This window comes from Helianthus annuus, chromosome 14 (genome assembly GCF_002127325.2).
Source record: "Helianthus annuus cultivar XRQ/B chromosome 14, HanXRQr2.0-SUNRISE, whole genome shotgun sequence".
NCBI classification, from domain to species: Eukaryota; Viridiplantae; Streptophyta; class Magnoliopsida; order Asterales; family Asteraceae; genus Helianthus; species Helianthus annuus.
The window spans coordinates 26,747,737-26,819,825 of record NC_035446.2 but is presented as its reverse complement, the minus strand read 5'-3'; the positions used below and the strand labels follow the sequence as shown (position 1 = coordinate 26,819,825).

The following is a 72,089-nucleotide window of genomic DNA, read 5'->3' as shown; positions in this document are numbered from 1 at the left end:
GATTGGTTAGTCATTTGCTTGTTAGCTTGTATGCCCATAGGAAATGACCAAAATGCCCTTTTGAAGCTAAAATCCGTATTTTGCCTATGTGAACATATTTTTGACAAGTAATCTGATTTAGTAACATGTTTAGGGATAATTGGGCATGTAAGACTTGGCATAGCACATAGTTAACCATCCGAACATAGTTTTACGCTAACGACGCCTTATAGTAGCTTATGTTACCATAATGTGTCGAAACGGGTCAAGAGCACTTAGGTAGGCCTTTCAATCAGAATGTAGGGTCTATTAAATCATACCATATGAGTTCAATTACTCATTTGATTTATAGAACCTCATTCTATCCTATCTCCCGATTTAGGTCCGGTTATTTACATAGTTACCTATATAGGGTGCCGTTTGATTCCCTAATCACTCTAGCTTTGCTTGGTTGTTGTTCAAGACTTCTAAGCACCCTCAGGTGAGTACATAGTCCCCTCTTTTACTGTTTTCAAACTGTTTTGGGGTGGAACACATGTGCCTACTTGATACTTTCATGTTTCCCATGTTTTTATATCATATACTTACTATGTTCAATAGTACATTATTCGTACACGATTTCATTATGTTTTGCTATGTATGTTCACTTAACATGCTAGCACATTGATTTCCATATACTTCATTTTGTCGCATATGCTCATCCAGCATATGGACACATTGTTTTACATTTTGAACCGTTGTAACCATATGATCATTTGAACCGTTGTAACCATTTGATCATATGAACCGTTGGTAACCATTTGACTATGTGAACCGTTAGTGACTATTTGACTATGTGAACCGTTTGTAACCGTTGATTGACACGAACTGTTTGAATCTGTTTGAACCGTTGGGTTAGGGAAGTGATTAGGTAACGGGGCGGGTATAATGTGTTAAAAGCATGGTGGATACGCCGCTGGTACTTCCTATATATAAGTGCTTTTAATACATTATATATCGTTGCGTTATCTAGATCACTTGGGCAATGGTAAACAAAACAAAGTTGTAATACAAGGTTTTCCAACAATATATTATACTATTCGAGTTTTATTCCATAAACGATTTACAGATCTGGATTTAATTAAACAAATGTTTTGGGGTTAAGAATCATGGCTACGAGATTTTTTTTTATGAAATATAACCAATTTGATTTGAGTTGGTTATTTGTGTCGCAATACTATACTTTTCAAAACAAGGTTTTTAAATAAGTATTGCAATATGTAAAACGAGCCATGAATCTGAAACTCATACAAAACCTATGTACTCGCCGGCATTTTTATGCTGACGTACCTATTTTCACATGTGTTTCAGGTACATTAGTTGATGGCATTTGATGATGATATTGGTGTATTCTCACATAGGAATGGACAAGGCCTTAGCGACTTTAAAACTTGGAGGATAATAGTTGTATTTATCTAATTTGTATCAAAACATTTAGTTCAATAATTCAATAAAACGAAACTATTTATTCCATGGTTGTGAAACAATGATTCTGTTACAACACTCCCCGACGTTTCCGCCACGTTTTGTTGTTTTACGTGGTCGGGGTGTGACAGAAAAGTTGGTATCAGAGCCAATGGTTATAGGGAGTTAGGTTATTAGTAATGCTTTGACCTAGACTATAACCTTCCTAGGACCCTAACGCGAGTTTACTTGCGTTTAGTCGTAAAACAATACCGTCACCTATCCTTAGGTGATAACCACAACAAGAACATAATAACGAATCCGCTTCGAAAATTAATCATCTGTTCTTGGATGATTGATTACTAGGTTTTGAACCTTCTGTTATAAGGTTTTGAACCCTCTGTTATATGGTTTTGAACCCTTCCGGTTTGATTCATCCTTGGCTTTGTGCCTTTTGAGTTATCAAAATCTCGTCAAAGTTTGGGTCTAAATAATGTGAACACGTGCAAACTGGAAGAGTGAATGCCTGTACCCTGAGTTTTCTGTCTAAGGCTAGAGTGTTCGTACAAATCCGCAGTATCGGACCAGTCACTCTTACCTGGGAACTCTTGGGGTGAGTGTTCACTTATAGGCGAGCATGTCTTCAGCAATACATTATGTTGACCCATTTACTTTGATTTGTCACAGTGTCGTTTGTTTGTTTTAAGTAACGAACAAATGGTCACGATCATTATGCCTTGTCGATATTCTCAACATCCAGTTTTGAATATCCAATGACATCTCACTCGTTTTTCCCTCATGTTTCTTTGACCTTTTAGAATATGCCTCCTCGACGTGATCAAGCTCAGGATGCCGCCTTGGCAGCCTTAATCGCTCAGCAATTCGCTGCTGTACTCCCGAACCTTATCACCCAGATAAATCAAGCAAACAATAACAATGTTCAGTGTACCTTTAAGACATTCAACTCAGCTAAGCCATCAAAGTTTTCGGGGACTCAAGGAGCGACTGCACTTTTGCAATGGTTTGAGAGTTTAGAAAGCACCTTCAGACATGTTCAATGTCCAAACGAGCGAAAGGTAGATTTCGCATCTAGTGTCTTTGAGAAACGAGCTTTGACGTGGTGGAACGGTGTGGTGAGAGATAGGGGTGCCGATGTGGCACTGGCTCAAACGTGGGGAGAGCTTCGAGCTCTGATGATGAAGGAATTCTGTCCTCGTCATGAGATCAGGGTCTTGGAAAGGGAATTTGACGATCTTAAGCAAGAGAGCGGTGAGCATCGAGCCTACACGGACCGTTATGAGGAATTAAGTCTGTTATGCCCAAACATGGTCACGCCTTTGGATAAGGCAATCGAAAAGTACATTGATGGTCTCCCTGACTCAGTACAGGACATTGTGACTGGTAGTAATCCCACTACAGTTAGACAGGCCATTGAGCTATCCGCTACCTTGACTGAATCTCAGATCAGGAAAGGTAAACTTTTCCGAAAAAGTGACAAGAAACCGGTTGAGGAACCGAAACCAAGGGATGAACAGACTGAATCCTCCAAGAAGTCAAAGAAGCGAAAGGCTTCTCAGAACTTCGCCGTGGTTGCTCACAATGATCAAGCCATTCCCAACCAACCAGCTCAACCCCCTGCTAGGAAGCCCTACAACGGAACTGCACCTTTGTGCAACCAATGTAGCCTACATCATCATGCTGGTGTGAAGTGCCGCACATGCCAAGTTTGTGGACTCATAGGCCATACAGCAAGAGTTTGCCCAGCTGCAGCTGCACCAAATCAAGCTGGCAACAATCCTGCTCAGGGTCGTTTTCCACCAGGTTCTTGCTTCAACTGTGGCGAGATGGGCCATTTCCGAAGAAATTGCCCAAGACTTACTAATGCAAATCCAGTGCAGGGATGAGCATCTGACCGACGGAAAGACAACACTGTTTGGAAATAATCAAGCTTTTTGTATTATTTTCTTTTGTTGTCAAGGTCTAAGAAACAGTTGTTGTTGTTTATAAATAAAGCTTTTTATTTTACATCGCAATATATTGTAATGATTGCATGTATAAACAACATATCCCCTACAACACCGATAATCAAGGAGTCGCATTCCTTGAAGAACAGACCTACCCCCAAATTTTTCCAAATTTCATGATCTCTTGCGTCTTCCACGAAAATCCTAAGTACCCGTTTCCTCCTAGGAAACGAAGTACAAGACACAAGTTACAACTCTGGACGAATACCCAATCCTTGATAGGATACCTAAGGGTATTTCCGTAAGTCCTCAATTGTTGTATACATTAATTCGAATGTAGTGATCCCTAGTAATCAAAAGTCGATTTTTGGAGGATCATTCTATCTTTTCAGATAAGATGCTTCAGGACGTTGAGGTCCATCGATTGGGTTCCTGGTATGCCTTGAATGCCCATGTTCAAATCGACGTCAAGTTTATAGCAATCAATAACAAGATAATAACAATCCAAGAGAAACATTTACGTACCTATGTGTTTATATGTTAACCCAATCAATGATGTCTCAAGATTGTTCAATTCAATCCCTTTCACATCACAAAACAAACTGTGCGGACTGTGCAAGGAATTACGTAATTATGGAGGCCTACATAATTATGGAATTTAGTGCACGGAAACCACATCGAGTTTTGTCATGTGCCTTGAGTAAACCCTGTTCATTTCCAATTCTGAAGAAGCAACCGTTGAGAAAAATGAACTAGCTATTCATTTTTCACTTCTGAAAGAATATCCGTTGATGGAAATGAATATCCGTTTGTTTAATCCTTCATTTCCGTTCTGATGAAGAATCCGTTGAAGAAAATGGATCAACCATTCATTTTCGCTTCTGAAGAATATCCGTTGATGGAAATGAATATCCGTTTGTTTAATCCTTCATTTCCGTTCTGATGAAGAATCCGTTGAGGAAAATGGATCATCCATTCATTTTCGCTTCTGAAGAATATCCGTTGAAGGAAATGAATATCCGTTTGAATATCCTTTTCATTTCTGTTCTGATGAAGAATCCGTTGAGGAAAATGGATCATCCATTCATTTTCGCTTCTGAAGAATATCCGTTGAAGGAAATGAATATCCGTTTGAATATCCTTTTCATTTCCGTTCTGATGAAGAATCCGTCGAGGAAAATGGATCATCCATTCATTTTCGCTTCTGAAGAATATCCGTTGAAGGAAATGAATATCCGTTTGATTATCCTTTTCATTTCTGAATCTGAGGAAGCATCTGTTGAAAATGGATCATCCATTCATTTTCGCTTCTGAAGAATATCCGTTGAAGGAAATGAATATCCGTTTGAATGTCCTTTTCATTTCTGAATCTGAGGAAGCATCTGTTGAAAATGGATCATCCATTCATTTTCGCTTCTGAAGAATATCCGTTGAAGGAAATGAATATCCGTCTGATTATCCTTTTCATTTCCGTTTCTGAGGAAACATCTGTTGAAAATGACTCCGTCTGTTCATTTTCGTTTCTGAAGAATGTCCGTTAAGGAAATGATAGGATTATGCTTTGCATATCTCTAGTGGTTATTTGACACAAAGTCACAGACAGACTCCTACGAATAAATTTCGGGACGAAATTTCCTAAAGTAGGGGAGACTGTGACACCTGTGTCACTGTGACCGTCAAACAAATGCCAAACCAATGAAATTTTGTATTTCATACTTGGGAATTGTGAAAATATGTGTATCATTTGCACATATCAATTCTTGTTCGATTTCGGGCTTTAAGTCGCTTTCTGGAAGGTTATACACAATCTGATGCGTAAATATAACCAGTTTAATGCAACAAACACTCCGGAATAGTGACATAGGCTTAACATACCTTAAATAACCTTTACATAACTTAGAAATAAGTTTTGGATGGTTTGGTATGCCGAAATCAAGTTTATTCGCTTACAGGGACTATTTGCGTCAACTTGCAAAAGTCTGCCGTTTCGTAAGGCAACGTATAGTCCGGAACTTGATCATAAGTTAAACATACCATATATAACCTAAACATGGCTTAGAAATAAGCTTTGATAGGTTCGGTGTGTGAAAACATGCTTATATGATCTTACAGGGACTAAAAGTGTCAAAAACGGCGTAAGTTTGCATTTTCGCGCATATCTTACGTTCTGGACACATCTGGACATCCAAAATTTTTGTACACACTAAAATATTTTTGTTTTAGTGATCGCCATGCAAAAATTCCATTCGTCGCTTAATTTGGATCGTTTTCACGTCCGTTCGAGTTTCGTCGTAAATAACCGAACAACGTGACTGTACGACCAAACGAACCGACATCCGAGATATTTTTGAGCATGTTTTGAGTCCCCTATGCTTTAACTTCATTTTAGAGCCTTGAAATGAGGTTAACGGGGTTTAAACGCATCGAAAAAGGCTTTAAACACGTGCAGGGACCATTTCTGTCAATTTTGAAACTTTGCTGAACCTGATACATGCTAGCGTAGCGCGAGCCCTAAGGCCTATGCCCTAGCGCTACGCGAGCGCCTCATCTGGGCAGAAAGTGTGTTTTCAGCATCTGTTTGCAAATTCAGGGGCTGTTTTGGTAAATTCTTGGTGTGTTGAGCAAGTTTAAGTGTTCTCCAAGGCTTTGCACCTGCTCCTAACACTTGTGTGGATGAGATTTATTCCTTAATGGCTAAACAAAACACTTGTTGTGATCCTATGAACTTCCCTCAAGTATAAATAGCCAACACTTTCATTGTTTCATTTGCTCATTCCTCATTTCCTCTCTTCACATCTGCTTTGGAGCTCTCTCTCAAGCATTTGGGACTTGTCTTCTTTGTAGAAAAGATAGCAAGGACTATTGTGAGCCTTCTTTCATTCTTTTTCTTGCTTTTTCCTTATATAGTGCAGAAAGTCAAACAGTTTGGCCAACAGTTTGACTTTCGGTTTTGACCATCAATTGGTCAAGTCAAAGTTCAATTGAACTTTGACACGTGATTGTAATCACGATAGTTATAATCCTTCGCGATTATAACCGCTGATTACCACGTTATCTAGTTGTAGTGTCGAGTCAAAGTTTCGGTCAAAATGCGTTTTAGCACGCATTTTGCCTCGGAACTACTTTAGGGTATCAAAACACTTTGTTTTGATACCAAATCAGTAGGTTAGACATGTTTTGACATGTCTAACACGACACTATTAGTTTGTGCTTGTTTAGGGTCGTGAGGTAAGCGGTCTAAACCACCGCTTAGCCTTTCGAACCCGACCCGTTTGGTCGATCTTTAGGATCCGACCAAGCTTAGTTAGTGATCATAGTTGCATAGGGAATAACCACTGAGGTTATACCTTATGATCACATAGGATTGGTTAGTCATTTGCTTGTTAGCTTGTATGCCCATAGGAAATGACCAAAATGCCCTTTTGAAGCTAAAATCCGTATTTTGCCTATGTGAACATATTTTTGACAAGTAATCTGATTTAGTAACATGTTTAGGGATAATTGGGCATGTAAGACTTGGCATAGCACATAGTTAACCATCCGAACATAGTTTTACGCTAACGACGCCTTATAGTAGCTTATGTTACCATAATGTGTCGAAACGGGTCAAGAGCACTTAGGTAGGCCTTTCAATCAGAAGGTAGGGTCTATTAAATCATACCATATGAGTTCAATTACTCATTTGATTTATAGAACCTCATTCTATCCTATCTCCCGATTTAGGTCCGGTTATTTACATAGTTACCTATATAGGGTGCCGTTTGATTCCCTAATCACTCTAGCTTTGCTTGGTTGTTGTTCAAGACTTCTAAGCACCCTCAGGTGAGTACATAGTCCCCTCTTTTACTGTTTTCAAACTGTTTTGGGGTGGAACACATGTGCCTACTTGATACTTTCATGTTTCCCATGTTTTTATATCATATACTTACTATGTTCAATAGTACATTATTAGTACACGATTTCATTATGTTTTGCTATGTATGTTCACTTAACATGCTAGCACATTGATTTCCATATACTTCATTTTGTCGCATATGCTCATCCAGCATATGGACACATTGTTTTACATTTTGAACCGTTGTAACCATATGATCATTTGAACCGTTGTAACCATTTGATCATATGAACCGTTGGTAACCATTTGACTATGTGAACCGTTAGTGACTATTTGACTATGTGAACCGTTTGTAACCGTTGATTGACACGAACTGTTTGAATCTGTTTGAACCGTTGGGTTAGGGAAGTGATTAGGTAACGGGGCGGGTATAATGTGTTAAAAGCATGGTGGATACGCCGCTGGTACTTCCTATATATAAGTGCTTTTAATACATTATATATCGTTGCGTTATCTAGATCACTTGGGCAATGGTAAACAAAACAAAGTTGTAATACAAGGTTTTCCAACAATATATTATACTATTCGAGTTTTATTCCATAAACGATTTACAAATCTGGATTTAATTAAACAAATGTTTTGGGGTTAAGAATCATGGCTACGAGATTTTTTTTTATGAAATATAACCAATTTGATTTGAGTTGGTTATTTGTGTCGCAATACTATACTTTTCAAAACAAGGTTTTTAAATAAGTATTGCAATATGTAAAACGAGCCATGAATCTGAAACTCATACAAAACCTATGTACTCGCCGGCATTTTTATGCTGACGTACCTATTTTCACATGTGTTTCAGGTACATTAGTTGATGGCATTTGATGATGATATTGGTGTATTCTCACATAGGAATGGACAAGGCCTTAGCGACTTTAAAACTTGGAGGATAATAGTTGTATTTATCTAATTTGTATCAAAACATTTAGTTCAATAATTCAATAAAACGAAACTATTTATTCCATGGTTGTGAAACAATGATTCTGTTACAACACTCCCCGACGTTTCCGCCACGTTTTGTTGTTTTACGTGGTCGGGGTGTGACAACAATTGACGCTCCTGATGAGCTCAAACCCTCCCAACCGTCTAAGAAAAACCAAGGCAAGAAGCGGAAGGCTTCGAGCCAAAATTGTGCGGTCGTCACTCCGCCAAACCCACAACCTTTACAAACCGTACCAGCCGCTAATCCCACAACCTTTGGACCACAAGGAAACTACGTTGGGTCGTGGCCCAAATGCAACCAATGCTTTTACCATCATCCTACTGGCACCCCCTGTCGCAAATGCTTCACCTGTAACAGACTAGGGCATTTTGCCAACAGTTGTCGCAACAACCTGAAGCCCGATCAAAACCAGGCTATGGTAGCTCAACACCCTGCTCCCAATCAACCTCAGAACCAAACCGTTCGTGTGCGAGCATGTTATAAGTGTGGTGATGTCAACCACATGGCAGATGTCTGTCCTCAACGAAAACAACCACAACAACCACAGCAACCACAGCAACAACAGCAGCAGCAGCAACAACAGGCTCAACAACCCGCTCGAGGCCGAGCCTTTCTTCTCACTACCGCTCAAGCTCAAAACGCGAATGATGTCATTACTGGTACGTTCCTTGTGAACCATATTTATGCTTCTTGTCTATTTGATACTGGCGCCGATAAAAGTTTTATGTCGTTAGAATTCGAGTCCTTGCTCAAGTGTAAACGCTCTAAGTTGCCAAAATCTTTCGCTGTCGAGGTCGCTAATGGTAAAACCGTCACTGTCGATTCCGTTCTCTCCAATTGTTCCTTGATTCTCAACGATCATACGTTTTCGATCAACCTTATACCTATGCAAATGGGTAGCTTTGACATCATAGTAGGCATGGACTGGCTTAGGCGAGTTCGTGCTGAAGTTGTTTGTTCTGAAAAGTTTATCCGCCTTCCTCTTCCAAACGGTGATTCTCTACACGTCTATGGTGAGAAACCTTCTCAAGGTCTCAAGCTTATGTCGTGTATCCAAGCGAACAAATGCTTACGCAAGGGTACCTTCGCTTTTCTTGCCCACATTATGGAAAAGAAGGACAAAGGCCCAAGTATAAGCGATGTCCCTGTCGTACGTGATTTTCCTGATGTGTTTCCCGACGATCTTCCTGGTCCGCCTCCTGCTCGTTCGATCGACTTTCGAATCGATTTAGTACCTGGTGCTACGCCCGTCGCTAAATCCCCCTATCATCTAGCACCCTCTGAGATGCAAGAGCTCTCGAGTCAACTTCAAGAGCTTCTTGACAAAGGCTTTATACGCCCTAGTACTTCTCCTTGGGGCGCTCCCGTTTTGTTTGTCAAAAAGAAAGATGGGTCATTTCGTATGTGTATTGACTATCGTGAGCTCAACAAGCTTACTATCAAAAACCGATACCCTCTTCCTCGCATTGATGACCTCTTCGATCAATTGCAAGGCGCGACCTGCTTTTCAAAGATCGATCTTCGTTCTAGGTATCATCAACTTCGAGTACTCGAAGAAGATGTACCTAAAACCGCTTTCTGTACACGTTATGGTCATTACGAGTTCGTGGTCATGCCCTTTGGTTTGACCAACGCACCTGCTGTTTTCATGGATTTAATGAACCGCGTGTGCAAAGCATACTTGGACCGTTTTGTGATCGTCTTCATCGACGATATTCTCATCTATTCCAAGACGCAAGGAGAGCATAAGCGACACTTGCACCTTATCCTTGAACTCCTTCGTGCTGAACGTCTATACGCAAAATTCTCCAAGTGTGAATTTTGGCTAAAAGAGGTTCAATTCCTTGGTCATACTGTCAACGAACTTGGAATTCACGTTGACCCCGCAAAAATCAAAGCTGTGAAAAATTGGATCGCACCTAAATCTCCGTCTGAAGTTCGCTCGTTTCTTGGTCTTGCTGGTTACTATCGTCGTTTCATCTCCAACTTTTCAAAAATCGCTGTTCCTTTGACCTCCTTGACTCAAAAAGAGAGACCTTTTGTTTGGGGTCCCGAACAAGAGGAATCTTTTCAAACGCTCAAGGACATGCTTTGCAATGCTCCTATCCTAACGCTTCCTGATGGTAACGATGATTTTATCGTGTATTGCGACGCTTCAAACCTTGGCCTTGGTTGCGTCCTTATGCAACGTGACAAGGTTATCGCTTACGCATCGAGACAACTCAAAATTCATGAGAAAAACTATACTACCCACGACCTTGAACTTGGTGCAGTCGTTTTTGCATTGAAGATTTGGCGACACTACCTCTATGGTACTAAATGTGTGGTCTTCACCGACCATAATAGCCTTCAACATATCTTCAACCAAAAGGAACTAAATATGCGTCAACGTCGTTGGGTGGAATTGTTAAACGACTACGATTGCGAAATCAAATACCACCCAGGTAAAGCGAATGTAGTAGCCGACGCTCTTAGTCGTAAAACTCACGTTAAGAGTATCCGTTGTTCCCAACTCGTCCACGATCTTCAAAATCGCATACGTAACGCTCAGTACACATCCGTTAATGAGGGTAACCTCTACAACGAGATGCAATGTGGTGCTGAAAATAGTCTCGTGTCCAAATCTGATGGCATTTTATACTATCTCAATCGCATCTGGATTCCCAACCGTGATGATCTTCGCAAATTCCTGATGAAGGAGGCCCATAACACGAAGTATTCTATTCACCCTGGTGCCGACAAGATGTACCATGATATGCGTACATCCTATTGGTGGCCTGGAATGAAGAAGGGTATAGCCACCTTCGTCTCAAAATGTCTCACATGTTCCAAAGTGAAAGCTGAACATCAACGTCCCTCTGGCTTACTCAAACAACCAAGAATTCCTATCTGGAAATGGGAGAGCATTGCCATGGATTTTATCACTAAGCTTCCTCGCACTACTGCTGGTCATGACAGCATTTGGGTAATCGTTGATCGATTGACCAAGTCAGCTCACTTCCTCCCTATTCGTGAAGATTTCAAAGTCGAGAAATTGGCTAAGGTCTACATGAAGGAGATAATCTGTCGTCATGTTATTCCCATCGACATCATTTCTGATCGTGATGCTCGTTTTACGTCTCGTCTCTGGCAAACTTTTCAATCTGCTATGGGTACTAAACTCAACCTTAGCACTGCCTTCCATCCTCAGACTGACGGTCAAACCGAGCGTACTATCCAAACCTTAGAGGATATGCTTCGTTCATGCGTAATAGATTTTGGTGGCAACTGGGATTCACACTTGCCCTTGGTCGAATTCTCGTACAATAACAGTTATCACGCGAGTATTCAAATGGCACCTTTCGAAGCATTGTATGGTCGCAAGTGTCGTTCGCCTATTTGTTGGCACGAGATTGGTCAAGCCCAAATCACCGGTCCCGAGCTTATACAAGAGACGACGGACAAGATTTTACAGGTTCGAGACAACTTATTGAAAGCCAGGAGCCGACAAAAGAGTTACGCTGACAAAGGACGCAAACCTATGGAATTCGAGACAGGTGACTTCGTGCTTCTCAAGGTATCCCCTTGGAAGGGCGTGGTTCGATTTGGCAAGAAAGGGAAACTCGCACCTCGCTACGTTGGTCCTTTCAAAATTCTCGAGAGGATTGGTGAGGTTGCGTATAGACTAGACCTGCCCGAAGAACTCAGCAACGTACACCCCGTCTTCCACGTGTCCAACTTAAAGAAATGTCTAGCTGACGAAGGACTCCACGTTCCTTTCGAAGACTTGCAAGTCAACGAAATGCTTCACTTCGTGGAAAAACCGGTCAAAATCATGGACCAAGGAACCAAGCAACTGAGGCGCAGTCGAATTCCTATTGTTAAAGTTCGATGGGAAGGAAAACGTGGCGCTGAATTTACTTGGGAGCTCGAAAGTGAAATGAAGTCGAAATATCCTCATCTCTTCCCTACGTCTTCCTAAATATCGGGACGAAATTTCCTAAAGGAGGGGAGACTGTAACGCCCGGCTATTTTCGTACTTTCCATTTATAGCAAGTCTTGTTCGCATTTCTATTTTTGGAAGCTTGTTCCTTTTGTATTTCGTATTTCGTTTCAAACCAATGTAAATCCGAGACTTGAATCATAATGAAATTTGTATTTTTCTTACATTCATGTTATACACGCTTTATACATACTCGTACCCTTGTAAACATTTGCGTAACTTAAAATCAATACGTGATTCTAAATATCCTATACGTGTAAACACCTGATTATACGATCACAATACATAACCTATACTTTATTTTATACAAACTTACTTAACATTAATATATATATTAACTACATATACATGTTTAATAACTTAGTTAGTTACATATTAATATTATAAAATATCTCTTCCACTATGTCAAACTTTAATATTTAAATTATAATATAACTCACGTGAATTTGTAATAACATTTCATAAAGTATGTACTACTTTATGCCTTAACCAATCACAAAAATCCTTTTTGCCAAAATCAAATAATTGTCGCCAAGATAGACAGGCTGTGCGCGGCCACACCTTGGTCCGCAGCCCATCTTTCACAGCCACATATTAGTTAAATTTTTGGCTCTATTTTTTTGTTGTTCAACCCCCACCCACTTTATTTAATACCCTCTTAACATTAACCCTAATCATCCCCTATAAATACACACCTTCTCCAAGCCCTTAGACACTTTCACAACTCTCTAATCTCTACAAAATCACTCTCAAAGTTCTTGCAAATCAGAAATTCGGACAGATTCATACCTCCTTACAAAAGTGAGCATAACTTGCTCAAAACTCAACCAAATCACTTGATTCTTCTTTCTAAATGCTTGGATAATCTTTGGGCTTGATTCCTTGATCTCTCCTTGGAGAAATCAGACCTGGAAATACCCTAAAAGTGTCCATAAACTTTCTGTTGTGTTTTTAAAAACTTTCTAAACTCTTGTTTACTTCAAACAAACTTGTGTTCTTATGCTTCTAGTCTCTTGTATGATTAGTAAAGCCAAACCAAGGTTGTTTTACACTTAATAGGAGTGTCTAAACACTCTAAACTTTCTGTTTTAATCGAGTTCTTAGCTCACAAGTGGTGTCAAGTCTTGAACTTGAAGATGGTGTGACTACTTGGCTAGCCTAGGCTAACCTACATACATGTCCACACACCACTTGATGTTTTGCTTAGTTAGTTGTATTATTTCTTGTACATATCTATGAGGTTCCTAAAGAGAAGATTCGTCTTCCTACCTCCTACATGACCACATGTTAATAAATCATTCGAGGTACCAAAGTGGAAGGTTTCACCTCCCACCTCCTACTTGACTTATATGACACCAAGAGGTACCAAAGTGGAAGGTCCAACCTCCCGCCTCCTACATGACTAAGTATATTATTATGTATATTATAACTATGATAAACCTTAAAACCGAACCCTTGGTAGTGATTATATAAATCCCCTATCAAGCTAATAAGTTTATCACTATGTGTGTAGTTCCTTGTCACGATTCTAATAGGTCTTGAACCTATGAAATCACATACAAATCCTTAGGGATTACTATAGTGTCAAGACAAGTGCTAATACCATAGTGAATATTTTCATAATATTTACTTTTTCATTCTTTGAATCTTAAGTCCGAATATCTCATCTTTCTTCCAAATTACTCAAACACCTTGACTTTCCTCTTGTAGGATAACTTGGTGTTCCCTCCATCAAATCAACTCTTCACGGATTCAAGTGGGAAAGCTTGCAAAACCGTGACTACACTCGACCCATTTACATTTTAAACCACTTTTGGGTTGTAACATGTTACCATACAAAATTACACTTACACACACATAAACATGCTTTATGAACTCAATCCGTTATACATGCTACTTGTTATGCTAGATAATACATGCTTTATGCCATTACTATGTTATACCCTCGCTTAACAATTATAGCGCTATAGGAGTAGCACACCACCCGACGGGGGATTGTTAGGTCATTATACAATACGGTCTCGTCACTTTTGTGGCGAGGGATGCTAAATACTAGTGGACACTTTGGGTTTAAACGTAATGATATGCATGCTAATTACCTTGCTTACAAATTGCCATGTGGATTCGAGTAAAATGCTTTATACTTATGCTATACTATTTAAACCTTGTGTACTCGCCTTTGCTTTTGCATTGAATTTTATTTTAACATGTTACAGGTTGATGATGATGATGCTATGAAATGAAGTAGTAATGATGCCTAGATACACATATAGACGTTTAGGTTTAAATGTTGTATCAATTTTGATTATGTTGTTATGTATTTCTTTTGAACTTGTTATTTGAATTTCCTTGTATTGTTGACAATTTAATTATGAAATGAAATCGGTTTATTAAATATTGACACAAATAGTGTTATGAAGTCTCTAGCAATCTTCACACTTCGTCTCATCCCGATGTTTCCGCCATTGGTTGGGGTGTGACATGGGGAGTGCTCCTTGTTACCACTCTCCGGCGTGAGAATCAGTAGTCTGCTTGGGAAGCAAAGTATGATAGTAGTAGTAGTGAGAGAGTTGTGAAGAGATACCTCAAACCTGGTTTGGGGTTGGTATTTATAGCCGAGGAGTGAAGGAGGAGGTGGATGGATAGACTGACGACATGCTGCACCTTTGCAGGTGTGTCAGGCCTGTCGGTTATGGAGGTGAAGCCACATCAGCCTGTCGCTTACGTAGACCTGACAGGCGGCTGCCATTGGTAGAAGTGTTCACTGGATACGGTGCTATGCCGCATCGCTGTGAGTACTTCCGTTTTCATACACCAGATGCGGTGCCATGCCGCATTACTATACCGTTCTCATATTCCAGGTAAGTCCTCCTCCATCATTGGGCAGATTGGATTCAACCACTGTGTTCGCGCATTCCCGCACGGACACAGGTAAGTTATTAGCTAGTGGGGGTTTTGATAAGGGTAATGGTCACTCGCGGTCGTGCTGACGCGAGATCTGGGACCATACCCCTTCAAGTCCCCCCAGTCTAGTGTTGCTACCATATGCAAGTTGCATGTGGGAGGAGTACTGGACTATGTTGTCTAGAAGGTAGTTTGGAGTCTGGAGAAGATTCTAGGCCATGTATATGGTCTTTGCTCTTCGTAAATCAAGCTGGAGATCCGGAAGAGTCATCTGACGCCTCTTCCGTACCGGTGAGAAAGTTTCGTCTGATGCGAAATTCTCAGCCTCGGGTTTGGATATGGTAGCATGGGCTACGTGCGTCTGACCTCATCAGGGTTGGGTGCCACCTGTTGGTGTGTCGAACCATCCTTTTGAGATCTTGCTGGAGGTGTCCACAAACTTCGAACCAACCTCTGAGATGGTGGTTGAAGATGTGCACAAACTTCGAACCAACCTTTGAGGTGGTGAATTAAGAAGAGAGTGGTCTTCAGCAGTAATTGGACATGTAATCATGATCCCTTTTGTGGGGTGTTCATGTTCTTCTAATTAGCTCTCAAGTAACCGCATGTCCTTTGCGGTTACCTCGTTGCTTGGCATTGTTGGCCACGTTTGGCTGAACAATGTTGGATACTTGCGTCATTGTTGGCCGTGTTTGGTCGAACAATTTGAATATGGATAATGGTCAAATAAACATGGACATAGGCATGGTCATGCCCACCATTGTTTATTCTATCCGTCTTACAAGTAGGTCAGCAAAGTCATAAGCAGACTTGTTACCGCTGTTCGGCCGCTTGTTGTTCGACGAGACCTCTTTAGGTGAGTGGGAATCTCGTTTGCATCTGTTCTTTAGCCACTTACCTTCACGCTCCAATGCCGAGGAGCTTTCCTTGAAGTAGTTTCGTTCATCTGTGTGATGACCTAGCTGTGGCTCTTCCGTAGCAACCATTTGCGGAGCTATGGGTGTGTCCGCAGCGACTCATGAGTGTCTGCGGTTTTGTAACCCCATACTCGCTTGGTACGAGTGTGTTGCTCGGATGTGGCTCTTGAAGGATCAGGAGTCAGGGTTGCTGATGTGCGTTCGCGTACATTCCCCTCCTTCTTTTCGTTGAAGAAGCCGTTTACGCACCCTCTGTGGTTGTGAACCGGACAGGAGGGATTTGAAGCTTGAAGAGAATGAAGGCAATGCGGTTTACCTGTTCCTGAGATGCGGTTCAGTCCAAAGAACAACGCTGGTTCTGAGCATCTGACACACCTGTACGGGCTCGTGTGTGTCATCTCCGCATATTCCACGTGTGCTCGTGGGTATGTGCGGATATGTTTATACCCCCTTAACCATGGAAGGATATAATTTTTAGCTATTTTGAGGGGTATGTAAAAAAACGACATGTGGTATGGGTTATGGTGCGGTATACTAGAGAAACCGCATGCCGCTTGTGTTTGGATAACGTTGTCGCTTTTTGTTGCATACGTGGCTGAGCGCACGTGTGAGTTGGTGGGATTTCCTGGCATGTGCTGAAATGAAAGGACATTTGCATTGCCCGAGGTCATAAATGCACTATAGCAGGAGTGTAAACGTCTCCTATGTCAGGCGCGTGTGCGGCCACGCGCGCGTGGTAACCTTCAGCGGAACCGTCGCTGAACACGTTGCACCGCATAATTCGTTCTTTTTGGACGTGATGATTCGGTTTCCATATCGCATTTATTGCGATGAGTATATAAGGGGAAACCGTTCGTGGTTTCCCCTCACTTTGTTCAAAATTTCAAAATTTCCGGTGAGAGAAAAAAGATTCCTCCGTCTTCTCTGATAAGGTTTTCTGAAATTCCGGTGAGATTGTGTTGAGTTTTAGTACTCAGTTTCTTTTATTTTACATCTCTTATGGCTGAACCATCAAATCCACACAATGTGGAGGGTGAAAACCCTGTACAGCAGCCGCTGGCGAGGGCTGATGAAGATGAAGATGATGATGGTGGTGCAACCGGTGGTGGTCTACCAGTGAAGTGGTCAAAGGGTCAGTTTAATACCCTGATGACCAGCATACAAATGGCGGATGAGTGGGCTGCCACCTACCCACAAGAGGGTGACACCGGTGCCGATGCTCCGGCAGGATATATCACTCTGTGGGCTGAGGTTTTTAACTATGGCAACCTCCGATTGCCGGTGACGGTGTTTGTTACCGAGGTGTTAGAGCACTATGATCTTCATATTTCCCAACTGAGTCCATTTGGGATGTTCCGAATCAGGAACTTCGAGTACACTTTCCGTGCACTTGGATTGGATGTTACCGTTGAGAATTTCCGGCGGTTCTACCAGTTGACGGTAAACACCGGCTTTTTCTCTTTCAACCAGAGGTATGGGAGCCCCAAGCTGATGACCCCTCCGAAGGGTCTTACCAAGTGGAAAAAGATATTTTTTTACGTTAAAGCCTGTGCGGTGTATGCCAACATTACCTTTAGGAACGTGAATGTGGGCGTTACCGCGGAAGATATTGCTTTCCCCACCGCGAAGACTGTAGATTGGTTCTCTAGGCTGCGGCCTATTGAACTTAAGAAATTGGACAACAATCAGTTGTGGGTGTTGCGAATGATGCTTACCAGGCCGGATAGGAAAGCAAGGCCCGTTTTGCGGGAAAAGAGTGGTGGTAAGCCTGTTATTCTTGTGTGTTTTCCTTGCTTCTTTATGCTTTTATTAATCTGCATGTGTTTTTTCAGAGAATGCGGTCGGCCTGTGGAGGATGTTTGAGTCAGATTTCAAGGGCAAGGTTGAGTTGGTTCCGTGTGGGGAACGGGAAGGTTTTAATTTGGAGATTGTTGGCAATTTCCACGTTCCCCCACGTAATGTGTTGAACGCCCCGATGCCAGAAGGCCAAGGTATCTTCTAAGATTTTCCTTCTTTCTTAAAGTTCACCCCTTGATTTGCTTGTTTGATTTTGTCGAACGTAGGTAATCTTGGGGACTTAGGGAAGTTTGAAGTGAAAACTGGCCCTAAGAAACATGTGGAGAGGAAGCAAGCCAAGAAACCCGCGCAGGGTCACGGCAAGGGAAAACCTGAGGGTTCTGTTGCCCCTCCTTTGGTGCCACAAGCCGCAGTTATCTCTCGTTCTTGTTACTGCAGATATACCGATTACGTGGTAGTATCTGACACCCTTGAGGGTTTGGGTGTTCCAGGTGGTGGTGCGGCTGCAGGTGGGACTGCTGCGGGTTCCACACTTGCTGGTGAGAAGAGGAAACCCGAGCCGAAAGTTGCTGGTGCTGGTGAGGTGAAACGTCGGAGGCTACAGGCCAAAAGGTCCACTGGTCCGACGCAAAAGAAGCCTGCGGTCACTGCTGGTAAGTGTATAACTTTTGCAAGTGTTTTGTATGCACAACTTGTTTTCTGATAGTTATTGCTTTCTTTGTTTTGCAGAACCGCAAGATAAAGATTTTTCTATCTTTAACGCTCCTTCGTCTCCCCTGCGTACCACGGCTGCGGATGCGGGGTTTACGAAGGAATCTGCGGCACCTTTTGTCAAGGTGGTGTCTGATCCGACCGTGCAGGCGGAGAAGACTGTGGAGAATGTTGCGGCCCAGATTTTTTATACCGTTGATTTCTCTAACAACCTGATCTCTCCAAATGATGCTGATGATTTGGATTTGAGGTTTTCTGATGCTGGGAAACAAAAATCTAGAGCTGAGCCGCAGAATTCTCCTGCTGCTGAGAAGGTTTCATGTTTTGCTTCTGGTGGTGCGGGTTATGATGGGCCTCCGATTCAGCCTGGGGAGTCTGAACTGGAGTATTATTACCGCACCTATACACAGGATCGGAGTACGAGCTATCACCGACCCCCCTAGACTGTTATGCAGGGGGATGATATTTCGAATGATCCTTCTGCTTGTAAGGAGATTCTGGGTGGCCTGGGCACCCCATTTGAAGCTGATCATGCCCGTTCCACACCCCGTGAACTGCGCATCAACCAACTTTCCACCATGCCTGTGGGAAGTTCCATAGTGGCGAATGCCATTCTGGAAGACTACAAGGTGTTGGGCCGTAGGGAGGAGGAAGCTGCGTGCTTGAGGGCCGAGGCGGATGAGTTGGTGAAGGCTGCTCGTGCGGGTGCAGAGCAGCTTGAAAAGGATAGGGCTGCGACTGCTGAGCTTAAACAGGTTCGTACTCTTGCTAAGTTACTTTCTGATGAACGCAAGAGTTGGAACGAAAAACTTTCTGATGAGCGCAAGAGCTGGAAAGTATCTTGGGCCAAACAGAATGAAACATTATTTCGTGTTCGTCAGCAGTTGACGAATGCCAAGGCAGCGAATGCTGCTTTGGGCAAGGAGAAGGCTGCGGCCGAAGTGATTGCTGTAAAGGCCGTGGAGGCAGAGGCCCGGTTAGCAAGGGCGCTTGAAGAGGCCAAAGAGGCGGGGGCCCGTGCTGCAAAGGCTCTTGAAGAGGCTAAGGAGAGGGAGAGCTGCGCTTCTAAGGCTCTTGAAGAAGCGAATGCTGATCGCGGCCACTTGAATCAGATTGTTGGGAGCCTTCAGGTATGAGTTACCTTTTCAGTTGAACTTTCCTTTTACTTTCTGAGTATGTTTAGTGATTTTGTACATACTGTGTTTCTTGCTTTCGAAAGGCTGAGGTGCAGACTCGCGAGGCCCAGCTTGCGGAGATTACTGCCCGCGTGACTGTAGCTGAAAAGCGGGCTAACGAGGCTGTCGAGGCTAGAGATGGGCTTACCTCTTCGTTTAACCAGCTTGAGGCCGACCGTGAGTGGATGCGGTGTCACGGTATTGCACATGTAAGTATCTGGTGCCTTTGTATTTATTTGGGTTAGCACGTGATAATCTTATTGCTTTTTTGTTGCAGATTGTTAAAGTTATCCTGGATGCGCCTGAGACTGCAACTGGTATAGACTTGATTAAGCAGCGTGCCCGGGATGCTGGTTTTAAAGCTGGTTATAACCGCTGCATCGGCCATATAAACATCTTGTCTAAAGGCGGCTACACTAATGAACGGTCCGGGTTTCGTGATGTGGACACCGAAGCGCTTCTCGAGGCGGCTTGTGCATCGTTTTATGACATGTCTATCTCTGCTGTTGAGAAGCTTGATGAATGCTTAGAGGCGGTAGACTATGTAGACCGCTTGCAGATGTTATATGCTGATGCGAAAGAGTTGGAAGAGGAAAATACTGCTGGTGACGGCCAAGATGGCGTGGGTACCAGTGGTACAAAATAGGACTAGGTTGGCCTGCGTGCCCCTTTTTGTTTTCCTCTTTGTACATGTTAGAACTTCATGTAAATCCGTTGTGCACCACTTGGGTTCATGAGTTTTTTGAATATAAAGTTTAACTGTTCTTGCTCAATCTATACAAGTGTTTTTACTTCTTGCATGTTTGAACGTGTGTATGCAGAACTCTACCCGTTGTAAACGGGGTTGAGTATACTCTATACCTTTGTCGTATGAGTATTAGTCAATTCCGTTGTTTGCCCTGTTAGGGTTTAGGAATTGTGTAAGTTTTGTAAAAACCCGTATGTGTATCCGGCCGGATACACTTAATGTTTTGCCTTTGCTGGCCTATTACAATATTTGTGTGTGGTTAGCACTTTGTGTGGGTAACGCGAATGAAGATTTTGCCAATCTGTTTTTGCGGATACCGCAAAGTGGAAACACGCATTTGTAATAGTAGTAACAAACAATATTGAATTAAATCGTTCGTTTATTTATTTGCAAATGGCCTGCGGCCCGATAGGTTACATGGAAATGTAAAGAACATGGCTTACATGTAGTAGCGTCTAAGCTGTTGTGCATTCCATGTGCGTGCGATAGTTTCGCCTTCTAACGTTTGTAGTTTATGCGCCTTTGCCCAATACCTCTTTGATGAGGTAGGGTCCTTCCCACTTGGGGGCAAGTTTTCCTGGGCGTTCAGCGTTAGATGCTTCATTATCGCGAAGGACGTAGTCTCCCGGGTTAAATGTACAAACCCGCACGCGTGAATTGTAGTATTTTTCAAGCTTGGTTTTGTACTTGGCCTCGTTGATGGCAGCGTTTTCGCGCCTTTCTTCTAGGAGGTCCAATTCAAGTCTGCGTGCTTCATTGTTGGCTATTTTGTTGATAGCCAACATTCGAGGTGAAGGAAGACCTACTTCCGCGGGGATTACCGCTTCTGAGCCATAGACCAGGCTAAAGGGTGTCTCCCCGTTGCTTGTTTTTGGGCTTGTTTGGTGAGCCCATAAGATGCTTGGGAGTTCATCGAGCCAGCCACACTTGGCTGTTCCCAACCTTGCTTTGATGCCTTCGACTAAACTTTTATTGATACTCTCAACTTGGCCATTCCATTGCGGGTGTGCCACGGAGGAGAATATGTGTTCAATATGTAGTTCTTCTAGCCATTTTTGAAATTCATCAGCAGCAAAGTTGGTGCCATTATCGGTAACGATGCACATTGGTAGACCGAAACGGCAGATGATGTGTTCCCAAATGAATTTCCTCGTTATCATAGCAGTGGTTGAGGCAAGTGGTTTTGCCTCTACCCATTTTGTGAAATAATCGACAACTACTATGATAAATTTGACCGCACCTGGTGCGTCTGGGAATGGTCCGACCACGTCAATTGCCCATTTTTGAAAGGGCCATGCGGTGGTGAGCGGGATCAAGTTGTTCTTGGGGCGTAAGGTCTTGGGGGCATGACGCTGACAATTAACATACTTGCACAATTCTTTGACGGCATCCAGGTGCATGCCAGGCCAGTAATACCCAGCATTCATGATTTTAGCCACTACCATGCGTGGCCCTGCTTGTATGCCACACATTCCCTCGTGTATCTCTCTGATGAGGTATGTGGCATCTTGGGGGGTCGACGCAGCATAGGAGTGGGCCCAGGTATGATTTACGGTATAGGATACCGTCTCCCATTTGATAATGGCACGCTTTGTATTGCAACTTACGTGCCTCTGACTTGCTTTCGGGAGTCACACCTGATTGCAAGTATGCAATGATTGGTGTCATCCAGGATGTTGTGCCGTACTGGATGACATTGACTTGGCGCAGGGGTACCGATGGATTCTGCAGAATTTCAATGCGTATCTCCTTTGCCAAGTGCTGCAAGCTGGTGGACGCGAGTTTTGACAGTGCATCCGCGAATTTGTTTTCACTTCTGTTGATATGACGGATATTGAAGGAAGTGAATTTTGATTTTAGTTGCAAGGCTTGCTCGAGGTAGAGGATCATGATACCCCTTTTGCGGTATAGTCACCGCTCACCTGCCCTGCAACTAACAAGGAGTCGACATGTGCTTCCAGATGTTGTACATCGAGCTTGACTGCTAGACGTAGCCCTGCCAATAGAGCCTCATATTCTGCCTCGTTATTTGTGCTTTTGAAATCAAGGCGGATTGCATAGGTAAGCTCTTGGTCGTCGGGGCTGACGAGTCGCAGACCTACGCCCGCACCTTCTTCGTTGGACGCACCATCGGTAAAAAGTACCCATATTTCTGAAGAAGGTGGTGGTGGTGCGGGGTTTTGTTCTTCCTCGCATTCTTGGATGCGATTTGCCGGTACCTCGGCAACGAAATCTGCCAGGACCTGGCCCTTGATTGCGGGGCGCGGCTTGTAGTTTAGCGTGAGTGCGCCCAGCTCGATTGCCCATTTTGCGAACCTCCCAGAGATGTCAGGTTTGGATAGGATCGGGCCGATCCTGTAGTTGGTTAAAACCGTGATGACGTGATTTGCGAAGTAGCGTCGCAACCGTCTTGATGCGTGTACTAGTGCTAGTACCAACTTTTCTATTATTGAATATCTTGTTTCTGGGTCGTTGAGCATCTTGCTGATGGAGTAGATTGGTGTTTGAACTCCCTCCCGCTCCACTATTAGTACCGCACCCATCGCATTGTCTGCGGCGGATAGGTATAATATAAGTGGTTCACCTTTGCGTGGTGCGGTTAGAGTTGGGAGTTGTATCAAACACTCTTTCATTTCCCGGAAAGCATTTTCATCCTCTGCGGTCCATTGGAATTGTTCTTTCTTTAAACAGTGCCGCAGGGTTTTGATGAAAGGATAAGACTTAGCTGCATGGTTGGCTAATAATCTGTTTAGTGCGGCTAGCCTGCCGGCTAGTCGTTGCATCTCTTTCATTGTTGAAGGCGATGGCATGTGCTCGATCGCCTGAACTTTTTCCGGGTTTACCTTGAATCCATCTTTGGTTACGATGAATCCAAGGAATTTGCCTTCTTCCATTCCAAACAAGCATTTCCCTGGATTGAGCTTCATATTGACGCTTCGTAGAGTTTGGAATGTTCTTTCGATATCAGTGAGCATGGTATCCTCTTCCATGCTCATGACGACTAGGTCGTCCATGTAGATTTCGACACTTTTGCTGATTTGCCCGCGGAAAGTGTCGTTCATAAGTTTTTGATAGGTTGCGCCCGCGTTGCGCAACCCAAACGGCATTTTTGTATAGCAGTAATTTCCGGTAGGGGTGCGGAATGCCGTTTTGTCTTCATCCTCAATTGCCATATGTACCTGGTGGTAGCCTTTGTAACAATCGAGGAAGCACTTCCATCGAAATGGTGCGAGGTTATCGACCTTTTCGTCGATTTCTGGAAGTGCGTAACAATCCTTGGGACAGGCTTTGTTGAGGTCTTTATAATCGATGCACATGCGCCAGCCCCCGGATGGTTTTTCTACCATGACTGGGTTGGACAACCAAGTCTGGTACTTGACTTCCCGCAGGATGCCTGCGGAGAGCAGTTCTTCGACCTGCTCATGCATCGCCTGGTTTTTTGCGGATCCAAGATGGCGTTGGCCTTGGATCACCGGCTTGATACCTGGCAAGGTATTCAAAAAATGTTGCGCGATTTCGCGTGGGACCCAGTCATGTCTGCGGGTGCCCACGCAAAAATATCTTGATTCCTGAAGAGAAGCTGTTTCAGGTGCGCTTTGGTGTTGGGGGACAAGGCGTGGCCCAACGTGACCTTTTGTTCTGGGTATCTTGCGTTGAGGACCCATTTTTCTGGTTGGTTGTTGGGGGTCGGCCTTGCTATCTTGGTCGGACGCAGTTCATCCGACGTCATAACTTCCCTGCGTGCATAGATTATCGCGACCCCTGTTTTGGTTAGGAAACCGATTGCAGAATGGGGTACGGACGTAATCATGTTGAAGTCACCTTGGGATTCTCTCCCAAGGAGCACGTCATATTTGGAAGTATGAGGTAAAACCATGAAGTTTACCTCTTCTGTTCGTGTGTGCCTTCCGCTGGTGAGGTGCACAGGAAAAGTAATTTGGCCAAGGGGAAAGACAGTTTCCCCTGCGAACCCGGCCAACGGGTAATCCACTGCATGCAACCGATCTTTGTCTTCCTGATCGAACTGGTTGAAGCACTGCTCGTATATGATATCAGAAGTACTGCCCGGGTCGATGAATAATCGCTCGGTGCAGTAATGAGCTAGTTGGCCTGTAATAACGACGGCACGCCTGTCGCGCAGACCGCCTCGGACTTTTGGGAAAACGACTTGCTCGTCTTTCCAGTCATTGTCCGGTCTTCTCGCCGCCTTGCGCGGCCTTCCTTTGCCTCCGTTGATCATATGGGTTGAGGCCACATACATGGTCCTCTTCCCTGAGGAGGTGCCCTCGCCATGGGGGGTGATGCGTTTGGTGGCTTTTTGCCCAGCAGGCAACAAGTGTTGCAGCTTCCCCTCCTTTAGGGCTCGCTCAATCTCCAGTCGGAGACTGATGCAGTTGTTTGTTGTATGGCCCTGGTCCTTGTGATACTCACAATAGAGAGTGAGATCTTGATTTTTCTTGGACTTCATTGGTTGGGCCGGTCGCAGGTACTGCGCGTCCGTAAGAAGGACTTCGCTTGGCGACTTGGTGATCTCGGTCCAGTTGCGCTCCCGAGATTCTTTCTTTGACGCCCGGTTGTCCCGTTGGGCGTTAATTGTTGCCCTTGCGTCAAACTGGTTGGTATGCGAGAAATATGGTTTGGGATCGCTGCCGCGATTCCCTGTGTCCCGGTTGCGCTTATTGTTGCGCTTGGGCTCGTAGGGGAGGTTTGACCTTCCGCTTGGGGCTGTGCCTTTGCGAGGTGCGGTTTAAGGGACCGCTGAGTCTGGGCGTATGTCTTGACCGCAGCCATGACATCTTCACATTTCTTTGGCAGGCCCTCCTTGCCGGAGATGGTCATAACCATCTGTTCGTCTCTGACAGCTTTGATGAAGTGGTTACGTGCCATTTGGTCTGCCACGTCGCCTATCTCCAGGCATTCTTTGTTGTATCGGACGACGAACGCTTCAAGAGATTCGTCGTCCCTGCGCCAGATATTCATGACGTCCATCGAATCACGTTCGTGACATCGCTGCTGGCTGAAATGCGCGAGGAACTTTGCATGCAAGTCCTCAAATGAGGCCAATGATCCTACTGGCAAAGAATCGAACCAAGCCCTGGCCAGACCTTTGAGGGTCTGGGGGAAAAATGACACCAGGTGGGCTCGTCCTATTGGCCGTTGCACCCCGCACCCATGAAAATGTTCATGTGATCGTCCGGGTCGGACGAACCGTTGTATTTCCCTATGTTAAATGGGAATTTTGTGGTGGTAACATGGGCGTGGGCTATTTTTGGGGCAAATTTGGAGTTTTCTGCCGCAGCCTTTGGCCTGTAGGGTCGGCTCTCGGGGCGCTTTGCAGCGCGGAGGTATGTGTTTCGGGGATGAGTGGGAGGAGAATAGTTGCGTCCTCCCGGTCTGCTACTAGTGGCATGAGATTCCCCGCAATATGTACGGTCGTCTGGGTCGGTACGGCCATATCCTTCGTGATGGGACTGCGGTCCTAGCCGGCTTTGGATGCCGGAGCCGTGGTGGGCTGTGGATTGCCGCCGGTTATCGCCTTGAGGGCCCAAGCGGCTATGTATTGGGCCTCTGGCGCGAGACCTATATGAGGAGTCGTCCTCATCAATTGTGCGGACCTCACAGTAAGAGGATCCGCGGTCCTCCTGCCTGCTTCAAGAGGCTGGGCGTGAAGGAACCCTGCCGTCATATTGTAACATACGACCCGCAGGGGTATGCGATGCCGGGGTAGGCCCAGCTTGTATTTGTGCATCCGCATAAGCTTGATTGTATGTTGCGGCCAGCAGGGCTGCCTACTGGTCATACCAGGCATGAGGATTCATGTCTGGAGGGATCACAGATGCGTACTGTGAGAGATCGTGTCTAAACGTAAGGGACGCGCCCCCTTGCGTTGATGTGCCAATGTGGACAGGATTTGGGATTGGAGGAGTGATCCTCGCAGGCCCTGAGTTGGTGGGGTTTAGGTTATCCCTAGCAGTGTTATTCAGACGGTCAGACATGATCTTTTGAGAGGGAGAGAGATGGTACAAAAGTGCTTAAGAGTAGCGGTGGGCGCCAATGATGAAACAATGGTTAACCGGGCAGGGTTAACACACTGGTCTCGTCAAGAAGGGTTAATCCCTTCCTCTCGAGGATCGCTGGCTAGGTCGTCCGCTGGTTGATCTCCTGCACAAGGAAATAAACCGTGACTCGTAACAAGGAGGATGGGGTGGGGGGTGCTCCTTGTTACCACTATCCGGCGTGAGAATCAGTAGTCTGCTTGGGAAGCAAAGTATGATAGTAGTAGTAGTGAGAGAGTTGTGAAGAGATACCTCAAACCTGGTTTAGGGTTGGTATTTATAGCCGAGGAGTGAAGGAGGAGGTGGATGGATAGACTGACGACATGCTGCACCTTTGCAGGTGTGTCAGGCCTGTCGGTTGTGGAGGTGAAGCCACATCAGCTTGTCGCTTACGTAGACCTGACAGGCGGCTGCCATTGGTGCTACTTGCTCTGCAGTGTCAGTCCCACTTGCTGAGTGTACAGGATGCGGTGCGGGCCGCATCGCTGCTTGCGGTAACTCTAGATGTTCCCGCGTCTCATTCTTTTGATCAAGAAATACGCGAGATGCGGTGCCAAGCTGCATCGTCGCCTGTGGTGACTGTTGCTGTTATCCAGCTCCCTTGTATTGATAGAAGTGTTCACTGGATACGGTGCTAGGCCGCATCGCTGTGAGTACTTCCGTTTTCATACACCAGATGCGGTGCCATGCCGCATTACTATACCGTTCTCATATTCCAGGTAAGTCCTCCTCCATCATTGGGCAGATTGGATTCAACCACTGTGTTCGCGCGTTCCCGCACGGACACAGGTAAGTTATTAGCTAGTGGGGGTTTTGATAAGGGTAATGGTCACTCGCGGTCGTGCTGATGCGAGATCTGGGACCATACCCCTTCAATAATGTTATAACTTCCCTTTAAAATAATTGACAGAAGGGTATTTTCATCATTTGTAAATTGCATATGTTAAACAATATAAGCAAAATCCCAAAAATCTCGCTAATTTCCGTTTATACAAGTTACACAGTTGTTAGTGTATACACATGTGTACAGTCTCGCTAGTATCAATTTATATAAGATACACAGATGTTAGTTGATACACATGTGTACATTCTCACTAACTATCAGTGTATACAAGATACACAACTGTTAGTTTATACACAAGTGTACAGTCTCGCTAACTATCAGTTTATACAAGATACACAACTGTTAGTTTATACACATGTATACAGACTTTTATACATATGTGTATTATATTTAGAAATTGTTACATATGTGTATATTAACAACAAATATTATATTATGTATGCACACGAGTAGATTAATATAAAAATTATGAAATTAGTGAAAACGAAACAAATCACATGTATGTAAATTCGTAATATGCATATGTATATATACACAACAATATACATAGTGTATCCATAACAAAGAATATCATATGTATGCACAAATAAATAAATATAATAAATAATATATAATTTTTAAAAAGTCAGACAAATCTATACATATAATAAAAGAAACCAATGTGTGACACATGTCATTCATTAGAGCCTTTTAATTTTCTGTTTCCCGCATTTTTCATACTTATCTTATACTAATTAAGTAATAAATTAATATTATTTCTCTTCATTTATCCCAACTTTTTTTTTTCAAATTCAAACAATATGATAGGTATCAATTTTACTTTACTAAAGAATATTTAGATTATATCTGATAATATGTAAGTATGTTATTAGAAAATATGTATCACAACATAATTATGACTATGGACACATGTATGGTTATAAACAAAAATATGTATAGATAAAATTGTATATATAAGTACTTTAAGTTTTTTCTATATATAATATTAGATAATCTATTTTTCTATAACTAATGTATATTAGATTATATCTTTTTTTTTTTTTTTTGAAAAGATAACTTCATTAAAAAACACACCTCCGACCCAAACGGGCAAAAGGCTATACACAACATTTAGATTATATACACAACATTTAGATTATATCTAACAATAATATTTATGTTATTTTCAATAAATAATAATGTTAAATCATAGTTATGCCGCTAATTCTCTTATGATATAATATATTATTAAATCATAATTTTCAGTTTATCTTTTATTTATTTATTTATTTAATATATTTTTCTTAATCATTTCTTTAATTTTTTCCATTAATTAATAGCCTTTTATTTTATTTTTCCACTTATATCTTATGTTCCAACTTTGATCTAACCACATGTAATACATAAGTTTGTAACCTAATAACTAAAAACGGACAAAGTAAAATGTTATACCACGTGTAATACACAAGTGTCTAGCCTAATAATAAATAAAAAAACAAAGCAGAATGTTATAATAAGTAAATAGTACATTGAAATTCATTTTTTAAAAACATATCTTAACGAATGTATGTGTTATGCGATTACATTATATTTATTCAACATGTATAATACCCATATTTATTCAATCCGTGCAATACACGGGTTTTCTAAAGCTGTAACTTTTTTATACTTACTATATAAAATTACGTGTATTCAACCCGTGTAATACACGGGGTTCTAACCTAGTATATATAATAAACAAATCCGAACTATGTGTTTTCTTATAAAAAAATAAAAATTATATAATTTTAATTCAAGTAATTTGGTCGGTTAGGTGCGAAATTCAAAGATTTGACTCCTCTCGAAAACCGAATTTAGTATTCCGTTAAACTAAATGCCATTTGTCTTGTCACGGTTTGGTGTATCTGGAAAGCGCGTAATAAAGCACTCAGCCATCGGTTATCAAAGTTCTGGAGGAAATCAAAGCTCTCGCTTCTTGTGGGTCAAAGCTCGATCAAAAGAAACAACTATGACATGGGAGAATTGAAGTAGTTTTAACATATTTGATTAACTATTTGGTTTGGTGTAATAGATAGAATGTAAATTTGGTTATGGAACTTTGTAAGTTTAAACAAATCCGAACTATGTGTTTTCTTATAAAAAAATAAAAATTCTATAATTTTAATTCAAGTAATTTGGTCGGTTAGGTGCGAAATTCAAAGATTTGACTCCTCTCGAAAACCGAATTTAGTATTCCGTTAAACTAAATGCCATTTGTCTTGTCACGGTTTGGTGTATCTGGAAAGCGCGTAATAAAGCACTCAGCCATCGGTTATCAAAGTTCTGGAGGAAATCAAAGCTCTCGCTTCTTGTGGGTCAAAGCTCGATCAAAAGAAACAACTATGACATGGGAGAATTGAAGTAGTTTTAACATATTTGATTAACTATTTGATTTGGTGTAATAGATAGAATGTAAATTTGGTTATGGAACTTTGTAAGTTTAAGGACTAGCGTCTTGCTAGTATTTTTTTAATAAAATTTTATGTCTGCTGTTAAAAAAAAAATTCAACAGTCAAAACCTGATTTCGAATAACGTATTCAAATAACAAAAAGGTTTGTTTAAACTCTCCACTCTCCAGCCGACATTGCGGCTAGGAATTATTTTCCTTCAATCACGAAAGTAGCCATCGATTTAATTTGCAATACTTTTAAGCCGTTATTTAACTCCATCAATTGGTTGCAACTTTTTAAAGTCAACAATGTTTTAGTCATTTATTTTCCTTCATGTTTTAACTACATTACTTTTGTTTAGCGTTTATAATAATTTAACTTCAATTGAAGATTCGATTCTGATCCAAGTGTAAATCAAACTTAAGTGAGTTTAGAAAAATAAAAAGAGTAAATGAATTATGTAGAAATGAAAAACTTGGTTACTATTTCACAAAGTCAACTACTTTTTGAAAATGAGGAGTTTGCCTGCAATGCGAAGCTAAACCCGTGCGATATAGAGCATGGGTATGAATGTGATATACACCTTTTACCAATATCGGCTCTGAGAATTCGTGTACCATGTTCGAGCTCGAAAAAATGTGCCCTAGACCTTAACGAAATTGGGTATTGGACCCACTAAAGGTCTAAACCTAATGCTAATAGACGAATAACTAATCTAAAACATAAGAATAGTTTTGTAAGTGCGTCTATGTTGGTATTTGTATGAGTATACTCTATTAATTCTTTTTACATATACATATCGGGTTTTTTTATAAATAACGTACCCTTTGAAATATCACGTCCTGACCGGTTGTCTTCCATGCCCACCCCGAGAGCCTCCCCTGCATTTTACCTTCTTATATGTGTTGAAACAAACCCTAGAACTAGATAAACAAACCCAAGGTGCAATTCTAAAGCACATAAGTATAACACTAGTCCAACTTCAAACGCAGCCCAACCCGACCTCGACATAATTACTTCATAAACATGTTTAGATAACCTTGAGAGGAGTCTAATCAATTTTCTTATTTTAGATGGTTAATCTAACGTCCTATTTACCTAGCTGGCTATGAGACTATCTCATGACACATGGCACTATGTAGCATATGTTATATGAAAATCACTAAAATTGGTATGGGATGTGGGGCGTGGTTGGGGTGGCAGATTGGGTTTAACGCTGGCTAAACAACATCGGCTAAGCTTTGGACATGGTGTTGCCCGCTTGGTGTGGTGATTGTGCCTGGCGTGGGGCGGGGGGTGGGGGGTGGGGTGGGTGACATGGCCGGCTTTGGTTGTCTGGTTGAAAGTAGCCGTTGTCAAACGACTAGTTTAAAAAAATATTTACATATTAAACCAATATAAATACCCACCAATTTGTTTACAATTTTAACCACTTCTCTGCTTCTTCTACCAATATAAATACCCACCAATTTGTTTCCATGGAGTAACTTTTATGTAGTTTTTTATTTTATTTTTTTTAATTTTATGTAATTTTTTTTAATTTTGTTTATAGTTTTTTTTTTAAATATTCTATGTAATCTTCTATTTTAATTAGTGTGTTTTTTATTAAATGAAATTTTAAATAGTTTAAACAAAAAAATTCCACATGGCTGGCCACACCCAGCTAAGTCACGCCCCATCACACTCCTACTTTTTAAATATTAGCTTGTGGATTTCACTCTCACCACATATCGACCAATGCCTCCAACCCAATCTCCTCTACAACTCATAGTCCTAAAACCCTTTCTAAAGTGATAAGCATGTCACACGGTCCATTTGACTAATCACAACAATTTTTTTTATTTAAATACGTCAAATGCACGTTCGGTTATCCTTTAATTTGATTTTGTCGTTGAATAATAGAGGGTTGGTAGAATACGTAAGTTGTGATAGTTTTTCCTTATAGTTGTAGACATGCTCATGAAATACACATGACACTCAGATTATTTCATCCTTGTCACAAAATATTAAACTAAAAATAATTATATTTTTCATCAAAACCTTAAATAAATATAACTTTAAGACAATCATTATCTTTTATTGAACACCGAATAGATTTGGTCAAAGAATGATGGTCTCTTTGCTTTTAAGTTTTAAAAAATTGTCATCAGGCTTACGTATTTATTGGATCGAAATATTCTTCTTATTGTGGATTTGTGGGTCGAAATAATGTTAAATGTATTTGGGCCGAAGTGAAGTTCAGATAATATAATGGTTTGTGCTAACAAGTCAATGTCTCAAGCCCATCACCCAACATTAGTCAGCCCATGTTTTCATTTCTCATTATACAAGTCAATGTCTCAAGCCCATCACCAACATTAGTCAGCCCATGTTTTCATTTCTCATTATAAATTAACTAAGGAGCCGGTTGTTTAACTCTTAATGAGACTTGGTTCATACCTCTTACTGGTTCATCACTTAATTGTTTAGACTGTTTGTTTCGCGAACAGATGTGTGAAGGGCTCAGACATTTGCCTCTTAATGGTTAAGCATTATACTGAGTCTAAATGGTTAAGACCTATAATCTGAATTGGTCAGACATTTGCCTTTGAACGGTTAAGAATTATACTGGCTCTTAATGGTTCAGACCTATTACTGGTTTAGCACTTAACTATTTAGAAGTTGCCAAATAGCCCCTAACAGAATCGATCAGTTAGACTGAGGAAAATTTACAAGTGGTTTAATTGAGTTCTTTTAAATCGTCTTCATTTTGGTTGGTTGGTTATGTGATCGGCCACTTCAAGAGTTGAACCTGGTTAATGGTTGGATCAGATTTTTATATTTTATAAATCCCACTAGATGATTCAATAGTGTGTTTATTCCATATTTATATTTTATAGATACTGTAAATTCATCTAAATATTTTTAAAACAAGTACATTTTAATTATATTTTTAGGAGTTGGCTACAAAGTTCAAAATTCTTAAAAAATGTATAAAAAGTTATAAAACACTATAATGTTATTCATAACACACACTAAAATTCCACAAATAACATCATAAAGATTAGTAAAACACCACATATGTGGGTTTTGTTTTGTGTTTTGGGTTTTAGATGATAAGGCAGACTCTTATTATCGAATGACTAACATTATTGTGTTTTATGTTGATTATCATGTTGTGCTTTATATTCATAGGTCTATAATAGTGTGTTTGAAGTTTTTATGGAATGTTAAAATTAAAATATGGTGTTTTACTAATTTTCACAATATTATTTGCGTGTTTTGAGTGTGTTTTATGGTTAAAGTCATGATGTTTTATGACTTTGTACACTTTTAGAGATTTTTGACTTTGTAGCCGACCCGCACCCTATCCTTAATTATATTATATCAATTTTTAAGTTTTAAATGTTGACACAAAATACCAATTCAATTTAGGACATAAAACATATTAAAAAAATAGTATTTAAATAATATCTACAAATAGCATTCAACTAAGGGTAATTGCCCGTGCATTATGGCTAGTACGTTACCGTCGACATTCAACGGGTATCAAATTAGTTTATTATAATACTAATACGATACATGTAGTCGGTATATAAATCAACACACATTTTACATCGACCAAAAATAATGAAAACCATCGGTACCGTCACCGATGTTGTTCGTACGGCATCGATCGGTTTTGATATTCACTTATCATCACAGACAAAGTTATATAAATGAAAAATCATCAAAACCGAAAATTATAAAAATAAATACATGTAACTATTGATTTTCAATATCGTACTATCAGTATCCAAAGCAAAAACAATAATCAAATATTTGAGTAAACTTCTATTTTGCTCCCTGTGGTTTGGTGGTTTTAACGCTTTTCCTCCAACCTATCTCTATTACACTCTCCGCCTCAAACGCCGTTCATTTCCAACGTTAAAAGACTGTCATGTGCCCTTCATGTGAGGGGCAAATTTATCATTTACCAACCTAGATATTTATAAACCATTTTAAAACCCTAATTACCCCCATCTTCTTCTTCCTTCCAACATCTTCTTCATCTTCTTCCTTCTACTATCTTCTTTCTTCTAAATTTTCAGCCGCCACTCTTTCCCATCTCTCTCTGTCTTCTCTATTTTACGATGAACCAAACCCTAACACAAAGTTTCAGCCGCCGCCGGACTATTACAAGGTCGCCGTCGACGCGGAGGAGGGATGGCGGTGGAGAGGTGGGTAAATTCTGTGACTAATTTTTTGGTTGTGGTGGGTGTTTGGTGGTGGTTTGTTGAGAAAATAAAAGCGAAAGCAAGATAGGAAGCACAGAAAGAGAGTGAAGGAGAGCTCGGTTATTTGCTTGTTTGTCTTGGTCAAGAACAGAGTAGAGTAAAGTAGAGAAGCTGAGTGCACAATTAGTTGAGTTGGGTGAAGATGTTGATGTTTTGCTTGAAGGTATCGGAGAAGATGACACGGGATTACTGGTTAACCCATTCTGACCCGGTGTACTCCAACAAATCCGATTCTCCGACGAAGATGGAGTATAGGAATAAACTTGTTCTTGCTCCAATGGTTCGAGTTGGGATGTTGTATATGAGTGAAGTAGATATGGGGATGACGTTGCTGGATTATTTTACGGCGGTAATGGGGGAGAAGGTTGTGAGGGCGGAGGTCCGGCGAGATGTGTTGTTGCGTGGGGTGAAGGTTAAGATACGAATCTGGGTTGTTTGAATTTAAAACAAATTCTTTGAATTTGTCTTGTTTTGGATTTAAACTTGTTGATAAACTAAGAAACAAATGTAACCCAAATGAGATTTTTCATTATTTTTATATAAAGTTTCTGACTTTATCAGTCCAATTATCATGTAATATAAACATAATATATGCCTCAAGAAAGCCTAAGATCAGTTGTGTACAGATCATTTGTCACCTGTGAAGATCCAAGAGGTGTAATTGAAGGGAAAACAATAAGAATATATGGGTTTTGTTTGATATTTGTTCTTGAAGATCTTGTTTTGTTTAAAAAATAAATAAATTAAACCTGAAATGACAGATTTGCCCCTCACATGAGGGGCACATGACAGTCTTTTAACATTTGAAATGAACGGCGTTTGAGGCGGGGAGTGTAATAGAGATATGTTGTATAGATCAGGGAGTAAAATGTTCGTTTTTAAAGGTTTGGGGCAAAAGCGTTAAAACCACTAAACCACTTGGAGCAAAATAGAAATTTACTCTAAATATTTATAACAATTTTTTTTTTTTTTTTATAATTAAAATTGGTAAAACTCAACTCCCATGGTTTTCCCGCCTTTTTATAAAAAAACCTAACAAATTGTACACACACCGCCTCTACCATGAAAAAATGGAGCCCTGGGAAGAATCCCTCGACGTAGACGACTCCGATCTCCACCCTCTCACCGTCCTCCGCCGTTGCGCCACCACCACCACCACCACCGCATCTCAACCTCAAACTCTAGACTCCTCACCGTCGCCATCACAAACCGTCAACACTCATCCTCAAACCCTAACCCTAGCTTCCGCACAACATCCTCAATCACCATCGTCATCGCAATCACCACCGCAATCTCGCACAATTCCAGGTCCTGCCGGAATAGTTCAGGCCGCTAAGCTCCGTAAATCTCGCGACAGCGTGAATCCGATGGCTACACAGGAGTATATACGGAAAGTTGTTGAAGATCCCGAGGAGGATGAGGATTTTAAGCGCAATCCGTGGCTTTCTGCGGTTGAATTTGTTCATGCTGATGGTAGTTGCTAGTAACCGTTACTCGAATTATATTGTTTTTCTATTGATATATAGTCAGTGTTGTAGAAATCGGGATTAATTGGCGCTTAGTCAGTAGTTTACCGATTAAATTTCACCTAGTCTGACTTTAGATCAGTAATCGGTCAATATCTCTTTCACATTTTGGTCAAAATTGGTAAAAATCTTTGAGGTATTTGAAAAATTACAGGGTTGTGCGCGGTTTGATTCGGTTATTAGCATTAACCAAAACAAAAACCAAAGTCATCGGTTAATCTATTTTATTAACCATTCAGTTTTCCCTTCATTGGTTCGGTTTATTCGGTTATTTTGTTGGTTTTCGGTTCGTTTATTTTAGGTTAATTTGATTTTCATTTAATCGGTTTTCAGTTAATTCATTTGTTAGTAAATTTTGGTTCGGTTTCAGTTAAAGGTTTGGTTATTGCTCACCTCTACTTATTAATCCAATCCGATTAATAAGTATGAAAAAACATATATAAACTATATAAGTTTGAAAAACTACATATAAAGTTCCAATCCGATTAGTTTCTGTTTATCCTGATAAATCGCTCGCTGATACCCCACTGCCTGATTAGCGCCTGGAGATTTTACAACCATGGATGTACTTGTTGAAATTTGAGGATTTGATGCTTATTTATGTGTGTACGTTTTGTTGGATGAAGGTGTGTTCAGTTCTGCTTCAAATTTGGGTGAAATAAACAAGTGTCAGAGAAATGGCAAACTTGATCAGGTATTTTGATGATCATAGTGAGTGAATTTTTTTATTTATTGAAAATAGTTAGGGTTTTGCAAGGACCAATTTGTAATTGATTGGGCATTAAACGAGTTAGGTCTATTTCAGATGAACGATGAATAATCTCTTAGTCATACATATTGAACAAAAGTATTACCAAATATTAGGCACTTGACAGATTTATTGATGTTGTTCTGCACCTTGTTGTAGTTTAGATATTGGTCAATGTCAAATTTGATTGTCTGGATTTTGACCAGTACCTTACAGTTTTGACAGTAAAATTGTAGGAAAGGAGATTCCAATGTAGAGAAAATCAGATAGTGTTTCCAAAACCTATGTAGCGAAGGTGTGATAAATCAGTGATTTGTTTAAGTGTATAAGTTTCACTAGGGGTATCAATCACCTGGAATTTGAAGAAATTTAATCTTGACATACAAACGCTTTATATCACGTTTCTAGTTTCTTTGAATTTGAGCAGTTGTATTTTTTTTTCCTTAAATCTAGGAAGCATTATCGATGTGTTTACATCATTGAATCAACATTTATAGCCCTCTTTCATTATTGCATCACCCCTTAAGAAAATCTGTAAACTCAAATATACATGTTCACTATATTAGATTGGTGGCATGGGGTTAATCGGAGAAAGACAACTGAAGCAGAGTACACGTGGGTGTGTGATAAGACAACGAAAAATGCTCATATGACTAACACACTAACAGTTGTATAAAATGTTGTGTAATATGGTTGGATTGCAATTTAAATGAGTACGATTTGTTTTTCTTTAGTAGTAAATCTGTCATATAATATATTTGTAATGTTACAGGTTGTTGCTGTTATCAAGTCCTGTACTCCTAATGGGCTTGGTGATATGACGGTAACGCTAAAAGTAAGGACTTGTTCTATTTCGTATGTCAGCTTTTGAATTATTATTTAGTTACTTATTTGTTTGGTATAAGCTTTAGGATCCTACAGGTACAGTTTCTGGTACTATTCATCACAAAGTTCTTACAGAGGGAGACTTGAGAAAGGGTACTTGTGTAGGGTCTGTTCTTATACTCCACAAGGTATGTTATTTCTGTCAATTGATATCTTCTTCACATGTGTACTAGTTTTAAATTTATACTAGTTTTATGTGATATAGGTTTCTGTATTTTCTCCTTCGCGATCAACTTATTATCTTAACATTACGAAGAGGAATTTGGTAAAGGTACACATCCTTTTCTCTGTAGTTTTATTCAAGTGCCTTCTTTGATTAATGCTATGGATTTACTGCTGTGACAACAAGCATGCATTGTACAATCTTATAGTTTAGATTACTTGAAGTTTTTGAAAATTGTTTTATGCTGTGATAAATAAGGTTTATTGCTCTGTGATTTGTGTAATATAAATATGAAGAATTTAGTGTAAGTTCAGTGCATTTTTTTGGGCTGTAAAAGAATTTGATTAAACGCACTGACATCTAATGCTTGTTGTGATATACATAGTTTGTTATGCACTAAGCACTGAACTCCCATGTTGCCCTTTTTCGTGTGGAATGATATTTAAAATTATTTTGAAAAAAAAAAAAAATCTGAAGATGATTTTTACAATGTAAATAGGATCTTAAGTGTTTGTCATGTGTGATAGATATGATAAAATCGAGAAAGAAAAGGGGTTTTGGACGGTTAATGCGAACTTTTCTACAGTTCTCATGTAGGGATCAACGGGTCAGGTTCTGGTAATCTTAGTCGCTTACCCGATTGTGAAATTGTCTTCTATACCTGGTCCCATACCCATTTATGATATTATGTGATTAAAAGTTACCTATTGAAACTCCCATGATTTAAACTCGATTTTAAACTGTCTATAAAAACTGTCATGAGTTATGTTAATTTCCATCTTTAACAACTTTAAATATCATTTCTTATTTATGTATAATATTACCTACAGGTATTCTACAAGGATGGTGGATCTTCAGAAAAACAGACATTTCAAGAAGCCATAGATATAACTCCTCATTATGGTATTTGGGCACCCTTTCTTATAAATGTGTTGATAAGGGTTGTGTGTAATCCTTAACGGGTTGAAGAAAATAGCAGTTAAAAGGACAAGGTGAAAATAATTAAACGTTAGTGTTTCGGTTCACCTGTCAACTTACAACTAGAATAAAAAGTAAAAATTTTATAAGATCAACCTGCTAATCCACCAACCCGTTTACAATCTGATTGACTCGTTTAGATAAATGGTTACACGGGTCGTGTTTTATGTTTGTCCATGTTAGGGTTGATGTCATTCCAGTTCATCAATTTAACTCGCTTACCCAAAACTTGTTTGGCCCGTTACACAACCCGTTCAACCCCCTCATATTTCCACTTCTACTTTCTTTAGTTGTGGTATTTCAAATAATCAAATCTAATCCAACATCTAACAACTCTACACACCTTTAATCAGAGGATTCTGAGCTGGTGACGCCAACGTTGGGCAGTGCGTTTTATATTGAGCGTCGAACAGAAGGAATAACAAGTAGAATGAAAAGAAGCAATACCAATAATGAACAAGAAACCATGAGTTACACAAACACAACTGACAAATACACAAACATGGAGATTGCAAGAGACAACCAACCGACAATCAACAACCATACCCAGATTTCAAGAGACAAAGAAACCCTAAAAGAAGCAAATGTTATAGTGAATGTTGGACAGCTTAATGAAGGTCACACAAATGTATTCGGCTGGACAGACGAACAGATACAAGAACTCTCAGATTGGGATGATATCTAGCTCTTAAATGGATCTCGGTAAAACTTTTTACGGTTCTCTTGAACAATAATCCCTTCAAAAATGGCGTTTGGGGTCATGACATAGATTTTGTTTTACAATTTCTTTTGTTACTTAACTAATTGGTGACAATTTAAGTCATCAACATACCGACCCTCTAGATCTGCTGATGTAAACGAATCTTACGCATGGGGCACTTCTTTGAGCAGATAAAGCTCAAGTCTAGTTCTATTAATAGGGATTTTTGGTCTTTTCAACCCGACCCGATTACTGCTATTTGAGCCCATATATGAAATGATTGTGACATAACTTCTGTTGATGATTTTGCAATAAACCAAACCAAACCAAACCAAACCAAACCAAACCAAAACTGAACTGTTTATTTCCTTAAAAAGAATTCCCAAACAAACAAACAAACAAATATCGGTGTTGTTATTTTAGCCTACATTAAAAAGAATAAATTCGAAATGTACATCAAATATCTGGATATTTGACACGCAATGACGAAGATGAGGAAGAAAACGAATTTCGATTCAGTAACAGGGAATCAGGATTGTAAAACGGAAGCCTGTGAGCTGGTGTGCACAAGAAATTCGTCGTGTTGGCTGGAAAAACAGGTGTAGGATTAAAATACGGATCAAATCTGGCCACATTGTAAGGTGGTGGTGGTGCAATGGCAACGCCACCATCAACAAAACAAGAATTCACCTGCGGGCTGCCATGCTCTTCCGTCACCACAGAGGATGACTCATTATCCTCCATATTTCCTTGATCTTCATTTCCTCTTTGATCTTGGGTTGGTTGTGTGTCCTCCGGTGATGGGGTGTATCCGGTGAGTTTTTGAACCAATGCCTTGAAATCGCGTGGGTGCGTATGGATCACTTTTGGCGAATGCGTGTAGATGATGACGGGTGGTGGGGGAGGTGGTGGTGGTGGTGGTTGGGCATTGTTCGTGGAGGATCCGGCGGCGGGGGAAGGGTGGATGAAATTGGGGTCTTTGTTGATCTTTGGTGGCTTTTGATCGTCGTCTTGTTGTTTTGCATGAAATGGTGTAGGGCTCATGGTGGAACTTTAAGATCGGTGAAAAAGAAATGTGACAAGTTTATAAAACGTGAAAGGTGGTAGTGTTTGTTTGAATTTCCCTTGTTGCAAGGCGGTTGTTAACGAAATAAACAAAAAATATATATATAAAAGTGTTTTAAATATTAAAAATATTATGGGATTAATTTCATTATGTAATTGGGAATAGGGCTGTTCACGAGCCGAGCCGAACCGAGCGGACCTTTGCTCGTGCTTGGCTCGTTTATAAACCGAACCGAGCGGAGCAGCTCATTTAAAACCGAGCGTTAAATCAAGCGAGCATTTTTCGAGCAGTAAAAATTCCGAGCGAGCGTCGAGCGAAGTTCGAGCGATTTGGACAACCGTGTCGCCCAATTTAAATTTGCTGAGAGAGATAGTGGCAATGTTGGGTCTCAAGTTTTTATGTCTTTAAAAACATGCACATTTCATGGCATAATATTTTTCTTATGAATAACAATGTTGTGGCTGACGAGGCGATGATCATATTGCACGAACAATTACGTTGAGAGCAGGAGACGATCAACTTAGGGTAACGACATGAAACATTGAGGCGATTAACAGACTATCGTTTATCGGTTTGGGGTTTAACTTTTAGTTTTGATTTTAATTTTTATTGGCGTGGTTAAGCTAGTACGTATAGATATAGTTGTAAATTTGTATATAGTTGATCAAAATCTAATAGATTGGTACATATAAAACTATAAATTTAATTTATATTTAAGTATATATGTATGTGTAAGTGTGTGTATATATATAGGTGTATGTGTGTGTATATATATGTATAATTTATATTTGTGTATATACATGTTTATAGATGTATATGTCTATGTGTATATATACTAATTAAAATAATAATTCGAGCCGAGCGGACATTTGCTCATGCTTGGCTCGTTTACAAACCGAACCGAGCAGAGCGGCTCGTTTACAACCGAGCGTCAAATCGAACGAGCATTTTCCGAGCAAGTTCCGAACGAGCGTCGAGCAAGCGACGAGCGGCGAGCGATTTGAACGGCCCTAATTGGGAATATAGATTGTTTTGTATTTTACAGTTATCACTTTGCTTATTTGTTTTATATAGAACCCCGTAATTTCAGCAACTTTTAGCATTTTTTATCTAACACATGTTAGTCAATGAAGTTTTTGAAACTTGTTTATTTTTTTTTAAAAAAAAGTACTCGGCGCATTTTTGTTTTTTTTTTGGCCCAAAGCTCTTAAAAATATGTATATTACATGTGTTATTTTTTTTTTTAAAAAAAAGTCGGGAGCTTTGAGTTTCCAGAGTTTCCTAAGAATATAAGGGTTTTCTGTCTAGCATTACCCTATATATATATATATATATATATATAGAGTAGGGTTCGCACGGAAAGTGTGTTTTTCCTAGAAAGCCTAGGAAGCGATCTTGTCCATTGGATTGGTGTGTTTAATGGTTGAGATCAAATCAATGGCAAGATTGTAATATTCAATAAAATTTAATAGAATGTTTTAAATGATGAGGGGCAAAATCGTCTTAACAGTGTTTTAAAACAATCAAGTATAACCGTCAACACATCACATCTCCTTAATACACGCGAATTTCCCTCTCTCTCACTTTCTCTCTCTAAACCCTCGAAGAAGTCAGAAAATATTCATACCAAAAATACCGAGAATCATGGATGAAGATAAGAGATTTTCAATCTTTTATATACGTAAGATCAATTGGACATTGGTTGCTGTGTTTTAGAAGGCGATTAGGGTTCGATAGTTCTCTACATTGAAGTGTTTTATGTTTGCAGGTAAGAAATTCAAAAAAAAAAAAGAGGATTTAAACAAGATGGAATCCAGCAAAATCAAAGTGGGTGAAAGTGAAAACAGACTATCCGGGAGCAAAGTTGTAGTAGCGAGAACCTCAGGTATGTGTTTTAGAGTAAAAAAAGGTGAGTATGATTTACGATTGTTTGGGATGACTGTGTTTTTTTTTTTGTTTTGATTTTTTTGTTGTTGGTTATGTGTGATATGGAATGTTTATATAGGTTTTACACTATGTATAGACCAATTCTCTGTGTTAATGAGTTTGCCCCAAATGTGTTTTATGGGTGTGTTTCCGATGATGTGTTTTAAACACAGGTAGTTAGATGGTTTCAATGGACAAATGTGTTTTATGTACCTTTTTTTGAACATACATCTGTTATGGGATAGGTGTAAATATAATGTGTTTTATAGATAGGTTGTGTGGTGGGTTCTCCATAAACTGTGTTTGTTAATGGTTAGGGTACCGAAAATGTGTTTTAATGTCAGCCTTTTACTTGAACAGTGCAGATGTGTTTTACTGTCAGCCTGTAAGTGCTTTATTCGTATTAAAAATAGGTTTGATGTACACTTTTTGAACAAAATGTGTTTTATTGTAATGTATTAGCATGCTGTGTTTTACTGTTAGGGTAATGATGTGTTGTCCAAAAAACTGTTTTTGTTAATGGGTTTTTTATTAGATGTGGGTGTAAAGCATATGTGTTTTAAGGTCATTTTGGTCATAAGTTTACGGTGAACATGTTTGTTTTAAGGTTAATTTATTAGATAAGGCAGTAGAAATGTGTTTTATAAATAATAAAGATGTGTTTTCAGTCAAACGGAGAAAAAGTGAGAGAATAAAAGGAAAATGGCTTTCAAGGGTACCCGGAAACCCACCGGACAAGCCAATAATACTGGATGAATTGGACACAGAAGAAGGATCACCTTTACAGGGTACGGTTAGTTGTGGCAGTTAAAGGTGGGGGGGGGGGTGGGTAACTTATATGGCCACCTGTCTGATAAGTTGTGTTAATTTTTGTTACAAACAGTTGAGCGTGTTAAAAAACATAAAGAAACAATAGACAGCAAAGTATCGTCCACACAACAACCGCCTGCCGGTACCCTTCTGTCTGACATTGCACATCTCTTTCCGAACGTAATGGATAAAAATGTCGTATTGCAGTCGGAACCAAACGAAAAAAGTGAAATTCCCATATGTAAGTTAAATGAACGAACGTGAAACCATATGTTCAATGAGTTAAAACACAACAGCATAGTACTAACAAATTTTATGGGCTTTAAATCAGCCGCCACAAACAAAAAGGGAAACGAAACCGGTAAGAAGAGGAAGCACAAAGAGGCTGGAATCATACCGGAAGAAAAGAAAGCTGCGACTGTACAAACGGTTAAGCCGATTAAAGAAGCAGCACACGGTAAAGTTAATATTAAGGACTAAATTTCAGATACTTAAAAGACTGACTTGCTGACCGGCTTGGTATATTGGTGTTTTGTCAGGTACGACAATAGACGATTCTGATGATGATTTTGACAACCCACCTTGGAAAAAAACAAGGTCAGGTGCGGGTCAACAAGTAGTTGAAAAAACACAAAACCCTGCATATGCTACATCAATCAAAGACTCTAAAACACACAAGAAGCGACAACCGGTAAAGAATTACATACCACTTGCTGATGGGAAACTAACTATGCGATTGGCTCTTAAACACATGGGGGAGTTAATGGAATCTTTGAACGAAAATCAACGGGGGGCTGTCCGAAACATAGGTTTCGGGTCAATACTTAGCTTTCGAATGGGTCCGATTCCCTCAACTCTGAGTTGGTGGTTGGTAAATAATTACGACACTAAAACACGGGTCTTGAATTGCGGTAGCCACCACATTCAAATAACAGAGGAATTGGTGCACGATGTGTTCGGAGTACCGAGAGGGAACGAAGAAATAAAGGAAGTAGCGAGAGCAAGGGCTGATTTCCACGAGGTTGTGGCAGAATGGAAAGCACAATTCGAAAGTGATCCTGCACGCTTGACGCCTGTTCAGTTCAAAACATACATGCAGGGGCAACAAGCGAGCGGACGGATCTTTGTGTTGAACTTTTTGTTGTTCTACAACACACTTCTGGGAGAGACAACTACGAATTCATCAATTAATATGAAGTTTTTACCAGCATTGCATCGAGGGAAGGATATCAAAAGTTTTAACTGGTGTGAGTACATGATCAGGTGTCTGGATCGAACGGTGGAAGCATGGACACCAAAGGAGCCCTTCCTTGGACCAATGCCATTGCTAGTGGTATGTTCTAAATAGATATGTAATTTCCTAATATAAAACAAAGAGTAATGTGCTTTAAAACACATCTGTTTTGGTAAAAACACATCTGTTCTGGTAAAACACAGTATGTATATAAAAACCATCAACACACATTCTAATAATAGTTAAACAGTATTATAGGTGATATAACACAACCTGAAGTATACCAAACCTTTAAAACACATCTGTTTTGGTAAAACACATTAATGTTGTATTCGAAAAAATAGAAATGCACCGATAGACTCAAAACTTATTTTGAAGACCATTATGTATATAAAAACCATCAACACACATTCTAAGAATAGTTAAACAGTATTATAGGTGATGTAACACAACCTGGAGTATACCAAACCTTTAAAACACATCTGACGTTAGTTTCGTTATTTGGTTTTTTACAGGCTGCGTTGATACGTGACCAGAAGATATACAAAGAAGGTGAACAAAGAGCAGCGCATCTCATCGAAGATATCAATGATGACGATATCGAGGCAGTGAGCATAAAGTTGGACTCGGTCAGATTAGATCAAATCTTAGTGGAAGAGTACGAGTTGCAACCGGAACAAAGGTATCCATTTGCAAAAAAGAGTGATGATGACATCGAAGCAGAAGTAATGAAAACAAAGAAAAAAGATGAACCGAAGGCTGAAAAACACATTACCAAGTGTGTTCCGGAAAAAAAGAAAAAAACATTCGTAAAGCCGGCCGGTAAAGCACATGGTAAACCTCCGGTCTCACCGTCACCGAAAAAAAAACAGACTGAAAAGAAGCTGCCGAAAGCCGGAGAGGCTGGGAAGAAGAAAATTTTAAATGAAAGTGGTCCGGAAAATGCGCGTGTTGTAGAAGAAATACCGGTTAATGCGGGTTTCCAAACCGATTTCGCAGATTGCATGAATGAAGAAGCTGGCCAGGAACGAGTGCCTATTATAGATACATCCGATATAGAAAGATACTACCGAGAAACCGGCGAGTGGGACAAACACAACAAAGTCAGCCGGGAATTAGCTCATCTATGGCATCTCAATATGGATCGACACCAGCGACACAAAGCGACGAGGTAATCTTTTAATTTTCCAATTATTTACACTTAACATCTTAAACCACACAATCATACTACCTAAAAACCATATTTGGTATTAGTAAAACACACTGCTAAATGTTAAAACACACATTTATGTTATTGGTAAACCACTTTACGAATGGTAAAACACATTAAAGTATTAACAGCCTTATCATTTAAAACACAGATTCTGTTTGCTAATAACACATTCAGAATACCAAAAAACTTAAACTGGAATTATTAAAACACACTAATTATTTGGTAAAAACAGAATACTGATGCTGATTTAATAATTATTTGGTAAAAACACACTAATAATAAAAAAACAAACTAATGATTGGAAAATAACATTTTCCAAAAAGGTAAAACACTTTTAATAATGGTAAAAACATAGTGCAGGGTTTGGAAGTAGCACCAATGCTGATTTAATACACCTTGTGATTGCTAAAACACACTGCTGCTAAACCATATTTGGTATTAGTAAAACACACTGCTAAATGTTAAAACACACATTTATGTGATTGGTAAACCACTTTACGAATGGTAAAACACATTAAAGTATTAACAGCCTGATCATTTAAAACACATATTCTGTTTGCTAATAAAACACACTGCTGGTAGGTAAAACACAAACAACATAAGAAATTAAAAAAGAACCACAAATATTGATAGGGAAAACACATTATAACCTGGTAAAAACACGTTGCATAATTGGAGAAATAAGAATATGATAAAGTGTGTATGATGTAATTCAGGTACATGCGGGAATGTTGGAGGTTTTCTTGAATCAATTCGACGAATGTGTAAAAAGGATAACCGACACTTTTACAGAAGGTTTCCAATTGTACCCCCAAAGTGAAAAAATCAAAGAAGTACACAAATTGTGGACAGATAAGTTGAAAAAGGTCGGATCAACGTGTACGACAACCGAACAACCACAAACTCCTGATGATAAAACACCGGAAAAAGAGGCAAATAAGGAGAATTTGGATATGTCACAGTTGTCGCAGTGGACACCTTCATTGGCCGAAGAGATATGCAAGACGGTTGACAAGACAACCACGCAGACGACTCAGCTTGCAGTAATTGAGCCGCCCGCACAGAAGACTCAGGTTGAAGAAATGGAGAAGACCGCACTCGCCGTCACACCAATCTCCCAGAAAACACAGGAAGAGTACGAATATACAATTAGACGTGGGCGGCTAATACACGATCTGGACCTTGGAAAGCCGAAAATAAGACCGGAAAGACAAACAGAGTTGACCGATGCTCTAAGGTCACCTTACGTGAAGCGGGCAGTGTCGATTAAGGCAAAGCTTGAAAACGCTGAGCTCTCCGTCAGCTCATACATGTTTTCAGCCTGGGGTTCAATGTGGTATGTTAAAACACATCTGTTTTGGTAAAACACATTAATATTGTATTCGAAAAAATAGTAATGCACCGATATACTCACAACAGTTTGAAACTGATTCTGATGAATAAATTGTAAAACATTTAATAAAACACATTTGTATACATTAGGGATGTTGTCTTCAGAACTAAGAAAGGAGTGCCGGTGATGAGATCTCCGCTCGAATCATTATTGCCGGGAATCGAGGTGCACATATTGGTAATAAGCGCGTGGGCGGATTTGTTGAATTACGAAGAAAAATTCAGGCTAAAGGGGAGCATCGCACGCCTGTTCTGTTCAGTCAATATGTTGGTAAGGCTGATCATATTGGAATTGCAATTTAAGTTGTCAACTTTAGTAATATTGTTTAACACGATTAATTTGAAATGCAGAATGAAGACGACTACATTAAAAATGCAAAATCAAGAGCAAAAACGTTCGGAGACAACATGGAACCGGTTTTAGTTTCAGCTGATGTCAAAAAGATACCTGAACATGCCCTCATCTTTGTACCAGTCTTACACGAAGCTCATTTCTATTGTGTATGCTTTAATTTAAAGGACATGAAGGTAGAAGTTTTGGACAACAGCGCTAAGGATGTCTCAATGCAAGCGAAATACAAAAAAAGGCCGGAAAAATTGGTACGCCCGTCTATATATAAAATACAAAAGTCCTGTGTTATATAAATGCATGTCATTTGGATTACAATTTTTTTATAAACACAAAAATTAAAAACTGCAAAAAAAATGTTTACAAAATATATATGAATAAGGTTTGATGTTAAAACACATGTGATAATAAAATGACTCTAAATGATGATATTATAAGTTTAATGTGTTAAAACACATTAAAATGTTACTTAAACTGTTACTTAATGTGTTAAAACCCACTTCATGATAATTATAAGTTTAGTGTGCTAAAACACACTTGATAAAATGAATGATACGTTAGCAGCACTAGTGAATCTTTAAAACACAGTGTAGAACATAATAACATATAAATATTAAATTAAAACACACTGTTACTTAATTCTACGTTGTATTGTGCCTCTACATGTGTATTACTTTATTACTTTACTACAGTATTGTGCCTATACATAATAACGGTATTAAGAGCTTAAAACACACTGAGTCAGAACTTTAAATTTATCTCTTTGTTAATTACGTTGATCATTTTAATGCATTCAGCTTAAAACACAAGCGCTGATTTAAACTGTTTATCGTGCAGCGTGATGCTTTATCGGTGTACTTGGAAAAAAATGGGCATCCGGCGGGCGGGGTGATCGATAAGGTTGAGCCGGTACGATTGGAAATGCCATGGCGTACAAAAAATAATGTAATCGATTGTGGCGTCTTCCTGATGCGCCATATGGAAACATACAAGGGCGTATCTGGAAAAGGTTGGGAATGCGGATTCTCAAATGAGTGCACTGATGCGGGTGAGATTTCATACAAGCAGAGCAAAGAGATTGATGATCTCCGGCGTAAGTACATTACGAAGATGCTCCTAAGTGAAGGAAACGAGTACAGAGGTTTTGTTAAAGCCGAGGTTGCTAAATATAACAAGTTGTCGGCGGATGAAAAAAAGAGGCTAGAATCAAAAGCCTATGACACAATCCTTGCAAGATTGGATAACTAGCTTAAAATGACATGTTCTCGAAAAAAAACTTTGTTAGCGGTAGTTTGTTGACGTATTGCGCACTGATTTTCTTAAAACCCAGTTAGTTTGTTTTGTTCAGTTATCTCAATGACTTTAACAAGTACAAATATGTTAACTTTGAACCTCTTGAACCTTGTGAATTTGTGGCTATATTATTACTTTGTTTCAATCTACAAAAGATATACAGTGCTATGACCTATTAAAACACAGTCTAGATACTTAAAACACAGTGCCAATAATGTGATCTGGGAACCAACCTATCTATGTCATCAAGCATCTATACCTTAAAACAAACTTAAAACACATTAATATCAATACAGAAACTAAAGAGTTTACAAAAACCTTCAAGTATTAAAAAGATTGACTTCAACTTCGAATATCTGTGAAAACACATTACATATAACAGGCTGATGGATCCTAAGGAATATAAGCCAAATTAAAATTGTTAAAACACATTAACATTTAAAGAGGCTGATGGTTTGTCTGGAAAAGGCATTGTTACAGTTGTGTGACCCCTTAAAACACAGTCTACATACTTAGTGCCAATAATGAAATCTGGTAAGCAACCTATCTATATCATCAAGTGTCTATGCCTTAAAACGAAGTTAAAACACTTTAAATATCAAATACAAACACTAAATAGTTTACAACAACCTTCAAGTATACAAAGGATTGACTTCAGATTCGAGTATCTGTGAAAACATACATTAAAACAAGTTAACGCACTTTAACATCAATAACATAAACTAAATAGTTGAAAAAACCTTCAAGTATACAAAAGAATGACTTCAGGTTCGAATATCTGTGAAAACACATTACGTATAACAGGCGGATGGATTCTAAGGAACATAATCCAAATTAAAAATGTTAAAACACATTAACATTTAAAAGGCTTGTGTTTTGTCTGGAACAAAGTTAACATTTAACATTTATAGTATGCTAAAACACATATGGCTACTAAAACACATTAACATTTAAAAAGTATGCTCGTTACTCTGGAACAAAGTGAGTACTTAAGACACAGTTGAAAACTGCACTTTATGGACTAAAACAAGTTTAAAACACATTTTTAACGAAGTAAACAAATATGCCAAACCCACGAACAAATCCAGAATCCCGTAAAACAGATATGGCTACTACATAAAGAGCTTAAAACTAAAACACAAAAGCAACTATTTTCATAAAATGTCGAATACAAATCAGTCTTAAAATCACCAAAACCAAATCTCAACACAAACATACGATAAAAAAATAAAACTAAAAAACGGATAGTTCAGCAAAGTACTTAGAAAAATATTGATAAAAAAAGATCCTACTATGCCATCTCCTCATCGTCCATATCTGCATCGTTTCCAGATGTGTAAAACACATCATCATCATCGTTCAAACCAGTACCATCACCTTGAACAACCATAGCAGCATCTCCTTCAGGAATTGTGTCTTCATTACCACCAGCATTCCGCGAAGAACCTGCCTCAGCCCCAGCCACGTTGTATTTCCAGCACGTTACTCTGTTATGACCGTATTTTTTACATAATGAACATTGACGACGTTTACTTCCAGACTGACTTACGGCTCGCTCCTTTTGAGATTTAAGGCGTTTATGAGAACCACAGCCCTTGAACCTGGTACCAACTGGAACACGGATAGTGGCCGTGCTCTCTGGAGCAACTCCTAGCAGTTCAGCAAATCGGTTACGTCGTGTCTTGGGAGGTGCATTTATTTGAGCTTCATCCGCGGCTGACATAAACTGCTTGATATGGTCTCGAAAATCAGACAACTTATCAAAATTTGAAATCAGCTTGTTAACGACATACTCCGTTGCGTGACTAATCTCCCGAACACACCGGTTAACCTCGTCACTACGATCTGGATTTCCACCATCCGTAAGAATGGACCCGGGGGAACTATTTGGAACAGCTTCACGCGTCCAACGCCTCAATATATATTGTTTAGGAAACTCCCTTATATCAAGAATCCGTAACACGCAAAAAATGTGACTACAAAATAGCCCAAACTGCTCAAACCTGTTGCATGTACACTTAACAGTAACATCCTCCTCGCGTATCATAACCTGTAACATTTAATATCAATAAAACACAGTTCATAAAAAAATAAATAATAGACAAAAAATAAGACCACATAAAGAAAAAATAAACAATCACCTCTGGGTACGAAGAACATGGCTGATCGAGATCCTTTATAAAAAACTTAATGAAATCACCGACGTGATCTAATCTGACACTCGCACAACGATGAATAGCATGTTGAATCTCGAGTTGAACATCAAAAAATAAAGTTCTAGTATATATTTGAGCTGCTTGCTTCTCGAGAACAAAATCACTCCACTCTCTAGGGTTGGTGTATCGAGTGTCATGATCGTTTTTTCGGTGCTCATGCCTTTGCGCTTCAATAGCCGTATCAAAGTGGCTAAGAAATTCAACCAACGTGCACTTTGGATTGCTAATTTTTCCAAAAAAGTGGTTCTCGCTTTCGGACCTAGATGATGTCCGCATAAGACCAGACATTTCTTCTTCACGATAGTAAGCTGGAATCCATGATTCACGTAGCCCATATATATACGTCAGCCATTCATGGTCGGTTAACCCGAAATCATGAATAATAGCGGCCCATTCAGCCTCAAAAGCTTCGGGCAATAGAGAACCAGTCCAAACAACTGCAGACAATCTTTTCCTGAAATCTGTATTTGAACATAAGGCAGCCCCAACCTAAAATGGCACATTGTATCGTGAATGACAAAAAAAAAAAAATAATAATTTTAAAACACAGAACAAATCACACAAAAAATAAAAAAAAATAAAACCCTGCCATATAAAACCCATACCTTTGTAGTGAGTTTATCCATGATATGCCACATACATAACCGATGCCTCGACTCAGGCCAAACATCAGCTATAGCCCTTTTCATCGCAGGGTCTTGGTCAGTAACGATTACAGGAGGCGCGTACCCGTATGCGTTCTTGATCGCCCTAAGTAACCAGCTATACGTCTCTGCCGTTTCCGAACCGAGAATTGCAGCACCAAGTGTCACGTTCCTATTATGATTATCAATCCCAGTAAAAGGGACAAACATCATGTTATACCTTTAAAAAAACACACAATCAGCGATGAAAAAACAAATCATGATGTATTTATAACACAGTAAGATTTAAAACACAATAAATATGTAAAAAAAATAAACTCATAGTTACTTGTTACGCTTGTATGTAGCATCAAATGATATAACGTCCCCAAACATATAATAATTTCTCTTCATATCCTCGTCGGCCCAAAAAATGCACTTCAACACACCTTCGTCTGTGGTTTCATATTCACAAGAGAAGTTCGGTAAAAACTCCTTTTTTCTCATCAAACGCTTGACAAACATTTCCGCATCAAACTCTCTGATAAAAAGATTTAACTCCTTCTTGAAATTTTTAAAATCGACTTTGGTAGCACCGACTTTGTCGAACCCACCATACACTTCCTTCATAATGTTAAATGCACGAACAGGCCCGATGTTGAGATGTGACATCTTGTTTATCATCTCTTCGTGTGCACGATTAATACCCCTGTTTTCCTTGAGAAGATGTAAATCTTCTTCATGCACAAAATCGTGGTTGTGCGCCTCTATAAAATGATAAAGCAAATACTTCTTAGCATCGGTAAGTTTTATTCTGATCGCAGCCTGGCATCCGGTCCTTTTTGATGGTACCCTACGTACCCACCTATCGGACGGCTGATCTACTAAAGTATCAACTGGTCGAAAGTCTTTTTGACCCTCCTTTGAACAGAAAAAGTACTTGTTTATAACAATACCACGGTTCTCGTGCTGTGTGCCCTTCCTTACAGTCCAACCTCCCGCTTCTGCGTAAGTTTTATAAAAGTTATACGCGTCATCAACTGTGTCGAATAACATTCCCTCTGCTGGCGTCAACGAAGAGGGTGAATCCGGAATATATCTCTTCGTTCCGGTGTTTGGAGAAACTTGTTCAACACCACGTAATTGGTAATTAGGTGCATCTACAAGACATGACAAAAAAGGGTATAAAACACATAACTAACCAAACATAACGCAACTTAAAAAACAGCGATTCAATGATAAGAGGTGAACCTATAAAAAACATTCACATCAAACTCAACAACTGTTGAAAACACATCACATATAACAAACTGATGTTTACACATAAAGAGTTTAAAATAAACATGAACAAAAAACTGCAACTATGGAATTTAAAACACAACATTCAACTATGTAAAAAAAGGGGTGACCTTCATACTACAAACCATCATCCAACTCATGTGAAACAATGAACAAAAACACCCTGAACATGTATGACTGTTAAAACACAACACCAATAACATGATGATGGTTTGGCACAACCTCAGCATCTGTTGAAACAAGTAATTGGTAAAACACATTACAGTTAAAAAACACATCATTTAATAAGAAACTACAAAAAAGAACTCATAACTAGTAAAACACATTACTTTTAAAACACAACATCCAATAATAACACGTAACTAGTAAAACACAGTACATTTAGAACACATCATTCAATAAGAAACTACATTAGAACACATAACTAGTAAAACACAGTCAATTTAGAACACATCATTCAATAAGAAACTAAAATAGAACACATAACTAGTAAAACACATTACTTTTAAAACACAACATCCACTCTGGAACATTAAAAAAAAATTGTCTTCAGGCTCAATAACTGTTAAAACACAACACTATTTAACAGACAACATTAACATGATTTATATAAAAGGTTGACTACAACCTCAATATCTGTTGCAACAGGAAACTTGTTAAACACAATACGGTTAAAACACAGACAAATAAGAATCTGTATAACTGTTAAAACACATCACCAACAACAAAGCTTGATGGTCTTGCTCGTAAAAAAAAAACTGTGGATTTTAACAAGGTGACCTCTGCTGTTAAAACACATCATCAAGGTTATGAAAACAATGTGTAATCTTTATGTACTTAATACAGCTCGACAACTCTGCTGTTAAAACACAGCATCAAGAACAATCTGAATATTTTGAATAAAGGTTATAGTAAAACAATACAAAAATGCTAAAAAGGTAACTGCAATTACCATCTGCAACATCAGCGAGGGTGTTCGAAGCCATGATCTTTCAGACTTAAAAAATATAGAATAAGAACTTTGCTGATGAATAATAGGATGATCGGATTATAATATATAGATGTGTGTTTCGTGTTCGTGGAATTTGGAATAGATTTGGATTGAAAAGAAACTACAATCCCGAATTTGATGCATAGAAATCAGTTACAAAACGAAACATGCAAAAATATATAAATTGAGATAATTACCAAAAATAAAAAAAATATATGCAATTACATGTTTGCCCTTCTAGTTAAAATACATCCATGCCACATGTCACTATACTATTGCTTCCTAGACTTTCTAGGAAAATAGGACTTTCCACACAACTCCTACTCTCTCTCTCTCTCTCTCTCTATATATATATATATATATATATATACACACACACACATATATAGGTAGAGGATCCTGTAAAAAAAGCCTAAAGTGTGAGAAATGTAAGAAAGAATCTATACCATTAGATCTTTGATCTAATGGTTGAGATTAATAGGGACCATATTGTAAAATTTGATTTATTTTTTGGACTGAATTGAAAATTATAGGGGTAATAAAGTCTTTATATCCATTCAAAAAATGGAAACTGTAAATCATAATCCCTACAATCTCTCTCTCTCTCTCTCTCCATATGATCTCCATCTACGATCAAAGATCTCTCTCATAATCATGACAGCGGCCATTCGGAAATCGGAAATCGGAATGATTATATTAACGAGTTTGTTTGTTAATCGGAAATCGGAAGATACGTTCAAAGATCTCTATGATTATATTAACGAGTTTGTTTGTTAATCGGAAATCGGAAGATCAAACACGACAGCGGCAGCGGCGGCGGGGCGAGCGGCAGCGGCGGTGGTGGTGGTGGTGGTGCGAGCGAAGCAGATGAACGATTCGGAGAATGTCGGAGATGATGGATGGCAGTGGTGGTGGTCGTGCGATCTCTCTCTCTACATCGAACGGTGCCGGAAGTGGAGAAAATGATACAGAGGTGTTATTTTTCTTTCAGTCATGGTGTTTATTTTCTTTTCTGAATGGTGTTATTTTCTTTTCTGAATGGTGTTATTTTGTTTCTGAATGGTGTTATTTTCTTTTTCTGAATGGTGTTATTTTCTTTTTCTGAATGGTGTTATATTTTCTTTTTCTGAATGGTGTTATTTTCTTTTTCTGAGACCATGTGTAGTGGGGCATTATAGGGCAAAAAAAACACCCCCTTCTCCATTACATAGGGCATTATAGGGCAAAGAAAAATGAGTTTGGCGTTTTAATGAAAACGCCTAAATGAATTGTGGAAGGTTTGAATGGGTTTGACTGGCCAATGAGAAAATAGTTTTTTTTTTTTTGTTTAATGATTGGTAGGGCATTATAGGGCATTATGCCCACTACACCACTTTTGTTATAATGCCCAAGTATGACTAGGATGCCACATGTCATATAATGCCCCATGGTGGGGGCATTATAAATTACTACCACTACACATGGTCTGAATGATGTTATTTTGTTTCTGAATGGTGTTATTTTGTTTCTGAATGGTGTTATTTTTTTTTTCTGAATGGTGTTATATTTATTTACTGAATGGTGTTATATTATTGAGTGAATGGTGTTATATTGTTTATTGAATGATGTTATTTTTTGTTTACTGGATGTTTTTTTTTTGTTTCTGAATGGTGTTATTTTGTTTTTGAATGGTGTTATTTTGTTTCTGTATTGTGTTATCTTGTTTCTGAATGGTGTTATTTTTTTGTTTACTGAATGGTGTTATATCTTGTACTGAATAGTGTTATTTTGTGTACTGAATAGTGTTATATTTTTGTTTACTGAATGGTGTTATATTATTTTCGTAAAAACACCATGCACTGAACTATGAATTTTTTAAAACACCATGTCATGAACATGGCTATGATTCTGTGAATGATGCAAAAAAAATTAAAATGAATGATGTTATGGACGGTTGTATTCCTTAAATCAAGGATTTTCTCTCTCCAAATCCTTAAATCAAGGATTACCATATTTGAATTTGTTAATGCATTTACAATCTTACCCTTTTCAATTAATTTAGATCTAATGGTTGAGATTCTTTCTTACCTTTCTCACACTTTTGGTCTTTTTTACAATAACTCCACCCTACATATATATATATATAGGACAAAGATCCGTTAGAAACCACCCTTTATTGCGAGAACCAATGTGAACACAACCAAAAATGCTTAAAAATAGCTAAAAAACACACAAATTTTTTTTTAATATTTTTTATAAAAAAATCGCTACTTTTAGTAGCAAAAAAAAAAAATAAATTTTTTTTGGCTACTAAAAGTAGCGATTTAACATAAAAAATATTAAATTTTTTCTTTTAGCTATTTTAGGTTGTGTTCACATTGGTTCTCGCGGTTCTCGCAATAAAGGTTGTTCTCGCATGAACCTTACCCTATATATATATATATATATATATATATAGAGTAGGGATCCTGCGGAAAGTGTGTTTTTCCTAGAAAGTCTAGGAAGCGATCTGGGCCATCCAATGGGTGTGTTTAATGGTTAAGATGAAGTCAATGACAATCTTGTAATTTTTTTTAGTTTATTTAATTCATTGTTTTAAAAGACTAGGGGCAATTTTGTCAATATATCGTGTTTTAAATCAATTAGATAACCGTCAGTCAAACCCAGTCCCTAATTTCACGCGATTTCCCTATCTCTCTCCAAACCCATCTTCGAAACCCCAATCCCTACAAAAAATAACTACAATCATGGAAGAAGATAACTTTAGAAAGGATGGAGAGCACCGGATCAAATTAAAACACTTCTCCATCTCCACCATCTCCGAGTTCATCATCACCATTCAAATACTGTTCTTATCATTTCTATTTTCTTGACGACGTGTTTTAACAGCAATCAAATTAATACAGTTGTGTTTTAGCAGCAAGCAGATTCATACCGTTGTGTTTTAGCATTCAGATTCATACAGTTGTGCTTTAACAGCAAGCAGATTCATACAGTTGTGTTTTAGCATTCATATTCATACAGTTGTGTTTTAACAGCAAGCAGATTCATACAGTTGTGTTTTAGCATTCAGATTCATACAGTTATGTTTCAACAGCAAGCAGATTCATTAAAGTTGTGTTTTAGCATTCAGATTCATACAGTTGTGTTTTAACAGCAAGCAGATTCATACAGCTGTGTTCTAGCATTCAGATTCATACAGTTGTGTTTTAACAGCAAGCAGATTCATACAGTTGTGTTTTAACAGCAAGCAGATTCATACAGTTGTGTTTTAGCATTCAGATTCATACCGTTGTGTTTTAACAGCAAGCAGATTCATACCCTGTGTTTTACCATCTTTATATTGTGGGATCTATAAAAAAATTGACTTTAGCCCTGTAAACTGTTAAAACACAGCACCAAGAACATGCTGATAATTTCCAGTAATCTTCTAAACAATGGAATATGCGATTGGTTTAGATTTCGAAAACAAATTATTCAGAAAATCATGGAGAAAAACGGTTACAAAATATGGACATAGATAGTTAGTTAATGAAGATAAATTTCAAAAACAAAAATAGAATGTGAAAGTACACAATTGCCCTTCTAGTTAAAAATCTTCAATGCCACATGTCGCATTCTAATTGCTTCCTAGACTTTCTAGGAAAAACCCACTTTCCACCCAACTCCTACTCTATATATATATATATTGGGGTGGGTTATCTTGAGAACATGGATTTTTGTGAGAACTCTAAGAACCATTTTCATCCATAGATTATCCTTAATCAAGGGCTAAGATTAAGTAGGGGTTTAAATGAGGAGGGAGTCATAAATTAAGACTCAAAAGGGCAACAAGGTAAAATCATACTTCACTAACTATCAAACAGTGATTCCAAACGTCGTCTTCTTCCTCAAAGACCAAAAGCCTAAATTGCTTCTTCTTCCTCCTCCCAATAACAATCTGCAAATCAGAAGTTATATAGGGTTTTTAAGGATCAATAGCAATAATGAATGACAATCAAACCCTTGGCAAACATAAAGATGTCGTTGAGCCTAATGTTCTTGTTCAGGTATGATTTCTTATTGGTTTACCGAGTTTAGTTAAATGATGGGGTTTTAGCCTGTAGAGTAGGCAATTCTCCAAGAAGATTTAAGAAAGAAACAGAGACTTGGGGCAATTTTCTCATAATATTCCAAAATGCAAAAACAATGAATTTAAACATGAGTTTACGTGAGACATGTTCCCATGGGGTCCACTATCTCCTTATTTCCTGGACACACGATGCCACTAATCCTACTAACAAACATGCAGAACCTTTCAAATAAACACGTGCAGAATTACTAAAAATGCAGTGCTGAATTAAATAAAAATGCAGTGGGCTTCCTTTAGCTTTGCAGGCTCAATCCATAAGCTTGGCGGGCTTCTTGACAATCCGTTTGGGCCTGCTTAGCAATCCATTGGTTGGTGACAATTGGGCCGCATCAACTTCCCTCCCTTAACCTTCAGCTCGTCCTCGAGCTGTGAGACGTACTCCTCTGCAGCCGTGAATTCAGGAAAACGATTGATTAATTCTGCGAAATTTTCCCACGTTGCTTCTTCTAAAGGCTTTTTCTTCCAAGTAACCAACAACTGTAGTGCCTTCGCTTGATATAGGTGGTCTAAGACAGCTTCCGGTTCCACTGGTTCTATGTTGACGTCATCAAATTTTGGTAACGGAACAAATCCTGGGTTCCCATGGGCTTGGCGCAACAGCGATACATGGAATACTGGGTGAATACGTGAATCTGATGGCAAGTCTAACCTATATGCAACCGCTCCAATTCGCTCCAAAACTCGAAATGGACCGTAAAAACGACGAGAAAGTTTCTTTGAGCTTCGAATAGCTACCGACGATTGTCTGTAGTCACGTAGCCTTAAATACACCAGGTCATCTACCTTGAACTCCTTATCAATACGCTGATGCTGAGCCAAACTAAGCATTCGTTGCTGTGCTTTCCTTAGGTTTTCTTTGAGTACTTTCCTCAAGCGTTCATGCTCCTGCAAACTCGAGTCAATAGAGGCTGATGTTGACTTTCCCGGTGTATAGTGATTGATGCCTGGAACAGGCCTGCCATACACAGCTTGAAAAGGGGTCATATTAATGGCGGAGTGATGCGATGTATTGTACCAATACTCGGCAAGGTATAGATAACGGTTCCAAGTGTGTGGCTCGTCGCTAGCAAACGAACGAAGGTACGTTTGGAGGCATCGATTGACGACCTCCGTTTGACCGTCAGATTGGGGATGATATGCTGTGGAATATTTTAGTTTAGTGCCCACGTGTTTGAACATTTCCTGCCAAAAATGGCTTTGAAAAAGAGAGTCTCGATCGCTGACAATGCTCTTAGGAAATCCATGCAACTTGTAGATGTTGTGCAGGAACAACGTAGCTAAAGTTGTAGCTCCGTACTTGGGCGGTAAAGCAATAAAGTGAGCAAATTTTGAGAACCTGTCAACAATCACCCATATAGCGGTTTTGCCTTGCGACACCGGTAAATGGGTTATAAAATCCATCGAGGTATCCTGCCATACGTTCGAAGGAACGGGAAGAGGTTGAAGGGTACCGTAAGGTTTATGGTTGGGGTATTTGACTTGTTGACAAACCTCACAGTTGCGGATAAAAGACGCAACCGCTACCTTCACCTTGGGCCAACTAAAATTTGCCGATAGGCGTTTAACTGTCGCTTTAACCCCGGAATGGCCACCCACTGTGGTAGAATGATATTCGTGAAGAAGAAGGGCTCGAACATCTTGGCATTCTGGAACGAATAATTTACTGTCATGAAGAAGCAGTCCGTTTCGAAATGAAAAACGGTGGTTTCTTTTCAGCAGTTTAGCGACCAAAGTGGAACCTTCTTGAGATTTGTAAAAGACTCGTAACTGATCTAACCAAACTGGGTCAGTTGAAGAAGTTGCAAACAGAACCGGACCATCGACTCGGCTTAATGCATCAGCAACCCGATTCTCCTTCCCCGGTTTATAAAAGATTTCAAAATCAAAACCCAATAACTTTGTCGCCCAACGATACTGTTCGGGTGTTTGCACCACCTGAGTGAGCAGGTGTTTAAGACTCCGTTGGTCGGTATAAATGTGGAATTTCCGACCAAGCAAGTATTGACGCCACTTCTTGACAGCCTCAGTAATGGCGTATAACTGTCACACATAAGCCGACGAAACTTGCATTCGCGGGCACATTTTTTTGCTAAAAAAAGCAATGGGTTTATCCTCTTGTGATAAGACCGCACCAATTGCCACATTTGATGCATCAGTGGTGACCTCAAAGGGTCTATTAAAATTTGGTAGAGTGAGGGCAATAAGAGATATCATAGAGCTTTTAAGCTATTCAAAAGCACGAGATGCAGCATGTGTCCATTTGAAGACCGGATGTTTGAGCAAATCAGTAAGAGGTGCGGCAATTCGAGCATAGTCCCGGACGAAACGCCGGTAATAACCTGTTAACCCAAGGAAACCTCTGAGAGTGGTGAGAGATGATGGTTCAGGCCAAGATTGGATTGCTTGTAACTTGTTTGGTTCAGCCTCGACACCTTTAGATGAAATGATATGGCCCAGATAGGAGACCGAGTCTACACCAAAAATGCACTTCGAATATTTTGCAAACAGTTTGTTTGCGGCTAAGGTTTGAAACACCGCATTTAAATGGTGATAATGTTGATCCTTGTTTGAACTGTATATTAAGATATCGTCGAAAAAGACGAGAACATACCTACGTAAAGTGTCACGAAACACCTCATTCATAGTAGATTGGAAGGTGGATGGTGCGTTGGTGAGCCCAAAGGGCATGACCAAAAATTCGTAATGGCCATCGACTGTACGGAATGCGGTTTTATGAGTGTCTTCCATAGCTACCCATATTTGATGATACCCCGAGGTTAAATCAATTTTAGAGAATACCGTAGCACCATGTAGCTCGTCTAACAGTTCATCGACGGTTGGAATAGGAAATCGATCTTTGATGGTGATGGAGTTTAATGCTCGGTAATCTACACAAAAGCGCCAAGAGCCATCCTTTTTGCGAACGAGAAGAACCGGGGACGAGTACGGACTCGTACTAGGTTTGATAACACCCGCTTTGAGTATGTCGGATATGAGGGTTGTCATAACTTCCTTTTGGTACTGAGGGTAACGATACGGTCGAACGTTAACCGGTTTAGATGATGGTAGGGTGGGGATACGATGATCTTGTGTGTGGTTGGGGGGGGGGGTAGGGATTTAGGTGTATCGAATATGGAATGATATGTTTGGAGGAGATGATGTATGTGGGGGTCCGCATGGGTGAGGGGCGGTTGGGAAATTTGTGGAGTCGTAGCGTTATTGACAAGAACAAGGGCATGTACAGAAGCAATGGTATTTTTTGTAAGTAGTGTATGTAGGTTAGATGGGGTAACTGGGCTACTGGGGGGTTCTCCTTTTAACGTGATGGCCTTTTGGCCTATGTTAAAAGGGAGTTGGGGTATTGCAAAATCTACAAGTACTGGGCCTAAGGTACGAAGCCAGGCTAAGCCCAATATGATATCAGCTCCTTCAACCGGAAGGACAAACACAGGTATTTTGAAAGCCGTATCAGAAAGTTGTAACCCTAGAGAAGGGCACATCTTATTGCAGAGAAGATGATCACCATTACCGACCATAACGGAGAACCCAGGTATCGGCTGGCTCTCCAATTTTAAGTAGGAAAGCAAACGCGGCTGGATGATGTTATGAGTGCTCCCGGTGTCGATGAGCATCTGAACGGGTTTGTGGTTAACGTAGCCGGTAACACGGAGGGCTTGCAGAGAAGAGATGCCAAAGTAGGCGGCGGTAGAAAGGGAAAATAATTGGTGAGTGTTGTCGGTGATTTGTTCAAGGGTTGTGTCATGGGTTTGATCGAGATTGGAAGGCAATTCATCCTCATAGTCGACGACTAATAGGAATTGTGGGGGATTGCATTTGTGTCTCGTCAGGGCATCAAAAACATAAGCCTTCACTTCGGCGGTTTTGCAACGCTTCTGGTGAGAGTTTGGTAAACGGTAACGGGGGTTTGGGGGTGGGAAGAAGTGGTGTGGTCGAAGGCTTAGGAGGTGTAGTGGTGGTAACAATAGAGTTAGTGGAGGTCGAATTAGAATTATTTGAGGTTGGAAAAAAAGAACGAGGCTGGTAAGTTTTTGGTTTAGAAAGGTTAAGTTTATCTTCTACCCGCTTAGAAAGACCATAAGCTTGGTGAAGAGTGGTAGGTTTGTGGATGGATAATTCGGCTAGAATTTCGGGTTTGAGACCGGAAAGATAGCAATTGAGGAGAGCTTCGTTTGGTAAACCAATAACACAATTGCAAAGCTTTTCGAACTCGGCTTGAAAGGCGGATACAGTGGAAGTTTGTTTGAGTTTAAAGAGGGCAGCCTGATGGTTTTCGTAATCAGAGGGACCAAACCGTAACTCAAGGGCACGAGTGAATGTCGGCCAAGTGCCAAGGAGTCGATTATTAGAGAGGTATTTGTACCAACTAAGCGCTTCACCGGTGAAGTGAAAGGCGGCTAGTTGGAGGCGATCGTTTTCCGGAATGGAGTAGTATGTGAAGTAATTTTCTGCTTGGAAAATCCAGTCCAACGGATTGGATCCATCAAACGAAGGTAAAAGAATTTTGGGTGGGCGTGGTGTTTTTGGGTCGGGGTGTGAGTTGGAAGGGCCGGGAGTAGTAAAGACACCCTGTTTTTCAGGTTTGTCTTCTTTGTTGGTGAGGAAGGCGAGCAAATGGTTGGTGGTGTCCAACTGTTGTTGCATGGATGCTTGCATGGAGTCGAACTGAGAGATGGATCTGGCTTCGGAGGTTGCGTGTTTTTCTAGAAATTGGGCGAACTGGTCGCAGAGGTTCTGGATGGGATCATCGGGTGTGGATGAATCTTTTCTGGGAGGCATTTGGGTAAGGGATGAAAGCACCAAATTGATGGGGTTTTAGCCTGTAGAGTAGGCAATTCTCCAAGAAGATTTAAGAAAGGAACAGAGACTTGGGGCAATTTTCTCATAATATTCCAAAATGCAAAAACAATGAATTAAAACATGAGTTTACGTGAGACATGTTCCCATGGGGTCCACTATTTCCTTATTTCCTGGACACACGATGCCACTAATCCTACTAACAAACATGCAGAACCTTTCAAATAAACATGTGCAGAATTACTAAAAATGCAGTGCTGAATTAAATAAAAATGCATTGGGCTTCCTTTAGCTTTGCAGGCTCAATCCATAAGCTTGGCGGGCTTCTTGACAATCCGTTTGGGCCTGCTTAGCAATCCATTGGTTGGTGACAATTGGGCCGCATCATTAAACTAGGGTTTTTTCTGGTTCTGTTTTTTCTCAATGGCTTAGCCACACTCACTTAATGAGTAGTTGATGTTTCAGGCTCCTAATCGATATGTGATTTAGGAATTTTTGATTCCTAATCGATATGTTATGATGGTTTTACATGTTTCTGATCTGCATTGTTGTTTGATTGATCATCTGATACATATCTATGTTAAATAAGGATCTGATTCATGAGTTGTTTGGTGAAAAGTTAGGTTTTGTGTATTAGATGATTGATTAAGGACTCTAAGTTGTTTATTTGGGACAGAAAGATTATAGATTATGTAAAGTCAAAGATGTAATTTTTCCATGGATTGTGGGTATTAATGAATGGATATGGGTCGGGTTGGGTTGGGTTGGGTTGGGTATTGCAATTGAGGTCTATGTGTTTAGGTATGGCGACGGGTAGGGGTGTTCATCGGGTTTTTTCTTCGGGTTTCGGGTTTTTCGGGTCGAGTTGTTCGGGTTTTTCTCTGGAAAAATTGACCCGATAACCAACCCATTTAAAGTTCGGGTTAGGCGGGTTTGGGTTATTCGGGTTCGGGTCGGGTTATACGGTTTTCGGGTTTAGATGTAAAATGAAAATAAATGTTTTTTTTTTTTTTTTTTTACAAAGTATCTTGAAAATTCATATTGTTAATTTATAAATATCATCAAAGTTCATATATTAATTGACAATATGCTATTATAATATTTAAAAAACCCAAAACTTAGTGTTCCATCTATTAAAAACTCAAAATCTAAACACTTTTAAGAAAAAAAAAACAATAAATGTTCGGGTTTTTTTTCGGGTTTTGTGTTTCGGGTTTTTCGGGTCGGGTTGTTCAGGTTTTTGGCCTAGAAAAAGTGACCCGATAACCGAACCATTTAAAGTTCGGGTTGGTCGGGTTCGGGTTTCTCGGGTATTCGCTAATTCGGGTTCGGGTGGCTTTGAATTCGGGTCGGGTTTTGGGTTTTGGATAAAAATGAACATCCCTAGCAATGGGTGCGGGTCGGTTTGGGTATGACGTCTAGATGTTTCGCAGTTGTGAATGAATTTCACGCACTTGTACATACATGGCAATAGCTATTGCATTATAACACAACGACAACAACATTGGACTAATAAAACACATCAGGGACCATAATCAAACGACGAGGCTGCAGTAACTATTAAAACACCCTGAATTATCAAACAACACACATTTTTGCCCGCTGCGTTTCTGCAGCCACGCACATATCTGCAGCCACATTTTTGCAGCATATCTGCAGCCACACGTTGCGTTTCTGAAGCCGCACGCTGCAGTGTTACGGCAGTCGTGCCCCCTGCATTACTACAGTCGTGCGCTGTGTTTGATTCTTATAATGCAAAGCAAGTTAAAAATCTTATACCATTAAAATTGAACCCAAAGCAAGTTAAAAATCTTATGCCTTTAAAATTGGTTCTTTAAAAAGTTTGGCTACAGTATGAGATGCATCAAAAAGATTGGTTCTTTAAAATTTGTTCTTTACACATGTGCACATCATTATATTTAAGCTTCAGAAAATGTTTGGACGGTCTGATTAGAAGTAGTGTCACGGTACCTGCAGCGACGTGTGTGATGTGTGGGGACTTTGATGAGACAGCTAACCATTTACTCATATCATGTTCTTTTGCACTAAGTATTTGGGATCGGGCTGCCTCTTGGTGCAAGCTGCCCTCGTGCTTCCAGTTCAGAGCCAGAGATGTTTTAGCTAGTCATATGCATAACCGCAGGTCTGCAAAGTGGAGAAAAAAAGTCCACCTAATGGTCCAAACAACAATTTGGTGTCTTTGGAGGGCCCGTAACGCTAAAGGTTTCGATGGTAAACAACAAAGGAAGTGCAAAATCTGTGGCTGAGAAACAGAGCAAAATTGCAGAATCTGACATAGGGCGATTGGTATATGTTTAATTTAGATTGTATGGGGATCTAAGTGATGTTTGGTGTATCTGTTATACGTTTTTTGGTGGCTGTAATTTTATGCTAACTTTAGTTAGCGTCGGATATATTTAACGATGTTTTACTGGTCATTCAAAAAAAGGTTATATATTTTTTATGATTATATCTATGAAACTTGGTACTTGTTTATTAACAAGGATTATTCAAATTTACATGGATAGACATGAATCGAAAAATATACTTGGGAAGGATATGTTGAGGGGATTACCGGATAGTTTTGAAGCTATCAGCACTTATCCGACTGCAAATGTGATGATATGCATCTTAGTCTACAAAATATTTTGTGCAGGTGTTAATTTAATAGTGTATTTTGGACCTGCTAACTTCTATATCATAATTACTTTACTGATGTAGGATAAAGAATTGACAGATCATTGATTTGAAGTAAGTAGATTGTTTCATGTTAAATCGTAGGTACGAACGAAGGTTTATACATGTGTAAATATAATGTTAAATCATAGATATGAAGGTTTGCACGTGTGTAAATCATAGTAGTTAAGAGAATAAGCATAGATATGAAGGGTTTACACATATGTAAATCATATATCTAAAGGTTTACGTATGTGTAAATCACGCTGATATGAAGGTTACACATGTGTAAATCACAATAGTTAAAAAACATAAGAATAGATATCAAAGTTTACACATATGCTTGTAAATCATAATAGGTAAAAAAATAATCATAGATATGAAGGTTTACATATGTGTAAATCATAATGGTTATAAAAATATAAACATAGATATGAAGGTTTACACATGTGTAAATTATAGACATATTTAAAAGTGTATTTTGGACCTGCTAACTTCTATATCATAATTACTTTACTGATGTAGGATAAAGAATTGACAGATCATTGATTTGAAGTAAGTAGATTGTTTCATGTTAAATCGTAGGTACGAACGAAGGTTTACACATGTGTAAATATAATGTTAAATCATAGATATGAAGGTTTGCACGTGTGTAAATCATAGTAGTTAAGAGAATAAGCATAGATATGAAGGGTTTACACATATGTAAATCATATATCTAAAGGTTTACGTATGTGTAAATCACGCTGATATGAAGGTTACACATGTGTAAATCACAATAGTTAAAAAACATAAGAATAGATATCAAAGTTTACACATGCTTGTAAATCATAATAGTTAAAAAAATAATCATAGATATGAAGGTTTACATATGTGTAAATCATAATGGTTATAAAAATATAAACATAGATATGAAGGTTTACACATGTGTAATTCAGCTGCACATATGTAAAACATACATAGATATGTGACACTAAACCATTTACACATGTGTAAATCATATATAACAAACCCATATGTTAATAAAACAGTTTGGCCATTTCCGTTAAACTGGTAGCAATTTACATATGTAATACATGCACTTACACAGATGTATAATCAATTTTTAAACGTACGTAAATATGAATAAACACATAAGAAGCCTTGAAGCACCATCAACATTTCCCCATTCATCCGTTGCAACCTTGCAAGAAAGCTGAGCATCTTATGGACTTGAGACAAGCTTTTGACTTCAATATCACGCTCATACGCATACATGTCCTCGCATCTTCTAGCATTGAAATAGCCTTTTACAATTGTAATATATGCTAAAAGTCTTGGAACACGACTCGTGTGGATTAACCTGCAATAACTCTCGTTCATTGGTTCCATCCCATCAAGATTACAAGCATTTGAAATGTATGTGCACACTAAAAACATAAATTATGGAACATCAAATTGAAATATAAAAGGCTTAGTATCATTAAAAAGAAAGCTAAATCAGAGGGTTAAACAGTTACACATGTGTATTTCAGACTTGTTTTCGGCCGATTTAGTCTGTTTTTGGTTGGGTCAAAACCATTTGAAACTACTTTTAGCTGGTTTAGACATGTTGTATGCCGGTTTAGGCCCGCTTTGCGCCTTGTTGCACTCAAGGCACCTAGGTTGCGCCTCATGCGCTTTTAACTTACTTTAAAGTAGCTATTTTTTTCTTGATCTAGATACAAATACACAAGCACAAGTATTGTGCGCTCTTAGATAACAAAATAGAATAAACACACGCCAAACACACCGATAAATGTGCAAAGCGCAAGTATGTGTGCAGTGTACAAGGCAAGTTACATCAAGCTATTGTATGTATATAGAAGCTTCATGTTTTCTTTTCTAAAATCCAAAACAATATCTTTAAATCTCAATTTGAGATTAAAGCACATCATTACTAACTGGCCATTACTCCATGTGAATAGGATAAAAAGAATCCAATCACATTTCCTTAAATTTAAATTTTCAGTTTAACTCCAAACTCTAGCAATTTATTGATATTTAGACTCCCAAATCACAATAATGGAATCAACAAAACCCTCATCTATCAAGTCATTCGTCTGGATGTCTACTATGGTACTATGGCAAAAGAATGTTTAAAATTTTGCTACATATTTATCTACAGATACACATTAATTCGTGTATAAACAAAAAAGATAAGTATATAGAACCTTGTATTGAGAATTGGGTTCCACCTTGAGTTCTAGAATTTCTCCTTTCTTAGTCACGTGGAAATTTCTTGATTTGCTAATGATCGGAGATAGTGGAAATGATTCGTATCCGCCTGCGATCGAAAACAATGGCGTTGGTTTGTGTTTGTCGGCTATCAGAGACAACAACGACGGTTTTAAGCTTCTGGCAGAGTGGGGGAAATTGTGACTTAACTAGCGGCCTGATTCATTGGGTTATACAATTACCAATTTAACTTTTCATTAAAACACAAGGGAAATAAAATGAGTGGCTGAGATTTGTTCTCATGGTTCTCACAAAAGAGTGTTCTCACTTAAACCCTCCTCTCTCTCTCTCCCTCTCTCTCTCTCTCTCTATATATATATATATATATATATAGGGGATGGATCATGAGAAAACTAGTTTAAATGAGAAAACCAAAAAACTAACTAAAAAAGCCTAAAAAACATACCAATTTTTTTTAATTTTTATAAAAAAATTGCAGCTTTTTATGCATGGAAAAAAATTTCAAAAAAAATAAATAAATAAATAAATAAAAGTTTTTTGTTGTATTGCACATGTGCACTATTACGGATATAGTGCACATGTGTAGTACACTACAATTTTTTTTGAAATTTTTTTTATATATAAAAACTAGCGATTTTTTTTATAAAAAATTGTAAAAATAAAAAAAAATTTGGTATGTTTTTTAGGTTTTTTAGTTAGTTTTCTAGTTTTCTCATTTATATGTAGTTTTCTCATGATACTCTCCATATATATATATATATATATATATATATATATATATATATATATATATATATATATATATATAGGTAGAGGATCCTGTAAAAAGTGCTCAAAGTGTGAGAAATGTGAGAAGTGTATTATAACACTATATATAATACTATATAACACCATATAAACACCGTATAACAATATGTAACACCATATAATACCATATAACACTATGTAACACTATATATCATTATATAACAAATATAACACTATAGGTTGTCTGATAGCATGTCTATGATAGATGTATAGTGTTATATTTGTTATATAATGTTATATAGTGTTATATGGTATAATATGTTGTTACATATTGTTATACGGTGTTTATATGGTGTTATATAGTATTATATAGAGTGTTATAATACACTTCTCACACTTCTCACATTTTAGGCCCTTTTTACACCATCCTTTATATATATATATAGGTAGGGTTCCTCTAAAAAAACGGTTTTTTGTGAGAAAGGTAAGAAAGAATCTACACCATTAGATATTTGATCTAATGGTTGAGATCATAATGGCAAAATTGTAAATATTGTTTACTATTAAACATATTAATTTTCTAGATTAAGTGTATACAAGTAAATTTAACATTTTTAAATTAAGAAACTAACATTAATGCACATGCAACTTCCCCCCGTCTTTTTTAAACATCAATAACTTTTTATACGTAACTTTTTTTTTTTAAAAAAATTACATCATAATAACGAGCGTTTTTTTATCTTTAATATGAATACCATATTGCTATACTTTTATAGAGAAAAAATATGTTTCGATCAGATGTTTAGTCCATGATGTTTTGTCTATGTTCATACAGTGGTGTTTTAATTGTATTGTGATTCAAAGTGTAGTGTTTTAAACACATACTGGAAAGCGTGGTGTTTTTTTATCTACTGGAATGTAGGTTTTAAAATACCATGATGTTATATAATTATTGAATGATGTTATATATGTGCTGAATGGTGATTTTGCAGTGTTATTCGTAGTGTTTCTATAGAGATATTTAAAATGGTGTTATATTCTTATTGAATGGTGTTATATACTTATTGAATGATGTTATATAATTATTGAATGGTGTTATATATGTGTTGAATGGTGATTTTTCAGTGTTATTCGTAGTGTTTTTATAGAGATCTTTAAAATGGTGTTATATATTTATTGAATGGTGTTATATACTTATTGAATGGTGTTATATAATTATTAAATGGTGTTATATACATGCTGAATGATGGTTGCAGTGTTATTCGTAGTGTTTTTTAGAGATCTTTTAAAATACTCTTGTTCCTATAATTAAGGTGGCGGTTATGGAAAGTTTGAATTAATTGAATTAATGATAAAATTACTTGTTTACCCTTTTAAATTAATTTAGATTGAGGACACATGTCATCTCCACAATATTTCTCACCTTTCTCACACTTTTAACCTTTTTTACAAAAACCTTACCCTATATATATTATATATATATATAGCACAAGGATCCGTTAGGAACCACCCTTTATTGCGAGAACCGCGAGAACCAATGTGAACACAACTAAAAATACCTAAAAATACACAATTTTTTTTAATATTTTTTTATAAAAAATCGCTATTTTTAGTAGCAAAAAAATTAAAAAATTTTTTTTGGCTACTAAAAGTAGCGATTTTAACTTAAAAAATATTGAATTTTTTTTGTGTGTGTTTTTTTTTGATTTTTTTTTTTTTTTTACTTTTTTAGGTTTTTCGGGGGGTTTAGTTTTTAGCATTTTTAGCTTGGGGGGGGGTGGGCGGTTTAGAATTTTTTTTTGGGGGGGGGGGTTTCGTTTCTTTTAGGTTTTTTGGGGGTTTTAGTTTTTAGCATTTAGCTTGAGGGGGGGGGGTTGGGGGTTAGGTTTTTTTAGCTATTTTAGGTTGTGTTCACATTGGTTCTCGTGGTTCTCCCAATAAAGGTGGTTCTCGCATGAAACTTACCCTATATATACATATCTTTAAAAATCTCGTTTATTACACGAGTTGAATAAATGTAATTTTATATATCAAATAATAAAACAATATATATTTAAAAATCGCGTTTATTACATGGGTTGAATACATGTAATTTTTTATATTAAATAATAAAAAATGTTGTATTTTTAAGAGCCCGTATATTATACGAGTTGAGTAAATTTAATTTTATATATTAAATATTGAAAAACATTACATTTTTAAGAACCTCATGTGTTATACGGGTTGAGCACATGTAATTTTATAGACCAAACAATAAAAAGTTATATCTTTATAAACCCTATGTATTATATGGATTGAATAAATCTAATTTTATATACTACATGATAAAAAAATTTATATTTTTAAAACTCCGTGTATTACACGAGTTGCATAAATGTAATTTTGTATAGTAAAAAATAAAAATGTTATATCTTTAAAAAACCTCGTTTATTACACGGGTTGAATGAATCTAATAAAAATTTATTTCTTAAAAAAAAAACTAATGGATATACTCGATATATGATGGATGAGGTGATTGCGGTGATGGTTCTTAAAATGTCACGTAAATATAGTGATTACCGTATTTGAGTTGAGAGTTGAACACGGAATTAAAAGGTATAGAACCAATAAACATTGATTAATATTTTTGTTTACCCCTTATAAACATATTTAAATTAGGTTCTATCCTTAACAACTTTAGTATAATAAAATAAATAAATCATTTACGTTATATTAATTTATTTTTAGCGTACATCTTTTGTTAATTTTAGGATTAATAATTTTGAAATCTGATAAGTATTTTAAAATATTATATTATCTCCTATATGAATTATTTAAATTTATATAAATTTAATTTTATTATTGCCTTCTAATTGATATTAATTATCTATAAAAAAATAGATGGTTTCAATGAATGACATGTGTCTTTGTTGGTGCATACGTCTGTCGACTTCGTCTTCGTTCGAGTCTTAGATTAGTATTGAAAGATCAAGGCACTAAAAACGAGAAACGTATGTAATAAAGTCATTTCGCACGAAATAGCATTTCGCTATTTCGTACGAAATCAGAGTTGAAGGTATTTCGCACGAAATAGCATTTGGCTATTTCGTACGAAATCAACATTGCTATTTCGTACGAAATAGCATGTTGGCTATTTCGTGCGAAATCAAACTACTATATATATGTGCTTGATCATTTCATTTCATACGAATTGTATTCCGGACGCCGAAGTGTCTCTGTACTGTAAAAGCTTTCAGATCAATAAACTAGACAGTTAAAAGTGTATAACAAACTGAACGAAGACTGAATCAATGAATTCCGCCTCTGATTCTGTCTAAGAACTCTTCTGATCGACTCGTTTGGGTCAGAAATCGATCCTACATGTGGTATCAGAGCTCAGGAGGAAGAGTTCTTACCATTTAGCTTGTTTTCGCTGGAAAATTCTGATTACCTTCTTTTCAAAATTAATCAAGAATTCACGGTTAAAATGGACTGATTTTCACATATAACGTGCAAAACACAGTTTTAACAAATCTTTGAAAGAATCAGACCTAAAATCGGCCTAGAACTTGATCAATTTTGCCAAAAACAGATCGACATGATGACATCAGCAACATTTCGCACGGAATAGACCCTTTCATTTCGCACGAAATCAGATTTCAGACTCATTTCGTTTGAATTTGCACTGTATTTCTGTTGGTGCATTAATGTCTATCGCCTCCGTCAATTCAAACCGTAGCTGAAACTGTAGAAATCTAAGCTTTTATTGTAATATTTAGATAGTTTTAGCAAGGTGACATTTTGGTAACTAATGAGAAGTCTCACTAATTCCAAGGGATATAAATAGGAGAGTTATGACATAAATTGTAAGACTTTTTGCTCATTTGGTGATTTAGGAGATTCAAGTCTAGAGAGAGAAGGTCTAGAGAGAGAAAGTACTCTCTACGTGATTCTTGTATTGTACACGTCATATCTTTCAATAGATTCACGGTTCTAGTACGTTATTGTGTGTTTGGTCACGCACATTCACGGATTCCGCACGTTGAACGTTCGTTACGCAATCGAGTGGTGTCAAAACCGGTCCTACAAGTGGTATCAGAGCCAGTTGTGAGCTA

At 38.7% G+C, this 72,089-nt stretch overlaps 3 protein-coding genes across 3 annotated transcripts; 2 read left to right on the top strand and 1 right to left on the bottom strand.

Moving 5' to 3' along the window:
- The first annotated feature begins 35,042 nt into the window (after window positions 1-35,042).
- On the top strand, window positions 35,043-39,261 carry LOC110908285 (homologous recombination OB-fold protein). The gene is made up of 7 exons (XM_022153197.2): window positions 35,043-35,490; window positions 36,170-36,237; window positions 37,064-37,126; window positions 37,203-37,304; window positions 37,382-37,447; window positions 38,170-38,242; window positions 38,671-39,261. The coding sequence occupies exons 1-7, from the start codon at window positions 35,088-35,090 to the stop codon at window positions 39,000-39,002; spliced, it is 1,107 nt and encodes a 368-aa protein (XP_022008889.1). The 5' UTR covers window positions 35,043-35,087; the 3' UTR covers window positions 39,003-39,261.
- A 100-nt stretch (window positions 39,262-39,361) lies between these two features.
- On the bottom strand, window positions 39,362-40,061 carry LOC110905414 (VQ motif-containing protein 20-like). Its single transcript, XM_022151181.2, has one exon. The coding sequence runs from the start codon at window positions 40,059-40,061 to the stop codon at window positions 39,474-39,476; it is 588 nt and encodes a 195-aa protein (XP_022006873.1). The 3' UTR covers window positions 39,362-39,473.
- Window positions 40,062-45,147: 5,086 nt separating this feature from the next.
- On the top strand, window positions 45,148-48,288 carry LOC118486313. The gene is made up of 5 exons (XM_035982664.1): window positions 45,148-45,224; window positions 45,983-46,602; window positions 46,749-46,929; window positions 47,010-47,258; window positions 47,845-48,288. Exons 1-5 carry the CDS (start codon window positions 45,180-45,182, stop codon window positions 48,253-48,255), a joined length of 1,506 nt encoding a protein of 501 aa, XP_035838557.1. The 5' UTR covers window positions 45,148-45,179; the 3' UTR covers window positions 48,256-48,288.
- Window positions 48,289-72,089: the final 23,801 nt, after the last annotated feature.

What these genes read in the sequence shown, in the direction of transcription:
- LOC110908285 (XM_022153197.2), top strand. Translation starts at nt 35,088, where the DNA reads ATGGAGCCCTGGGAAGAATCCCTCGACGTAGACGACTCCGATCTCCAC. An exon ending in ATATGACGGTAACGCTAAAA is followed by an intron (nt 37,127 to 37,202) that starts GTAAGGACTTGT and finishes TATAAGCTTTAG; the next exon opens with GATCCTACAGGTACAGTTTC. An exon ending in AGATATAACTCCTCATTATG is followed by an intron (nt 38,243 to 38,670) that starts GTATTTGGGCAC and finishes ACCTTTAATCAG; the next exon opens with AGGATTCTGAGCTGGTGACG.
- LOC110905414 (XM_022151181.2), bottom strand. Translation starts at nt 40,061, where the DNA reads ATGAGCCCTACACCATTTCATGCAAAACAACAAGACGACGATCAAAAG.
- LOC118486313 (XM_035982664.1), top strand. Translation starts at nt 45,180, where the DNA reads ATGGCATCTCAATATGGATCGACACCAGCGACACAAAGCGACGAG. An exon ending in TCAGCCTGGGGTTCAATGTG is followed by an intron (nt 46,603 to 46,748) that starts GTATGTTAAAAC and finishes TGTATACATTAG; the next exon opens with GGATGTTGTCTTCAGAACTA. An exon ending in AAAAAAGGCCGGAAAAATTG is followed by an intron (nt 47,259 to 47,844) that starts GTACGCCCGTCT and finishes TTTATCGTGCAG; the next exon opens with CGTGATGCTTTATCGGTGTA.